The sequence below is a fragment of the Curcuma longa genome, chromosome 3 (genome assembly GCF_044706935.1).
Source record: "Curcuma longa cultivar G26 ecotype Majalengka, Jawa Barat chromosome 3, ITB_CL_G26_1.1, whole genome shotgun sequence".
NCBI classification, from domain to species: Eukaryota; Viridiplantae; Streptophyta; class Magnoliopsida; order Zingiberales; family Zingiberaceae; genus Curcuma; species Curcuma longa.
This window is the reverse complement of record NC_133863.1, coordinates 18121362-18176323: the sequence shown is the minus strand read 5'-3', so window position 1 is coordinate 18176323 and position 54962 is coordinate 18121362. Positions and strand designations below refer to the sequence as shown.

Sequence of the window (54962 nt, the reverse complement as noted above, 5' to 3'; positions counted from 1 at the left end):
AATAATAATAATGTTATTTTAATATTAATTTATCAGAAGTTATAAAAGTAGAAGATATGTTCCACGATTGAAAAAGAAAATTATTAAGTATTACTCTGCCAAGTCGGAGATTGGTATACCTTTCGTGTATTAATACATGTTTAGTTGTTGCCATTAGCTATCACTTTTATGCATTTTTCTTTTTCTTCTGTAAAAAGTGGAATCCGTCACCTTAGCAGTCTCACACGATCGATCTCACGACCATTGCTTTATGCATTTTTCACTCTATGGATTATTCTCTTTTCATGGGAAGTGATCAGTCATTATATTCACCAAAGGAATTAGTGAAAAATAATTCAAAGAGAAATGTTTCGAACCGATGCAATTATTGATCAGTTACTGAAAGGAATACAAGAAATCAACAGATTAAATGCAATATTCGTGTTTTACCCTTAATTTATCTGAGTGCAGAAAGCTAGCAATCCATGGATGAATACGCCACTTGAAATCTCTAACAGGAAGGAAACAAGAACAAGTTCCAGGGACATGTCAATTCATGAGCCCAAAGATATATGCAAAACCAAAGAAAATTAATATTGTTTTTAATTATGAGATAATTTCAAAGATCACTATCTCAAGAAGAAGTTATGATAATTCAGAAGCATAATTTACCATAAAAAGTATGACTGCTGCTTAATTATTATGAAAGAGTGCAGTTGGTCCGCATGCAGCTGTGCATAGTTTAGACGGTCAGATTTGCTATTTTTTATTATTAGCCAGATGATGGAAGCAAGATTGTCAAACAAAAGGCAAAGGATATATAAAGCTGGCTTCCAGTAGCATGTACTTTACGAACACAATCAAAAGACATCCTTCAACTAATATTTTGAGAAACAAGATTTGAAATTTAAGTTATCAACATTACCTGATCGACACTATATAGGATAGATTGTAAAATTAAACCTTGTCCCCGGGCATGGTTAATTAAGTTGGTTATTGTTGGATATTGAATCTTAAAGAATTAATATGGTTTTGTGACAAATCAGAGTGCCATCAATCGATGAAAGTCGAAATTGACTTCAAAATCGAAATCTACGTTTCGCGTAAATAGATTTATACTATTAATTTGTTCAAAACTAATTAAGGATGAATGAAAAATTAATTGTTCAAAATTAGTCTAGAATAACATTAATTGTTAATTAATGTTATAAAAGGAAGTGTATGAGGAATAATCCCACATCGATAAATTTCATGAGCTTCCTTTTCTTATTTATGCTGTTGTGTTAATGAAATTAACACAAAAGCCCATGTGCTCTCTTCTCAAGAACGAGCAGGTGCTCACACTTGCGAGCTCGCGGCCAGCCACGCGCGCAATAGGCGCTTTGTTGGCGCAGTTCAGACATATGCATCGTTCGCGAAGAGCTTAAATTTATGCTCCAGATGACGTGAGCTTAAATTTATGCTCCAGATGACGTGACAGTGCCTACGTGGCACTCAGGTGATGTGTCAAGTTCACATGTGACATAGCAGTGCCTATGTGACATTCGATAGGCAGGGAGAGATGACTGGACTACTGACTTAGTGAACGGATGACAACCGTTAGATTAAAGAGGTGTGATGGATCACATGTGACGCGATCTGGATCGTTGGATCGCGAAGAGTTGCATCTGACCGTTGATGATGTGACTTAATCTGAAGTGTCAGATCAAATGGATCATTGAATCCAGATCTAACGGTTGATAATAAAAGGAGATATGAAGGGTTACAACCCTCCAGATCTGACAGATGAGATTAAAAGGTGATTTGAAGGGTTACAACCCTCCAGATCTGACGAATAAGATTAAAGAGTGATTTGAAGGGTTACAACCCTTTATATTGAACGCCAAGATAAATCTTGCTAAAAAATCACAGTCATTCACCAAAGGGTATCCTACCTCTTCACTTTGAATAAATAGGTCCCTTCATATGCTAAAAATTCATCGAATCATTGAATCAACTCATCCAATAAATTATTTAATAAACATACATCTCATCTTGTGCATTCGGAGTCCAAAAAACCTACGAAAAAGTTCGTTGGTCTCGAAATTTGAAGTGCTACTATTTTGAGACGTTGTCTTTATATATTGGAAAACGAATTGCTTTTATCCATAAGCACTTTTAGCGGAGCAATATTAACCTTGACGATCTGATACTAGTTTGTATCCTCCCCGGCATCCACCGACAAACAGTTACTATGGGACAGACTTGCTAAAGTGGGAAGGGTTGAATCTCGACAAAACCGAGGAAATGTCCTTCCTCGTAGTGGCCAATTGTAACTTTTCGATTTATCTCCTTACAAATGGTTATGGAGTCAATCATGTGGGACCACTAAAAAATAAATCATTGCATTGGCAATGCATGAGCACCCCCAATGCACAGACCTTATCCTTCAATGGCAATTTCCCGTCTCCTTTCTGAGCCACTGTCGCGCCACACCATCAAGAGAGGTCGTCACCCCACGGCGCTTTTGAGAAGGGAGGAAGAGTGGGTGGTTGTGTGAGGTTGGCTCACTGAATTAACTACCACTGTGATGGCTAGTTGAGGTTTCCACTAAAGGCTAGCGCTGTCACAGTTAAGGAGGAACTATCTCCTTTGTAATCAAAGAGAGAGTTTAGTGAGTCTTCGGGACATAGTTAAGTTGGTTACGATAAAGTAAATTTATAGAAGAGGACAATGGTTCGAATCTTGACGAAGCCGAGATAATATCCTCTTCCGTCGTGGTCAACTATAGCTTCTTGATTTACCTCCTCACAGATAGTCATGGAGCTGACCGTGTGAGACCGTTAGGGTGGCAGATTTCACCTTTTATATAAAAAAAGAAAGTTAGAAAAAAAGAAAATACAAGAAAGAAAAGAAGCAAAAAAAAAAAAAGATGAGAAATAATAGAACGAAAAAGAAGGGAGAGGAAGAAAGACTTTGGATTCGATTTGATTTGAAGCTATATACAATGATTTGGGAAGGATAGTGCAGTAAGCAAATAGATAAAGAAGCAAGGAAATAACGAAAGCAAGGAAGAAGAAATGGGTTGTAGAAAAACAAAAGAGAAGGGAGAAGATATAGAAGAAGAGAGGAGGTTGTATGTAGATAGTAAGAGAGATAGACTTGTAAAAGGGATTCAAGTTGTTGGAAATGAAGAGAAGAAAAAAGAGGATTTATCAAGGCGAAAAAAGAAATAGAGAAAGAGGAGTTGAGGCTCATTGGAATCAAGGAATTAGTGATAAAAAAGGAGTAGAGAAGTGTATGTACCATGCTTTGCTTTAAAAGGGTAAGACAATGGTTGTTCACCCATAGTATAAGCTTCCTTCTTAATTTTAGGGTGCGTTTGGTTCAAGTTATCATATATAACCTTTGTTATGTAATTATCAGGTAATCACATAACCAAGATTATAGAGTATAAAACATAATCTAATATTGTTGTAGGATCTTGTATGCGCTAGAGGGGGTTGAATAGCGCGGTCGTCGCTTTTTGTTCGTTTGTTTTATCAAAGATACTAAACAGCGGAATTAAATAAAGATGCAGGGATACGTGGATTTTTACTTGGTTCCTAACCCACAGGGTTAGTACATCCAAGGCTTATGTATGGGAGGCGTCTGTCCACTAGTGGTCTCCTTTGCGAACATTCGTTCGGAGGCGGAGAACTCATCTTACAGTCCAATAAAGAATAACAATAAAGTAAAATAGTAAGACTAGAAATAAAAATCAAACACTTGTCGTTCCGATCTGGAAGTCTTGAGCGTCGTGCACTCCTCCAGGATCTTCCCCGGTTGCAAGCGGCTGATCCCGTTCGCGTTCAAAATCACCACTTGGATGGAGAGGATGCCTTGTATTCGATATACCTTGTTGTTCATGCTCGCCTCCTTTTATAGCCTCTTCCGGTCGACTGGAACCGCTCATCTGGTCGACTGGATAAGGATCTGATCCGATTCGATCTTCTTGATCTTATCCAAGGTGAATCTAATATTCAGGTCGACTAGAATCCACATTTAGGTCACCCAGACCATCTGGTCGCCTGGAATTATTATTCGGGTCGACTGGAACCAGTGGACTCAGGTTTGATCTGAGTTGACTTCGGACTTGGTTCAGCTGTCTTTGTTTGTTTCACCTCTGCTTTCTCCATTTTGCTTCCAGCTCCTGGTTCCTGTAAGACAAGCATACAAACAAATAAAACAACCTAAACTTTATCCTACAGGTCTAACTTCGGATTTCTTATGAAATCCTGGGTTAGTCTGACGCATATTGTTTCACTCCGGGAACGCGCTCTCACCCACTCCACTCGGGAGAAATTTTGCCAACAAGTCCTCCAGATTTGTTGGACTTCCCGCTTAGCCATGGTCCTCGGCCCCTAAGAATTCGCTGCTGAATCTCGGTCCTCTTGACCGTCCAAACTTCACCAAACCTTTGGTCCTCCTGATCGTACCTGCTTAGACTTTGGTCATGCTTCCCGATCCTCCGACACAGCATGGACTTGCACCTGGTGCACTTGACCTGCTAAGACTTCTGCCTGATCCTGCAAACCAGGACTTGCCTTTGCCTAGTGATGTGGGCATTTTGCTATGGGAAATTTTATTATTATTTACATTATTTCCCTTTATTAAATGTGTCACTTACACCCATCAAAATTATTTATTTATTTACCAAACCTCTTATTATCATTTTAAGTAGAATAGGGAGGTCCGGGTCGTCTCTCTCGAACTCAATGACAGGATGTTTATTCTAGACTTATGGTGCGGGATTCTGTTATTAACTTTATTCAGTCCAATTATTTACAGAATTCATTTATCAATAATGGAATCCTAGAATGTAGTTTATTAACATACAATCCTATTTACAATAATGTACATCAAGTTTCACACAATCACAAAGTATTCTCTAATCAACATAACAATCATGCATCATTCATACCATACACAACCACATCACATACATAAACGAATTGAATTTCATTTATTAATAAAAAGTCAATATACAATATGAAATCCCTTTTAATCAACATACATCAACATACAATCTACCCTAAATTCACATCATGCATTATAATACATATTCACACTACTCAAACAACAAACAATATACAACCTATAAATTATATCTACAACACTTTACTCATACATGAATCAATCACACACAAACTATTTACATGTGATCACAACCAAGACATATTACATAACCGGTTAAAAACTAAACACATTCAACTTCAAGTTAAACCCTGTAACATGAATTTTACAACTTAACAATAGGCCAACATAATCAACTTGTTCATGTTCAAACATCATAATAACAAAACCCATTCATGTCAAAAGTTTTACAACATACTAACTCAATTCTCAACACATTTGAATCAATAATAACTCGAGTTCAACAATTCAACAAGAAACAACCTACCCCTTTGATACAACAGTGTATTGTTCAACCAATCAACTACAATTCAACATAATCAAGCATACATAATCAAATCCAATTTCACCTTCCACATGCATCCACAGAATCACAATTCAGAAACAACCTTCAAGAACTGAACAACAAGAAACCAAAGAAAAATGGGGGTTAATCATGCATTCCATTCATTCACTCACCCTACATTTACAGCTCAGAACCTAAACAATCTCACAAGCAATTCATTGTATCAGTGGGTTGTCTGACAATAACTGAATAAATAACAAGATCAAAGAACAATGGGGGTTTGATTTATGGAAATTAACAACTAATACAACTGCAGAAGTAAACAACCAATGTTAAGGAGAATTAGGGTTAGGGTTTTCTTCCCTCAACAGTGCCGGCACCAAACTGTGGAGAAGAGAACAAGGGAGAAGAGGAAGATTGCGGTGAAGGTGGATGGGAGGGGATGGAAGGACTCCAATCAGTAAATGTTAAAATATAACCAATTTAACATTTACTATATTACTCTTAATTCAGTTTATTTTTAGAATAAATTAAATTAAATTAATAATATTAATATTAATAATATTGATAATGATAATATATGAAAAAATAAATATAATTTATTTATAATTTTTTAAATTTAAAATAAATTTATATATTATTAATAAAATAATTTATTAAAATAATTATTTTCATAAAATAATTCATTAAATTAATAAATATAATTAGTTAATTTTATTTTATTTTATTTAAAATAAATTTATATATATTTTGATAAAATAATTTATTAAAATAATTATTTTAATAAAATAATAAATTAAATTAATAAATATAATTCATTAATTTTATTTTTAAAATTTAAAATAAATTTATATATATTTTAATAAAATAATTTATTAAAATAATTATTTTAATAAAATAATTTATTAAATTAATAAATATAATTTACTAATTATATTTTTTAAAATTTAAATAAATTATCTCTTTTAAATTCATAAGTATTTAAATTAAAATTTATTGAATTGAGTACTCAGTTTCAATTAAATTTTACGGTATATTTCAATTAACTCAGTTTTAAAATCGAAAAGTAATCATAGAAATTTTTTTTGTTAACCTCTGAAATCGCAGAAAATTTTAAATTGTCAAGGTAATCACAACCTCTGAAATCCCAACCAAACGCCCCCTTAGAATCATCTGCATACCGAGGTTTTTCCTTGTTCTGTTGTATACTTGAATTGATTATAAAATTTATCTTGTAGCACATGATTGGATAGGAATTAGTGAGATCAAATGGAAACATTTTAGAAATTCTAAGAGACTAAAAGTAGCACTTATCACTTTTAAATTATATGTATCATGGTTGTTTGTATTTTAAATGAGTACAATATGAGATAATAGATCATTGAAACTATTTTATTGATAAGTGTTAATTGTTATATTGAAATTCGACTTGAAAATCCATGCTATTGATTTACTTTTCTTATGTAAAAAAGTGAAATCGAGACCATCGAAGAGGTAAATCGGGAAGCTGCAGTTGACCACAATAAAAGAGGATATTATCTCAACTTCGTCAAGATTCGAACCTTCGTCCTTTTCTGCAACTTTGCTTCGTTGTAACTAACTCAGTTATGCCCCGAGGGCAATGCTATTGATTCAGCATCTTAAGGTGGAGGCTATCATTGAACCGTCAATATATATAGGTTATAAATTATTATGTCCACACGGTATGTTATCATGGATATTGTTTGCCCCCGAGGCCTAACTGAGTTGGTTACCAAGGGTTCGAACTGAGTTGCGTCGTTTGCAGTTTCTTGATTTACCTCCTCACAGATGGTTGTGGAGCCGACCGTGTGGGGCCGCTAAGGTGGCGGATTCCACATTTTTTTTTTTTTTTTTTTGTAGAAAACGGATATTGTTGATGAGGAACTAATAACATTTGAGTCGTATGCTCTCTCACTATGGGCCAAAGTCACTAGGATTAAGCGTGACAATTCCGGACTCTGACTACCAAAGTTAATTGTGGTGATTGTCTAAACCTGAGATGATATTCAACAAATTAAATTGAAATTGTGTTATTGTTTATTAAGCCACTAGTTTGATTAGTATGGAATAATATATTTGAATATTTTTTATCGCTATTGTTGTTGAGTTCTTTATTTAAATTAATTTGCAAATTCAAATCCACATGATACAAGTAGTTTTGCATATGTATTATTACATATGTGCTACTTTGGCCTTATTAATGGTATACCCATTATGTAGCTTTTATAATTTTTTAATATATAAGAGGATGATTTAATTCAATAAAGTACCCATCCCTTGTGTTATGGTAAATCTATCTTTTTGGTACATTCATCACATAATGTGATTAATTGTGCTTTGACTCATTAATATTGTCATTAATGCTAGTAGATTTATATGCGTGTTCAAGTAGACGTATGGCACCTACTCATGCTCTATCTAGAGTGTGACAGATCTAATGTATCAGTGTAGAAGGAGTTTAGGATTGAATATTATTTCAGGTTGTTTAGTTAAATATAAGTGAAGTCGCAATAGCTAGATAAATAAATAGTGAACATGATATTTAACTAAATACTGATAATTTAATAAAAGATGAGTTGATTGCTCACTATGTAAAGTCGGTTATGTGGATCCTTCTACGCGATTAAATTATATTACATACTATATCATTTATATTTAAATAAATTTTAATTTATTTTATTGTTATTAACTAAGTCTTTTTTATCTTTATCTTCCTCTTCCTCATTTGATCTGCATATTTATCATAGTTTTACATCAACTAACTGAAGCATGTATTGGTCGCCTAAGTACATATTCATGTCATCTTAAACGTGTCTCTCGGAGTTTACCCTCAATAGGTGCAACCCTGATTTCTTTCTAATATTTTCATTTCTTGTCATGTCATCCTTATACGTCTGCACATCCACTTTAATATTCTCATCTCTGCAACTCTCATTTTCTGTTTATATGCTCAAATTATAACCCAACATTCAGCTCCATATAGCATAGCAAGTCTAATCATCATTTTGTAAAACTTTTTTTTAAGTTTTAAAGGTACTTTACAATCACACAGAACACCTGACTTTCTTATCCATTTCAACCATCTCGCTTGTATTATATATAAGACATCTCTCTTAATCCCTCCATCCTTTTGCAAAACTGATCCTAAGTACTTAAAACTTTTAGTTACAGATAACTCATCATCTTCTATCTTAACAATTATCTTATCACGTTTAATATTACTAAATTTAAATTCCATATATTTTGTCTTTATTCTACTAAGTCTAAAATATTTCACTTTTAGCGTTTCTCGTTAAAATTCGAGTTTAACATTTACTTTTTCACGTATTTCATCGAGCAACATAATATTATCTGCAAATAACATGCACTGCGATATCATAACTTGGATGTGTTTAATGAGTTTATTCATGACTAATGTAAAAAGATAGGAACTTAACATTGATCCTTAATGTAACCCTGTCTTTATGAAAAACGCTTCGGTTAATCTACCTGAAGTTTTTGCTCTTGTCATTACATCCTCATACATATCTTTAATTAGTTTAATATACATTATGTTAACATCTCTCTTTTCTAAAACTCTGTATATAATTTCCCTTAAAACTCTATTGTAAATTTTTTCTAGGTCAATGAATACCATATGTAAATCTTGCTTCTGTTTCCAATATTTTTCAATTAATTATCTGAGAAGATGTATAACTTCTATTATCGATCTTTCAAGTATAAATCTAAATTGATTTTCAATCATCATGGTCTCCTTCCTAAGTCTTTTTTCTATTATTCTTTCCTAGAGATTCATAGTATGACTTATTAGTTTAATACCCCTATAGTTTGTATAATTTTATACATCTTATTTATTCTTAAATAAGAAAACTAGAATACTTGTCCTCCATTGATCAAGTATTTTTTTTAAATTTTTAATATTAGGTTGAATAACTTTGTAAGTCATTTAATATTTTTTTCCCTATATATGTTCATGCTTCTATCGGAATATTATCTGGTTTAATTATTTTTCTATTTTGCATCCCATTTAAAATGTGTTCTATTTCTAAAGTTTGAATTCCACGATAAAAATTTAAATTTCTATACTCATTTGACCTACTTAAATTACCTAAGTTAAATTGGTCACTTAAACCATTATTAAAAAGTTGATGAACATATCTCTTTCATCACTCTTTTATTTCCTCATCATTTACTAATATTTTATTACATTCATCTTTAATACATCTTATTGAAATAAGATCTCTTGTCTTCCTATTTCTCGCTTTAGTTATTCTGTAAATATCTCTTTCTCCTTCTTTTGTATTTGATTTTCAATATAAGTATTCAAAAGTTTCATTCTTAACTTCATTCCCTGCTTTCTTGTCCTCTTTCTTAGCTACTGTATATTTTTTTAAGTTTTCCTCGTTCTTATAAGTATATAATACCTTATAAGTTGTTCATTTTTCCTTCACTTTCTCTTATATTTTCTCGTTTCACTACCAAAATTCTTTACTTGGTAGTGCACATTCCTTTGACTTACCGAGTACACTCTTGACTATTATTTTTAACTTTGATACTTCTTATCCCCTACCATATTCGAGTTGTTATATATTTCTCCTAATACTTATACTCATATCCTCTCCTTAAATATGTTTTGTTTTTCATCCTTTAACTTCCACTACTTAATTTTAGGTGTCATGTATATTTTCCTTCTATTAATATTATACTTGAGGCGTATATCCAACACTACTAATCTATGTTGGGTAATTAAATTTTCTCTAAGAATGACCTTATAATCTTTATAAATCTTTATATCCTTCTTCCTAACCATAAGAAAATCAATTTACAATTTATTATTCCCGTTTTTTTAACATGATCGAGTGTTCTTCTCTTTTCTTAAAACAGCGTATTAGCTAGTATAAAGTCATATGTTATCGCAAAATCCAAGATAATTTTCTTTCATTTCTTGTTCCAAACGTATTAGCTATTATTCCTTATTTTTTAGTTTTACATGTCTATTTAGATCTCCTCTAATTAACATCAGTTCAGTTGGCAGAATATTTTATAATACTTCATTTAAGTCGTCTTAAAATCAAATTTTAATGTGTTCAATGACAACCCTAGATTGGATATGTCACGAATAGGGTTGCAAATTGATTTAAATTATCGAAACCCCACAATTAATTCAAACAAATCAAGTATAGGGGCCTCGAGTCATGTTTTTCCAAGGTTAGTAGTAATTCGCCTAATTTGAGCTTGGATGTCGTATTTTTGGGTTTTCTCTAAAAATAGGGGGTTTTGGTATTTTTCAAATGAAAATGTAAATTAAAATCAGGGAAATGAATTAATGAAAACCAAATGCAATTGAAATCAAGTTATCTCCTAACCCAAATATGAAATGCAAGAATTTAGGGAATTTAAAAGCTAGACTAAGATAAGTAATTGAGTTTGAAGAAACTAACCTAGCACTGCAAAGAGAAAAGCAAAGATGCAAAAACAACCATTTTTTTTGGCACGGAACAGTGACTTTTTGGCACCAAACAGTAATGAGAAATCAGACAATGCAATGAACTCGAAACTAATAGCATGAGATTGAATCCAAAAACAACCAACCTAGCATTAGGAATTAACCTACGAAATCAATTTCGTAATCCTAGAATTGAGTAACAAAACCGAAAACAAAGTTCGGAAGCAACAGAATTTCAGAAACAGGCAAATGCAGTATCAGAAAATAGTAAACTCATCCTTCCCCCTTATCTTCCTTCGATTCTCCTCAAATCGGCGTCACTCGACTGTTGAATCCACAAGGAGCTTCAATTCGGTCTCTAGTGTAGTTTCCTTGCAGCCCAGATGCTGTTCAGCCCGAAGAAACCCGCTTCGGAAAGAAACAGAGCTGGCGCAGGGCTGTGAATTGGCAAAAAACTGGATTCCGAGCTTTAACGTTCCTCCGATTGACTTGCTGATGCTGTAGGATTGCTCGCCGAACCTTAGAGAACCCCTCCAATGGAACGCGGCGTCTGATTTTGCAGCTGATGGCCGGAGCACGAAGAAATTGGGATTGGCGCCGCCAGAAGAACCCCCGCCGTCAAGCCTCCTCCAGCTGCCGGATTTCACCCAAAGAACGGATTCGAACTCCTCTTGGATCAAGGATGGCGATGGAATTGATTCGGGTGGACAAGGACGCGCCTACACGTACGTCGCGCGGCAGAGCATTTCTTCTCGCGGGACGATGAACAGTGTCAGGCGGCACTGTTCACTTCTTGATTTTTGGCTTATATACCGGTTGATTAATTGAAAGATCTGGGCCCTTGATTTTGAATCCAGCGGTACAGACTTGATCTGAGCTCTAGGGTAGCTTAGGGCTTCCAAAAAATTTAGGGATCTTGATCAAACTTGATCTAGGTCATGTCCTCCATGTTGGCTTGATCATTTTAGGCAAATTGACTCGATTTGATCGCGATTGAGCTTGAACTTGATCCGATTTGAACCCTAAAATCAATTAAAACTCAATTAATACAAAAATTGCCATTAAATCATAAAAAATTATAATCAAGCTTCAGATTATACAATATAGAACAATTAAAATCAAATCGATTCATTTCATAATTTATTTTTATGTAAAAGCCCAAAATTGAATCGATTAAAATCATAAAAACCCTAAGTCATCATTCAACTAACCCTACTTAAGATGAATATATACTAATTATATAAATAATTTCTTTCGCCACAACTATAGAGCTATAATCCTATCCCTCTTTCTAACTACCACTTCATTCATCCTTGCCTTCTCTCCTATCCATAAAATATTAATTCTTCTCCTAATCATCGTATCTACTACTTCCGTTGCTTTATCCGTGAGTGTTTCTAGATTTCATGTTTTAAATCTTAGATGATTAAATTTTCTATAATATTTGTTTTTACCCAATCGATGGTGCGAGAACTCTTGCATATTTAACACTATATCCGAATTATCATGGAAATGTAACGGCCCTTGCCAAGACATTACAGTTGGACACTACAACGCATTCTTTATAGGGAACATTCTAGCATTAGCATAATAGTTTGATGGATCCATTCATTGAACATTGCTTGAAAGTCCACGCTAACTGACAATCTAACGCGCAACCCTCGCCCTTTTTCAACTAAGCTTGGAACCGACTTTGGTAAGTTTGAACAACATTACTAGTTAAATATGATATTTAAATATAATCATCAAACCTTATTCACTATAAAAATAGTTTATATCTCTGACCAAGATATTAGCATTTGTGTTTAAGGCATGGTGATTGTTTTGATCCTAGAAACGAGTGTAATTATTGTGTATGACCTTTTATGTATGTATATAACCTTCAATCTTAATTTGTATAAACTTGATAAGTCAATCTCTATGCGTATGATAATTATAAATGTTTTACTTGAATTATGTTAGTGTTTCAAACTATTAAGATCATAATTTGTATTAACTGATAGAGCCTAATGACATAAGAAGATCTACATAGTCAACCACATTTAGTAGGATAAAATCTTGATTATTATTGTAGTATCCACATCTTATTAATAAGATGTTGTTATAAAAGACCTTGATGTGGATAGTTGTCTTTTGATATAACTTGTTAGTTGATATTTTGAGTGTGAAATATTAACAATGGAGACTCTACGGTGGATTTCTAATACATATTAAAAGCCATAAAAAAAAATGATATCATTGTTAGATGAAGTTTGACTTTTGACTACATGTACAAGCATTAAGCTTTTAACTATGAAGTCTATCATGGTGTCAACTGTCATCCCCAAACTAAAGTAAGCTATTACATTTTACATCGACTATTGAAAAGTCATATCGCAATTAGTAAATCAATGAAGTTTGTTCAATAACTCAATCTTAATTATTTAACCATTAACATAAATACTTACTGACTGTTTATGAAGTTAGCATCACTTTAGAGTTGATCTTTTCATCCTTTTGCATAGTTGACAGAAAGTCCACATTATAAAAATGGCTTTCTGACCCATTGTAAATACTTATGCTGCTATACATATTCTTTCCTTCTTTGTGAGTATATATACTTTATAATAGATATAATAGATTAGGTGGGTTACATGCCTTATTTCAGAAAAAAAAATACCAAGAAACTTCCTCTCTCAAATTCCTTTTTAAGTTTTGGAGGAAAGTGAAAAAGAATATTACTTCTTCTTTATCTATCGAGCTAAATGTCTGGCATAAATACAAATTCATATAAATAAAATGTACTGTTAAAAGCGAATATAATACCTTGATGTTAATTTTCTAATTGAGTAATTCAAGTTCTACTGGAAAACTAAAGTTACAAATTAAAAGTTGCTATTCCACATTCTGCCACAATTTTCATCCTCTCTTTCAAGCAAATCACTTGTTATCAATGTTATGACCTTAGTCTATTATTAGTGCAAATGGAGCTTGCAGAGATTGATTAACTTGACAGAGTCAAGTTGTTTGAATGATTTGTACTCAATAGCTCAGAGGTCTGTAACATAACGAGATGAATTTTGAAGCAAGGCAAAAGAAGGAAAGGAGAAGGCTTAGTGAGTTTGGTGTATTCAAGGGGCCAAAGCTATGCACAACACAGATTGGTTGTTGGTTTAATAGCTTGATTGCTTGTACCAAGATAAACTTGGTAGGCTAAGGGAGGAGGGCACATTAGATTAAGCTTGGAGAATTTAGGGCATCTAAGGCATTGAAGGCTTGAAGTAAGGTGAACTCTAAGGCAGACTGAAGATGTTATATATTTAAAAAAATTAAAATGAGCTTAGTTATAAATTTTAAAATTTATTGGACCTTTATGCAAAAGGCAAATAAAGGGTGAACGTTTCTTTCCTCGTGACTTTTTCTCCTTTTTTTCCTTTAAAACCTGTCTAACCCTAAACCCAAATCTCCCCAAAACAATCTCCTCACACCACCGCCGCCGCTGTTCTTGCTCCCTGTCGTCGTCGCCACCACCGCCGCCGTCCTTACTCTTTGTCATCCCCGTCGTCACCGCTGTCCTTGCTCCTTGTCGTCGTCGTTGTCGCCGCACGTCGTCGCAACATTGTCAATATTTTATAGCATCAAGCGTAAGTGGATATTGCTTGATCTCTTTCGATTTCCTTTAGTTGGATCCTTTTTGCTTGACCTTTTGTTGATTCAAAACTCAACCACATCCAAGAATTTCTTAGCTCTGTTCGATTGCTAGTTTCGCAAAAAGTATATGATATAAATCAAGTATATGTGGTACATAAAATACTATCAATTTTATTTAGATTTCTATACATGAGAAGTAAAATTCATTTATTTTTGATTGTTCTTATTAAAAGGTTATTTCATTTACAAGTTATTGTATAAGTCACCATAAGGATACTTCCTTATGATAATACATAAACAAAAGAAATTCATTGTATTAACAAATATTAATAGATGACATGTTTCTTTTGTTATCCGTATGGTTAATTTTTATCATGCATGTTGCTTACCTTTTCTTATGGTATCTATGGTTTATTTTTCTAAGAATTAATAATGGAAAAAAAGGGATAATATGAGTTATGATGAAAAACTAATAAGGGATGAATATAATTAATAAATTATATTCCTATAGTTCTTATAACTGAAACAAATAATAAACTATATGAGAGAATTTTAGCTCGACGCTCATAGGAAGTATATGATTTCTCAACCAAGTAAATTGAGAAGTGAATATACCTCTCATGTCATGGAACTCCGTTCTAATTGTTATAAAAGATATGAAATTAATTATATCAGAGTAATGAGGGAAATAACTCTATAAATATAGAATTCTTTGCTCCGCAATTCGAAAGAGCTTTCGAATCTTTCTGCGTGTGCCTAAACTTCAAATAAATTGAGATAAAATTTTCCTCATAGGGTGGATTGCAGGTTGTTCGCCCTATTCTTATATGAGACATCTCACAAAATGGATTGCAGGTCGTCCATCCTATTTTCATGTGAGATATTTTTCGAGTGAATTGCGGGTCGTTCACATAAAATATGTATGTATAGATGCATACTTACGATGTAATTTCATTACAGGTGGATTGTAGGTCGTTCACTCTATTATACGATGCATCTCTTTCAAGTGGGTTGCAAGTCGCTCACTTTGATATTTTTTTCATTTATACGTGATGTGCTTATATTAGGGGGAAGGTAGGTTGTTCATCTTTACTTAAACAACACCTTCTAAACGAGTATATTGTATGTTGTTCATGATGTTGTGTTTTTGTATGGAAATTATTTATTTATATATTTTCCATTATTTATTTATTTGTCACTTACACCCATCAAAATTAATTATTTATTTATTACCAAACCCCTAACTATCGCTAAAGTAGTGTAGAGAGGTCCGGGTCATCTCTCTTGGACTCAATGACCGAAAGTTTTCCTAGACCTTTGGTGCATGGGTTTTATTTGTTATTGTTCTATTCATTCCTAATTATTTACAGACTTCATAAATCCTACAATTTACACTAACAAACAACAACCAACAATTATATTTACAATAGCCTACAACTTACAGAATTATTTATCACCATACAACAACACATAAATGCAACATACATAAATTACAACATACAAATATCTTTCATACAACATGTGTTCTACAAATTTTACAAATTACTCTACAAATACACATACATTAATCGAATACAACATGGATTTATCACACAACTATACATACATAGACAACAAACATACAACATGAATTTATCATGCAACATATACAAATTTACATTCTAAATTACACATCATGTGTTATACAATGACATGTCTACAACGTATATCTACAATCTCATACAACCACATCATACATGTGCACATGAATCCAACATCTTACAATCATAGAACCGGTTCCAATAAATAGAGCATTAGCAAAACTCCAAACAACTACAATTCCATTAAACTAACCATCATGCATGAGAACAACTATCACAATATAACAATGATGATTTGTTTATTCCATTCAATGTCAACATCCATACATGAAACAAAATTGAATTCCATCAAACTTCAAACCATTCATTAACACAAATGTCATTTACAATTAAAACACAACATTACAAAATCCTTCAAATGACTAACTCCATTAAAACATGTTATCCACAACATAATCAACAACATCATACCACAAAATCAATATTTTTCATACAAGCAAAACTATCACACTAACCAACTGACAATTCCTTTAGCCATACATCCATAACAAAATTAACAACATATTCAGCATAGATGAAATCTTTCGAAACTTAACACATTAGCATACCCATCAACATGGGTAACAGCTATCACCACCTAACAATTCAACCAAATCTATATTCCATTCATGCAACAACTGTACATTAACCACAACTCACAACCAATGCAGTGTATCAGTGGTGAACTAACAAGAACCGAACAACAATTTGGGGGTTTTGACAATTCAGCTATCTAACAACAAAGGAAAAGAAATGCTTAAACTAGGTTAGAACTAGAGTTAGGGTTAGGGTTTCCTTCCCTCAACCGCGCCGGCACCACTGAAGAAAGGGGTGAACAGAAGAAAGGAATGCGGAGGGTGGATTCCCTATTCAGCGCAGAGGGTAGCCAGCCACTGAAGAAGACTGTGCGCCGGTGGAGATGGACCTCGTCGGAGAAGTCACCCACGGCGAGACTCGAACAGAGGAGACGAAGGCGGGGTTGTTCCACTTCTGCCTTTCCTCCCTGCCGAAATCACGGACAGAGTTTCAAAACAAAGAATGGATGAAACCTTACCTTGCCTTTCTCTGGTGACGGTGGAGATGCGGGCGATCGGCGGTGTTCTGCTGAAGTCACAGACAAAAACCTGCGTGGACGCGCCGCTGAAATCACAGATGGCGGATCCAACTACCGATGCTTCTGTGGAGGTGGGTTGTCGGCGCTCATCGACTACCAAGCTGCCGGCGCCGTCGGAGCTGCTCGGGCAATCGGGGAAGAAGAGGAACGGGAGCTCGGCGGAGAAGATGAACAGTGACAAAAATCACGGATGAGAAATGCTTAGGTCGCAATCTCGAGCCCCCCTCAGCTGAACCGGCGTTTCGCCCTTTTAAACACTTGTGAACCGGCTGCCTGATTGAACCGGACCAAATCTGGTTTTGCAATTGAACCGGGACAAAATCATTGAATTGAACCGGATTTGTTGGGCTTGGGTTTTGGACCGAGTCTAACTTGGGCTCTGAATTAAATCCATTTGATTGAACCAGAAATTGATTTTAAACTCGATTGAGTCAATTTCAATTTCAATTCGATCCGACTCGAACCAGGTTTTATTTTCTTCGTAATTAAATTTCTTGCAAAAATAAAGTACAACCAATTAATCTCCATAAATACCATAAATTAATGAAAAATATAATAAACTCCAAAAATTCATCGAGATAAATAATCAGTCCAAAAATCATATTTATGATATGAAATATAATCAACAATTGCCCAATCTAATCCTAATTTACCCGATAAAAATACCAGTTATCAGTTCACCCACTCTAAATCATATTGAGTTGTCGAATAACATAAGAAAATAATGAAAATTTATGATATTAATTAAGAAGGAAATAAAAAACAAATGACATGGAAAAAAAGATAAATGATAAATGATGTTATTGCCTCTTTAATACTATTTTTCATACACGTTTATCGTATCTCCACTTTGCACTTTGTGCTCAATCTTTCAAGTAGGTTGCAGGTCGCTCACTTTGATATTTTTTTTCATTTATAAGTGATGTGTTTATATTAGGGGGAAGGTAGGTTGTTCATTTTTACTTAAACAACACCTTCTAGACGAGTATATTGTATGCTGTTCACTCACTCTAAATCATATTGAGTTGTCAAATAACATAAGAAAATAATGGAAATTTATGATATTAATTAAGAAGGAAATAAAAGACAAATGACATGGAAAAAAAAGATAAATGATAAATGATGTTATTGCCTCTTTAATACTATTTTTCATGCACGTCTATTGTATCTCCACTTTGCACTTTGTGCTCATTCTTCATTTTCTTTGACGTCAGGTTAATTGCTGAGATATATATATAACACTAATGGAATTATTCCAGAGGTATGCATATAGTCAGGTTATTTAGTTTTACTCTATATTTTGTTCTGATATTGTTACAGTTCACGCGCGATGAGCGAAGCTAACATCGCAGCCTAGTTCGTGCGAGGCATGACAGAAGATAGACCTAATAGGTGAGTGGTGAAAGAGGGCATGGTGAAAACTTTGAGACTTAGTACATTCGAGAGAGCGATGGCTTGATACGAGGTGAACTTGAGGGCAACAAAGAGCATTGACAAGGTTGAAGACCTAAAGACAAGATAGCTATGAGAGATTGCAAGTGAAATGTAATCTTGATTTTTGTCTTTAAGAGGTATCATCATGGGATAATGTGTTTAACTAGATAGTGAGCTTGATCCCATAACTCTGTGAAGGTATACAATGCGATAAACCGAGTGAAAAAGGTTTTTTTGAGTAATTTTCAATGATAGAAGGTGAGCCTTAGTCAATTGTTCAGCCAACTTAGGAGTCAATTAACAAGCTTCGAAGAATGTAATATTTGTATTTGAGAATGTCGATTGAAAGGATCCAATCAACTTGAAGCATAAGCAGTCATTAGGCAAAATTCCCAATCAACTGCTCAATTAGTCATTAGCTACACAAGTAGTGTTTTGCTTGAGCAGTCAATTTGAGGCTTCCCACTCGACTACAGGCAGACAAAATAGTCATTGGAGGACTTTCTATAAAAGCTCTTCAAGAGCTTTGGCTAGCATGGTTCCACGAAAATAAACTTAAAACTCCTAAACTCCTCCATACAAGTGTCTACACTACTCAAAGGTCTTAAAGGGCTTGGACAAGATTGAAGGCATCAACTCAAGCTTTTGGTAATTTCTTTTGCTTATGTTACATGTCATCATTTATATTTAAGAGGAGGGTTGTATTGTAAACACAACTCAGGAGGAATTGTAAGAGGATTATCTCATTACTTCTCATGAAGGGACTCGATTATTGGAATCTTTATCGAGTCTCGTTGACGAGTTATATGTCCTGGATTAGGAGCGGGATCTGGTTTTTATTTGTATTCTTATATTTCCACTGCATATTTGACATGAACAACCATACACACAAGCATCTCATGTGATATTGACAAGTTTGATTGTCTGTGTATCTTGCAAGAAAGTTTTAATTTATAGGCTCCATCTATTCACCCTTCCCTTCTTGCCAATGAGCACCACATGCATACACAATCCTACACACGAGAGAGAGCAGCTAGCCTTTTGAAGGCTAATTGTAGTTTCAGTCAAAGACCAATTGTAGCTAGCTAAGGAGCTCTATCCTTTGTAACAAAAGAAAGAGCAAAAATTGTGGAAAAGAAAAAATAGAGAGACGAGGATGAGCTCAATAGAAGGGAAAGTAAAAAAAAATGAAGAAAAGAGAAAAATGGAGAAGAATAAAAAATTAGAAGGAAGAAAATAGGAAGAATATGAAGAAAGGGAGAAGGAGAGATTGTTGGTTGTGGGATTTACTTAGAAGTTATAGGCAGCAATTCTTATCTACAAGGTAAGAGCTGAAATATTGAAAATAAGCTTGAAATAACTAGTGTTAAGGTGGAGGCTATCATCTAACCCAATAGTCCCATTCAAAGTATTTGCTCTTTATCCAGATTTAAATCACCAGAGTTCAGTATTATAATTAGAGCTAGCCCTTTACACTAAGGATAATTATGGTTGTATTGTAACCCTAAGACAATATTCAACTGATTAAATTCAAATTGAGTTATGGTTTATTATGCCACGTTTGATTTGTGTGAAATAATATAGTTGAATAGATGAGTGTGATGTATCTGAATAAAGTACTGACCCCTTGTGCTATGCTATAATTTATCTTATGATATATTCATTATATAATTTGACTAAGCGTGCTTCAACCTATATATTCATATTGTTACTACTGTTTTATATATCTATATGTTGCTCATGTAGGGTATATTGGTGTTTGCTCATGCAACTATCTCAAAGGGTGACAAGTAGATAACCCCATTCCCTCTTAAGAGTTGTTAAAAGCCTTGTTCCCTCCCACATGGCAAAATTTCTACTCATTGTCCTGCCTTTTTCGTCATCATCATCACAATCAGCATTTCATCTGACAATCAATATTGACATTTTCAATTTTAGGAGCTCCATGATACAAGGACAAAAATTGTAACAAATTGCATAGCAAATACAGATAAGGGGGAAACTTCTTTTATCATTTTGATAATATTAGTAATCAATGCATTTCATAATCAAATTTTATACTAACATTCATTTCATATTTGAAGCATGAAGTGGCCATTTGTTCATCTATGCTTGAAGTAATTCAATTAGTAAAGAATGTCATTCATTAATCAATATCCATCTTTCCATAGAAGATCAAACTAACAGAATAAATAAGCAAAGCATCATTTTCAAGAAAAAAACTTATAGAACAATTGAATAAGGCACTCACAACAGATTTATTGTTTGAACAAGATAAAACTCGACTTACAGAAGTAGATTTAAATGACTCAATAAGCTGCATGCCCAAATATCTGGCTCTGGCTCTAGGCCTGCACGCTGACATCAAAAAGCCATTAGAGTTGGAATCAGAAACTATTTGCATGAACTAAAACATAGCAAGTATACCAGAATTATGAATCTGCAAATGAAGATTAAGGGAAGAACCGATCAGCCAGTTCTATGGTGACTGAATAACCTCTGTATCATTGCTCTTCTTAGTACAAATCGAAGTCATGCAGACGAAATGCACCAACTAATCAAGAAACATAGAAGATTTGCTACTACGTACTCTCACTGGCTAAACATTGCATGTTTCATTCTGTTTGATCATTAGATCAGATCTAGCTTGAGGTCCTCTAGAACCATTTTCACTCGCGCGAATTGTCGTTGGCAGAGAAGGCCTGCTGCTGCTGCTGCTGCTGCTGGCGGTTGTGAAATTGCTCACTCTCACCGGAACCAGCTGCACCCCTTACATGCCCAATTTGCGAGTAGAAATGGTTCAAGGTCTGTGGGTTGAGCGCTCCAACATGCCCCTCCTGGGAGAGGCCGAGCTCTAACCCGGGCACCTGCTGCCCATGCGCAGTTAGCATCGATACAAAGCTCATGGTGCTCATGTCATTGCCAGGCAAGTCCAGGCCATGCATCTCCGATTTCTGTATGAATCCGCACATCGAACCATTGCTGCTGGTCGCAGTCCCAACTCTGGAACTTGACTCCGCTGCCACTGCTGGCCCGGAGTGGAACAGTCCGGATTCGAGGACACCGGGAGGCAGCAGCAGCCCTGGGAGGGGCCGGGCAAAGTTAGCAGACCCCAGCAAGGTCCAAGGGGCGGACGCAGCTCCCTGTCCTGACTCATCGAGCTTGGAGTGGATGCTTGTAACGGCGGCGGCGGCAGGGCAGGAGATAGAACCGGCGGAGGCCGGGATCGTACCTGTGCCGGTGGCAGCGATGATGGAGGGCTCCGCCTGCTGGAGGAGCCACTGTATAGTCTCCCCGTCGGACTTGTGCCCTAATTCTCTGGTAAGCTGGAAGATCCGGGCAGCGCAGAGCGCGGGCATCCGAACCCTTCTCCCCCGGCCCTCGACCTTGATGTGCCGGTCCTTGTTGGAGCTCCGCTTCGGCGCAAGTTGCTTCCTTCGCCCATCCTCCTCCGCCGCCACCGTTGCGGAAGGCAAAAGATCCCTGCTTTCTGATACATCCGTTCTCGGATCTCCCTCATGCATCGGGGGCAGGCCCAGGGCCTGCTGGAACTTGATGACCTCCTCATGCCGCTCCGATGACTCCATGCCAACACGGATAGAGAAGAAGGGAAAAGCTGAGACCTCGAAGGCGAGAAGAAATCCCCAGAGAATAAGGAAGCTGACACCAAACAATCAAACACAGATCAAGATTAAAAAAAAAAATCCCAGCTTTCCAGGTTCCTGCTCCGCCCTCTCCTTCCTCCTCTCCGCCTTCTTCCTCTTCTCTACTTGACAGCCAACAGCGCTGCGCTGCAAGCGATAGGCTTTAATAGGGATTTGGATGCACGCATTCCGTGCAGCTGCAGCCGGCAGAGAAAAGGAAAGTCCATAAATGATAACCAAAGAAGGGGAATAGAATAGTTTCTGTGTTCGGCAATGGAGTTTTGGAAATCAAGATCGCGATTCGCAGAGATTTAGAGTCTGCCTTAAATTCACGACTGTCCTTTCTTTCTGTGGGAGTACGTGTTCATCTTGTTAGGTCGGAGCACGAGACCACAAACTGGTTGCCATCTGACTCCGCTCCTGAAGCTGACAAAGTACAAAACAAAAAAGGCTCGTCCTTTTCGCCACTCGCCACTCGCCGCTCGCCGTCGCCATTGCTAAGGCCAAGGCCATCCATCATGACCCTCAGCAGGCAGCTTTTCCTTCACTGGCAAGGCAAATCCCTAATTATACATGCTTTATAATCTCAAAAATCCCTAATTATTATTATGTGTCTTTAAATATACAGATAATATTTAAAATATAATAATCTAAATTTATCCATAATTAAAAATTAAAATTGATATCTTTAATTTAAAAAGACTAACACGTTCAATACATTTCAAATGAAATTATTGGAATGAAAGTATTTTTTATAATTTAATTATATAGACATGTAACATAATTAATTTTAAATCTCTAATATATATATCTATATAATTAAATTATAAAAAAATACTATATATGAATTGATTTCAATTCTAAGTAATTAATAGATTCTTATTTATAATATTATATTTTTTGACATATTAAGTAATGATAAAAATTAGATAGTAACAAATATTTTTGATATATTAGAGATATAATAAAATAAATAACCGAGAATATTAATATATAAGATGAAATTCATTCTTTCTTAACCAAGCCAAATGAATAACTCGAAATTTGGATAATTAGAGTGCTCAGTTTATGATTAGATCATAAATATATTATTCATTAGAAAATCAATATGATTTAAGGAAATTAAAGAGGTTAGAGGAAATTAATTATTAGCTTTGGTTATGAATTATATGGAGAATCTATTTATATGTAATGACTATATCAGTGATTATTCATTATTTTTGAATAATTTTATATCTATAATTTTAAGAGTGCAATTCTAAATTTCTAATGGAGTAACTTTGAAATTAATGATGTTGACATAATAATTAAAAAGTTTAATTTACTATCAATATTATTGGAGCTTAAAATTATATGTCCATAGTCTCATGTCATCTCTGAATTACTTTGAATACTTATAATAAAAATATTAAATTTATTAATTTAAAATTATTGAATTTTAAGTTTCTATACCTCCTTAATTGGGTGTGTAAAAATTATAAATGAAAAATATTCCTTTTATAATTTTGTATCAATAATGTTTTTTCTCCCGATCATTTAGTTTTTGAATTAATTGAATTTTATTAGATATTGTTTTGTGATGACAATCACACAATTATATTTATTTCATTTAATAAGTTTTGACTTATTAATATTTACCTTCTATAATGCTTATTGAATGAACATTTAAATTAAAAGGAAGTAATAATGAAATTGTGGAAAAGATTTTATTTCCTCTACCGTTGACGTCAAACACTTCTTCAAAGGGTAGCAAATAAGTCTGCGACAGAAGATTCCAGAGTAACCGAGAGATGAAGAAATCAAGAAAGTTGTATTCTTTGAAATCGAGGTGATCGAGCCGATGGAGTCAAAGAGATTGTGTCCTTTGGAGTCGAGGTGGCTGAGCCAATGAGAAAATTTAGAAGGTTGTGTTCCCTGGAGTCGAGTTGGTTGAATCAATGGATGGAAGAATTGAAGTTCTCAAACCAAGCTAATGAGATCGAAATTGACTCTTTGACCTCCATCAAATCTTCACTTTTGAACTCCGCCTTGACTATTGACTTGGCTTTGTTACATATGATTTTCCTTTTTTACTATATCATAAGTCTCTCTTTTAAGTCTAGTCAAAGAAGGTACAAGTTCGACTGACTGAACTAATGAGATCCTGGCTTAACCATCGATTTGTATCTAGGACTAATGTGGTACCAATTGATTACACCCTTAATGGATGTATTGGAAATGTATGTGTTATATGACATTAATGTCATAGATACGTATAATAGTGTATCGTATCTGGGTCGGTTTGTCTTACTTACATATAAATACAACCAATATACAATTGACACGTGTTTTAAATATTGAAGATTTATCCGGAATTCATCATTATCGATTCACATGCGAAATCTAACAGCTCGCCACCCGCCACTCCAAGGGCAGAGCCACACTTCTAATTACCCGAGCTACAACCCGAGGGTCTGACTGCGACCACAAAAAAAACTTAAATTTAGAGATGAAAGGAAAAAATTTTCAAAAGATAACTCGGGATATACTATCGACATAGTCCAAAATTCAGATTAGCTCAATTAGATCACTACTGACTCCGTCATTGCACCACTCACCATTGCTTAGGCCAAGGTCAAATGGCTAATGCCAGCCATCATGACTCTCAACTGGCAGCGTTTTCCTTTTCTGGCATGGCTAGGCATGGCAATCGAATGCTCAAGGTGTTGGGATATATGCCCATAAAAAAATATTTAAATTTTATTAAAAAAAAAATCAATAGTGATTTTTTATATGCACATTACACGTGCTTTACAAATAGCAAAAATTTCTAGATAAATATTACGTGTCTTTAAATATTATATATAAATCATTATTTACAGAGGGTAATATTTAAAATATAATCATTTAAATTTATCCGTAATTAAAAATTAAAGTTGAGATCTTTAATTTAAAATTATTAGCACAGTTCAATACATTCCGAATGAAATAATTTTATCCTGATTATTAATAAAGAGATTATTAGAATTCAAACGTTTTATATATAATTTGATTATATAGAGTTCGTTGGAACATGATTAATTTTGAATTTCTAGTAAATTTCATGATAAATAAAGTATTTGTTATTAATCAATGAGGGTTGTATACGAATTGATTTCAATTCTTAGTAATTAATATACTCCTATTTATAATATTATATATTTTTTAACTTATCAAGTAATAATACAAATGAGATATTATCGAATATTCTTGATATATTAGAAATATAATAAAATAGATAGTTGGGAATATTAATATATAGATGAAATTCAGCAATACCTTCAGCTGCTGAGAGGGAAGACAACCAAGAGTTGATAGCCTCATACAGAAATTCATAAGTACTAAACATTAAAATTTTACATGTATTATTTTTTTATTTATTATCCATATTTTATTTTTTTCAACTATCTTATTTATTTAATATTGTTTGTTTGTAACTTTATGATAAATTTACAAATTTTATATATGTTATTCACAAGTTTAATAGAATAGTGAATAACAATTGGTGAGGGAATTTAATGACTTATACAAACACTCCAGATCAAATAAAAGAGCTATAGTGGAACGGTTCAGTGTAAGCTATCCCAATACATTTATATATGAAATTAAAGTTAATATAATCAATTATTTTTTTCATTGTAGTGGGCATTCACTTGCCACAATATTGAAGATATAGTTAGAAATAAGGAGGATTTTTAAGAAAAAATATGGCGATCACATTCAACACATACAAAATTATGCAAAGACTAAGGGAAAATAACTAAGCTGCATCACCAAGAAGAATTGGGATAATATTTAGAATTTTTGAGAATCTGAGGAGAGCAAATGAAGAAGTCAATAGAATAAAATAAATCAAACTTATAATTCAGGAGAATCATCTGCGACGTATGCGGGAGACTCGATCAATATTGGTGAACATAGGCAAAGATTAGTAATGCTTTGCAAACACTATTTTTTGAATCTAATCCAAACTATTTAATTATTTTTGATAGTATTGTTTAGGCCAAGGAAATGGAGACCGAGTCATTATTTATAGACACTTTCACGTGCACATTTCAAAAAAAAAATGTAAGACATGGAGTGGGGAAAGAACTAGAGTAATTAAGGTTTGCAATTTTAAAACTTTCAATTATTTAATAGATATTGTCAATGTTAATATGAATGTTCATAATTTAGTTACAACAATAGTCTCATGATCCTATATATTTAATCAAGATTATATGCGTTTCTATTATATTATTAATGTATATTTATTTTAATTTTTTTCATGAGAATACATGATAGATATGATGAGCTAACATAGAAAAATTCAAGTGCTAATGATGATAATGACGGATCTGAGTCATTTATTGGTAATGATATGAGTTAATGGCTCAAGACGAGTGGTGGATCAAAAGAAAGAAGAATATTTGGACTGAGTTCTTTGAGCAAAAATTGTAATGTCGCTAGTACATATTTTTCCACCCCAGATTGAAAGAGAGAAGAATATTTGGACTAGGTTCTTTGAGCAGAAATTATAAAGTCGCTAGTACATCTTCTTCTACCCCATAAACAGTAAAGGTAGAAATAAATCAATTGAATAAAGAGGGTTGCAATTTGAAGGAGTTACTAATACAAAGAGACAATAAACTTAAAGAGGTCCATTGGTACAGAGGCAAAGAGACAAAGAAATAAGAGAAAGGGATAAAGAAATTAGCGATTTGCACCAACAACAGAACTTCATTATGCAACATCTTTAGTTAGCCTCCGCTCCAAGTCAGATTCCTTCTGATGATGGTGATGATAGTAATGATGGTGATGGTGTATGAATGTTATTTGACATATTAATATTTTTGAACATTTATTATTTTATTAAGTTTGTATTTTTTTCCTTCAAATTTATATTTTTGATTGATGTTAACTTGTTTCAAACAGAGTCGCCAAGGAAAGTGGTGAAAAATGAAAATCCATGTGGGAAGATGTGAGCGTATACATTAGTTTTGTGTTAGTTTATTACTTTTTATATTTTAATCTTAACTACCTTATTTTGGATGAGCGTTTACATTAGTTTTATGTTAGTTTATTACTCTCAGTATTTTTATCTCAACTATCTTATTTTGGATTATTTATTTTCTAATACAGGAAAAGAAGATCAAGAAGAAGAAGATGAAATATGTAATTGATAGTTTGTTATATTGTTTAGTTTGACTTGAATAATGTTATGAGATTGTCTAGTTATGAGATTGTTTGTTTGACTTGAATGTATTTTAAAATTTATCTATGTACGGTGTATCAGGTCTTGTATGAGATCTTTGGTTTGTCATATATATGAGATCTTTGATTTATCATTTTATTATGATATTTTTTATTTGAGTATGAATCTTTATTGTGTATGAATGTATATGATGTATCAGATTTATAGATTTTATATGTATGAATAATGAAGTATCAAATTTACATATTTGTTGTGGTGAAAGAAAATATAAATTTATGATGAATTTTATTACGAAAATATGTTTATTGCAAAATTCATAGCAAAAAGTTTTTGCACATTTCAAAATGATGATTTTTCATATAGAAGGTGGAATGAGACATGATTTTATAAATATAATTTAGGATTCATGTTTTTGGAAACATCATTGGTGGGTGATGCGGATAAAATTAGATAGGCATTATTTAGTTGGGCTTGTAGAGAGTTTTTGACCAAGAACCCTAAAATCGAAAGTTATTAAAAATAATTTCAATAAATATATTCAAAGCCTATGAAAATGTACTAAATGATATTTTTTGAATTTGAAATTAGGTCGTCACAAATTCCACCTATTATAAATATAAATATTTGAAAGAGTTCCAATTTAACAAACTCAACTCCTTATGTGTTAGATGATGCCCAATTGATTGGAGCATTGAGTTAACTGTTCGGTCGATTGTAAACTTTTTGTTCGGAAATAGAATGATCTATATTAGAGGGTTGAGATGACTAAATAAAGTTCCAATCGACCAAAGGATTGGTATAGTTGATTGAATTTTTGACTAGGTAATTATGCACAAATTTAATAGAGATCTTCTGACATCTAAGTGGACGAGAAAAAATGTTGATCAAGGGCCTTTGGAGGCTTCTACGAGCTCTTGCTAATTTTCTTGTCTTTGCTTTGTTATTATATCATCGTAAAAGAAGATGCATTCTATTCCATGTTTCTTCATCTTTAGAAAGGAGATTTTATAATGGGTTTTAGAAGTAATTCATTCTATGAAACACTAGGCTAGGCAATGACGTAGGACCAAGGGTTCAATCCATATAGGTCAATCTTCAGCTAGAGCACGCTTATAGTCTATTTGATGAAAAAGTATGAAATGCAGTTGGAGCAGCCGTATTACAAGATATGGTTGAGTCTCAGATGGAACATAACTCTCATCAGTAAGGAGTGACCTGTGAAGGTCGGCTACCGGTGCCCAACAACATAAGTGCTTCTCGAATTTATCCCGATGGCAATGAGAAATTTCTGTGTAATTGGATAAGTCACCTCTAAGATTAATCGATTCCAAGAATTTAATATTTGGATTACTAAAAATAAATTCAATCCATGTAAAATTCACTTTTAGTATTGTTTTTTTTTTTGTTTTTCTTATCTTCTTTTCATTCTGTATATAACTCTAACACAAACAAACACAATACATATCAACAAGTTTACATGGCCTTGGACATTCAAGAGAAGAAAAATATTTTCATTTGCAAGTGAGAGGATATTCAACCCCTCTTCCATGCATAAATCCTAAACCTATGTAATGACTTTCGTCTTAATAGGAGCACTATACATTTTAAATTTTAACAAACTTTCAAAACCTTAGAACCCTTACAGAGGAGAAGGAGAAAAAGCTCAAGAGCAAAATTTACAACTTGAGAATTAACAAATTTGAACAACATGTGGGATATGATTTATTTATAGGGGTGACACAATTTTCCATTAGTTAGGCCCTTTTCTAGAAAAAAAGGTATAAATTAATTGGCATTGTGGCTTTTAGTTATTGCAAGATGGATTTGAATCTAGTAAACACTTCAGTAAAAAGATGAAATTTGATACCTCAATAGTTTCATACGGTCGATCACACGACCATCTATGAGGAAGTAAATCGAGAAGTTGCAGTTGATCACGATGGAAAAGGGTATTGTCTCGGCTTCGTCGAAATTCAACTCTTGTCCACTTCAACAAGTCTGTCATGTCGTAACTAATTCATCTATTTGTCGAAATTTGAATCTAGTGAACATTTTATCAAAAGGTAGAATTCGTCATCCTAGTAGTCTCACACGGTCGATCCCATGACCATCTATGAAGAGGTAAATTAAGAAGTTGCAGTTAATCATGACGAAGGACATTACCTCGACTTCGCCGACTGATTGATTGATGAACACACATTATGTGTTAGTTTGATTCTCCAACGGCTTCACTTCCCAATCAACCATTGTTTTTGTTGTTGTTTTTTGTTCGGCTCAAGAACATGCATGCACAGGTGAGTGCCAAGTTGTCACCCCTTCAAAGCCCACGCTACATCAGTTTGCATGTTATTTTTGTTCACCGGAGAAATTAATTTACGACAATCTACTTAAAAAATAATTATCCATGTTTTAATTCAATCACTTGGTTCAAGCACGTGTTACTTTTTTATATGTAATTTTTATATCAAATTACAAGAACCTTTATTTAGTTTACCCATGCATATTCAATTAGTTCACATAAAAAGTTTCATTTAATTGAAGCTCTAGTGGTTTCATTTACCTTAATTTGCTTTCATTCAATTTAATTGAACAATATTTTTATTTAGTTTAACTAAGTATTTTTTTTAATATAAAATTGAGATTCATGTAAATATAATATGAAGAAGGTCTTCACCTTAGTTTTATCTCTGGGTTGTTTGGCCATGGAAGAGAACAATAATTTGACAATATGTTTTCTACTCAATACACTTGGAAACAGTGAAATAGATAATAATGGATAAAGTAAGAAAAGGTTTTGAAACAATAATGCAGATGATGATAGTAAATAAAAAAAGTGATCTTTCAACTAGACATGAAAAGGTGGAAAATTGTAATTCAGCAGTAAACCAAGAGATCATTGACTAAGAAAGACAATGATAAATCTTTCAACTAGACATGCAAAATCTCTAAAGGTAGAAAAATGCAACGCAGTAAGATACTGATAAATCTAAAAGTGAGAAAATGATGCAACTTAACTCTGCAGTAAACCCATGATTATGTGATCCTTTGGTTTTCCATCCTTATATCAGCTATTCACGGTTTATCTTTTAATTTTCCAAGAACATCAGTCACTTTGTCGAGAACAGAAAGTAGCTTGTTCGCATGTTCCCTCCATTGAACTTCGTTCAGTTGAATGTCGAGGAGGTTTTGTTCTTCAAGTTGTGCCATCATGGAGTTGTTCCTATCTCGGACTTTGGTTGGTTGGCTACTAGGATTGTTGTTTTTCACTCCATCTGCTGAAGTTCGCCAGCGCTTTCTTCCCAGCGGCGGTGATTCATCTTCAGAATCATTAACAATTGTAATCTCTGCAAATACAAAATTCAACCATATCTTTAGTTTGTAACTGATTGATCTTTTGGGCCATAGATTACTATATATTCAGTGAATACATAAACCTAATAATTAGGGTTGTAAAGACGAAAGGTTAAATGGATGTGAAGTTGAGTTTTGACAATTTGGGATTGACAGTAGAGAACAACTAACTGGGATGTGGGGCTTCTGTTCACAAAATGAGGAGCCTTCGTAAGGTTAGAGAAGTAATGGTTGTATGAGACTTGTTTTAATTTATTTGTAGTTGAAGCAGAGTTCAACCCATCAAAATTGTTTCAGTTCAGATTGGGTCGATAAGTTTGGGTGGTTTGATGGAATTAAAAGTCCTCTCTATCTATCTCTTCCTGATCTTGTGTCAGCACCATAGGCAGAAACCTTAGTGTTGCCCCTCTCCCACTCTCTTGTTTTGCAAGCCACAAATGAGCCCTCAGCAGCCCCACAGTAGCGACTTTGCCTACTCCATGGTCGTCTCATCATCAATCACAATGGTCGTCTCATCATCTATAAGAGCTACCAAAATCTTTGCTCACAACCAGTGTTGCCACTCCTAGAGACCAAGCTCTTGCTACTACTCTCTTCCTCCTGGAAGAGCAGGAAATCTCCCTTCTATAACCCACTGCCCCTTCTTGTGGAACCACCACTATGAGTCCCCTTATAGCAAGTGTTATCACTCGCTTCTTCCCTGCAGCAGTATTAAGATTGACACATCTTCAATAAAAGAAAACAATTGAAGAAAAATTTAAGATTGACACGTCTGTAATTAAATTTTAAATTTAATTTTCCATTTGTTAATTTAGGGTTGTCATATTTTTCTCTTTTGGTAATAATTATTAGATAGTTATACACCCAATTAAAGTCTAGCGTATTTTCTTGATCTGGATTATTTATTTCCTCTTTATTTAAATTTAGGTAGGTTTGTTGAAAGAAACAAGTGGTTGTCCAAGAGAAACATATGATAATAATAATAAAAATAGCAATACAAGGAAATGAAGGCAAAGGAGAGAAAACAAAAGACAGAGAAGCAACTGTCAAAACAAAGAAAGAAAACAAAAGACAGAGAAGCTACTGTCAAAACAAAAAAGGAGATGGAGAAGACACATTATGGATTTGGCAGAAGTCCAAAGAATTATAAATTGTAAAATCAAACATCTTCGGTCACCAGTCAAGTTAGAACGGTACGAAACTTCAGCATCAACAAAAGTTTATACCGTCTCAGTACATATTTCTTTCTAAAAATTATGTTTTGTTTATTTAGTTAAATTTTAAATTAATTACATTTAATTATTTTTTTCACAATTTCTATATATCATTAAATATTAACAAATATTATCATATTATTTCCTATTTAATTTAGTTATCATCCATAAAAAAAATAAAAATAGAAACATGTCAATAGTTTCTTATCTAGTTTGCTAGTCATCATTTAAGGAAAAAGGGAAAATTTTCATCATTAATATTCTCTTTTGCTTGTATTTTAATTTGTTTATCTTCCATTATATTGTCCCACATAATATATATCGTATTTATTTTATGATTATCATTACTTGTCAATAAGCACCATAACTCCTAATAAATGTATACGATTTCATCAGTGAGAGAATAACTAAACTACAAAATTCATAAAGACTAAAATGAGAAATTTTAATAATTCTAGTAATTATTATACTTCACACACTTTTAAGTTTCAGGAATTAGCTGTACACAAAGTCATAACTGCATAATCTCATGTATTAAAAAATAACCAAATAATTGTTGTAATCCTTGCATGTTAGGAAAGATGCCCCTATTCATCATGGAAGAATAGAATTTAATGGATTTGTTGATTGAATAGATAGCATCAGAAATTATTTTGACCGACATAACATGACCTCCATTGAAGGGGAGCCTGGCGCAACGGTAAGGTTGTTGCCATGTGACCTAGAGGTCACGATTCAGCAGCCTCTTGCCAAAGGCAAGGAAAGGCTTATGGATCCTTTCCCCAGACCCCACATGGCGGGAGCTTCGTGCACCGGGCTGCCCTTTTTTATAACATGACCTCCATTAAACTAGTACAATTTGTCAAATTCACCTTTAGTAGATCCACTAGAAAATATTGACAGCATGTCTAGACATTAGAGATCAAGACAAACAAGAATCTATCATATACGAAATGCAAATACAATTGATGAAAAAAATATATAACACCGAAGACTACTATTACTTAATAAGTATGTAAATACAAAACAGTCTTCTTTTATTACTTAAAGAGTCTAGTTCACTTACAATTAATGAACTTGTAGTTAAAAATAAAAGAGTTGTACTCAAAGGAACCTCCTAAAAATTCGAGCCTAAGAAAGTTCCCTGGAATATTTTAAAATAATTAGTGATAATTTAGAAGAGTCAATGATACTTTAGATGAGCCCTTTAATGATGCAATCTAAGAAGAACCTCCTGCTATTGACATAATCTTTTTAGAGATTATTCGATTTGATAGTAACCATGACTTAGGCTCTCATCAGATAGTAACTAATTCATATTATGCAAAGAAGTCAAAAGATGAAACTAAACAAAATAAGCATGAAATATTAATGCAACATATCAAAATAAAAATTTGCAAATCCTTAACATGATTGCATATATATTAAAATAAGGGTTTAAGTTGGTGTTGCGTCAATTGTAGACCTATAAAAGTAGTAAATCTCTTTATTCATGCATTTAGCCACCCCTTATTATATTCATTTGTCTATAGTAACTTATATGCCCTAGATTGTTTAAGTTTTATTATGTACATTTAATCCTTTATTAATTATTTATTTATGTTTATTAAATAAAATCTTGAAACAATTGGTAGGTCATTTATTGAGCTACTAAATGTTAGGGACCAAGCTAAGCGATTAAGGTAAGATTTTTACCCCTATTTTTTTTTCAGCTGCTAGCCTCTGCTTAGGTATTGTCACACAGGGATAATTGATCTTTGTCTATAATCAATTAAATCTTCAACAGTTAATTTAAGCAGTTGCATCTTACCTAAGAAGCAAAAACAAAAAGTTTTTTTGTATATGTTCAATGGATTAAGTTTGACGTTTGATATGTGTGATTCATACCTATATTTCCAATCTTATTTTGCATTTATTTCCGACATTACATAAGCATATTTACATTTACTTCTAGTATTTTCATACATTTTCATCCTTTTAATTCGGGAGAATGTTCGTTTGTACTTTATGTTGACAGAGCATGAATACCTCAACGATTGGACGCATTTGTAGACAGAAAGCCTCATTACAATATCAAACACGGCCTGCCCGTGGCCCTTGCCATAGTCGTGTACCAACCTTAGAGCCAAAACAAGCATCGGAGCAACACACCGGATGTGCAGCACCAAACACGAGCTAGCCGTGTCACCTGACACGGCCTTGTCCCAAACTGTGCCTTTGACGAGGAGACTCCAACGTCGAACACAACCCAGCCGTGTCAACTGACACGACTAGGGATGGCAATGGGTCGGATTTGGGTCGGATTCCATATCCTCCATCCTCATTCCCATTTATTATCCTCATCTCCATCCCCATCTCCATCCCCATCGAGTATTCAACTTTCATCCCCATCCCCATCAAATATTCAACTTTCATCCCTATCCCCGTACCCGTCAGAAGATCGATATTCATACCCTATCCAATATTTTATTATCACCTACAACTGTATTTTTTTCAAATTTGGAAAAAGAAAACATGAAACTAGCATTTTTCATAACTTCTTTTCATGCTAACTATTCAAACAAACATTCATTTGAAATTGTCATATAAGTTTCAGTTGACTCTCATGTTTTCAATTTTCTTTATCAGCAAATTGCACAAACTATGTCAGTCGTAATTTCTAATTATGTTCCTAAATATATTAAATTGGGTTGAACATACACTCTAACTCATTTTGGGCAACTCAATTGAATATTAAAACACTATGTATGTTTGTATATGGGATGTGGTCAAGCATTCTGATGTACAAAGCAGTGCAAGTTCAGGTGCATAGACTACTGCTTAAAGTAATGCCTACTAGAATGCAAAATCATGCTCGGTATTGTGGACAGCGATGTGCACTCCGAGTCGGGTATGAGTAGGAGTCGATCAGATCCGCTTCCATACCTGAACTCGAAAATCCACATACCCGATTATTTAATCGGGTTCAAAAATTCACTTCATACCCTCCGTTCAGATCGGATATTCGGATCCTCCATAAGATTTGGAGGAAATTGCCATCCCTAGACACGGTTGTGTCGGGACTTCCAGCGCCCACCACGACTAGGCCATAGTGTCCCACATGACTGTGGCGCACCGCGTTTATTTGATGATTTAGAAATTCTATTAATTTCGTTAGTCGTCCCAATCTTTTAGGAAAGTTTGTTAAAATTCCTCTACTTATTAGGAAACTCTATCAAGGTTCTAAGACGATCAATAGAGGCAATGGACGGAGACTAAGGGGGATCGAGGGGTTCTCGAAAGAGACCCTAAGGATTGAGTGATTCTGTCACAGGGAATCAAGGAGGAGGCCGCTTCGAAGACAAGGAGCTATGATGCTGATGGTCGGTATCTCTGAGTAGTTTTCTTATTCTAGGATTAGGAAATAACTTGATGTTTTATTTGATGAAATAATCTTCTTTTCATTAATGATGTGTATGATTCTTGATTGATTCTAGCTCACTTTCTTTCTTCCATCTATGTAGCTAAGTTCGAGTTAGATAGTAACCTCATTGGGTTAGACCAAGGGGTGAAACCCTAACTCATAACCATTACATATAAACGTACGATTGGATCTATAGAGAATAGGGAATATACGTAACGGTGAACTTTAATCTCCGACCTCTAGAACCGACTTGAGAGTTCGTCTACGAATAACAGGTAGGCATCCCGCGTGACAAGAGGAACCAAACTCAGATCTTCTGCATGATAGATGAAAATCAAATACGAGTCGCCTGAGAAAGTATATCGAATTCTTTCAAGGCTTTCACGATTTATCATAGAATTTAAAAGGACTATCTTGATTCACTTTATGAGTTATAATCGAGATATACACAGGTGATCAAACTCGAGGTTGAAGAAGATAGTAATTTTGTCAGTGCAAGATAAAAGCAATAGGAGGAGCTCACACACCCAGGTGATCACATCTATGCTTACATACAAAACATAAGCACAAATCTGCAGTTTCAAGCCACAAACTTTAAAATCAAATTTCCATTGTATTTTTGGTGGTTAAGACTCTGAAGTTAAATGAGAATGTCTGAGATCAAATAAGATAAGTGAAACTTCTGACCAAAAAAAAAAACAGCAAGCAAAACTGTGAAGTAGCCATATAAACAAGAAACCTAAATAATATCCTAAGAACATTGACTTCATAGAAGACAACTGTGGGTTGAATAAAAGAAACATGATGGAAAATCTTCAAGAGGGCTGATCTTGAATTTTTCATGGAATCAAAGTGATCCAAGGATTAAAGAATATTCCTCTCTAAGAACATTCAACTGTTTCTGAGAATATGCAAAGAAATTCTTTGTAGAAAACAACTATGGATTGAATAAAAGAACTGATGAAATCTTCAAGACTCATCTTGATTTTTTATGGAATCAAAGTGATCCAAGGATTAAATAATATTCTGTCTGTCTAAGAATATTAAACTGTTTCTGAGAATATGCAAGATGTTTGAATTTCAAGATGCTGATCTTGAACTAGAGCATTATTTTTTTGGAATTGAAATGATTCATGGATTAAAGATTTTTCATCTCCATAAAGTGCTGAATGTTTGCATGAAATTTCAAGATGTTTGAATGTGATCCTATGCAATGCTCCACAACAAACAAAATTTCAGATAGTTTTGATAAGGACAATGTAATGCTGCAAAGAGGCATCAGGGAGAGACCCAGATACTTGCATCTCAACACAAATCCTCCATGGAGTAGCCAAAAGAATGCTAAGACACTCTAGATTGTAATTTACTGGAAAAATCAACAACTATTTTGTTATTAATTGGACTTATGCAGGGATCAAGCAATTTACTAGGGAGTATGAAGATTAACACCAGTTGTGTATCCTAACCTCAAAAGGGTGCCCAATCTTAACTATTCTACTATAAATGCCTTCAAACCAATTATTGCACTCTCATCTGCATTCCCAAGAAAACTAGACAGTTCCATCGACCAACCTAATGTGTGCCTCTATGCATATATTTTTACAAAAAAAGTAAAAGAGAACAAATTGATATAAACTCTGCCATAAATTTTTTAAAAAATAAATATTGCATGAGTTATAAAGCAAAAAAAATATTTAAAAATCCAATTTTTTTAAAAAATATATAAATTAAAAAATATCACAAAATGAAAAAAATCAAAAGTAATAGAGAAAACAAACTTTGTAAGTTTACAAGAAAATTATTTTTTCAAAAAAGAAATAAAATATAAATAAAAAATGTGATGATTTTGCTCAAAATGGTTATTTAACAATTTGGGGAAATAGTAAACTACTATATGACTATTTTTGGCTCAAATTTTGAATTTTAATATATAATGTACTCTAGGAGACCGTTAGAATCCACCAATGCTTTTAACATGATCGAACAACTTAAGTATGGTCGTGTACACAAAAACTGTTACATGTTCATTTTTGCTCCAATTTTGAATCTGAATATGTAGATGTATTTTAGAACACCATTGGAGTTTATATATGCTTTTAAAGTGATTAAATGACTAAAAATAATCATAGTAGTATTGCATGGTCCTTGTTGCATGAATTTTAAATCTAAATATATAAATGGACCTAGGGAAGTCATTAGAATCCAACCATGCTTTTATAGTAATTAAATGATTCAAAAATAGATATATAACTGTAGCAAAAGATGGAATCCGCCACTCCGACGGCCCCACACGGCCGGCCGCACAACCATCTATAAGGAGGTAAATTGGGAAGCTACAGTTGGTCACTACGGGGGAGGGCAAAAATAAACATATAACAATTTTAGCTAAAGTTGCTACATGAATCTAGCAATTTTGGCCAACACTATTAAAATATGTGAATGTGACGGTTTTAGTAAGATTGTTACACAAATGTACTGCTAGATTCATATACCAATTTTGGACAAATTTACTATATCGTAATTTTTGAGTCATTTAGTCACTTTAAAAGTATGATTGGAGTCCAATGGCCTCTTAGAGTGTATCTATATATTTAGATTTCAAATTTGAACAGAAAATGACCTTGTAGTAATTTTAACCAAAGTTGCTACATGATCATTTTTTAAGACATTTAGTGACTTTTAAAATATCCAAAACTACTTAGTTGCATTGTCAATTTTTTTAAGCCGTTTAGTTAGTTTAAAAGCATAAATGAACCATAAAAGCATAGTTATTTTAAAATACATTCATATATTCAGGTATAAAAAATAAGTAGAAAATAGTATGCAATAGTTTTGATCAAAATTGCTACAATAATCATTTTTACCAAAATTATCACATTTTTACATTTCAATTCTTTTTTTAAAAAAAACTTGCTAATGGAGTTTGTAACACTTTACTCTCTATTATCTTTTTCAAAAAAATCAATTTGCGAAAACATTAAATTTATCTATTTTATAAATTTTATATATTTTTTTAATTTATAACTCAAGTAACATTTTTTTAAAAATTATAACATAATTTATATCACTTTGCTCTCTATTACTTTTTTTATTTTTTATTTTTTATTTTTTTAATTTATAACTTGTTTAGAGTTTTGACCAATATTACTACATAAGTTTGCCTAAGTGTGTGTTAAACCCAAGAATGAAATCTCAAGCCATCTCGTCTGATTCAGGCAAAATGACTCGTTCCGCTCGCAAACCGAAATCGACATAGTAACGCCTCCTATGCCAACACATCGAGGCCCCGCGAAGGTGTCGTTGGGCCGTCACAACTGGTCCGGAGGGATTTTTGCGGCCACGCAATGAGTACGAAGGCGTCGTCAAGCTCGCGAGACACCTCCGAAGGCATCACAAGGCTCGCGGGAGGCCTCCAGAGACGTCGTCGGGCTCGCGGGGCGACCCCGAAGCGTCGTCGAGCTCGTGCAGCGATGTCGAAGCATCGTCAGGCTCGCGCTGCGGTGCCGAGGCGTCATCAGGCTCGCGCAGCAGTGCCAAGGCATTGTCGAACTCGCGCGACAGCACCGAGGTATTGCGCGAGCGTAGAACAGGGCACTGACCCTGAACTTTGGTTTAATTAAATTAAAAATTTTAATCAACTCCTAACTATGATTGAGGTAATTTAAATATGCTTTATTAAAGTCTAATAAAATTATCACATTAATTAATATAACAATTTTAATTAAAAGTATTATATTAAAATAAAATAAAACTTTTTAAATTATAATGATAAATTTTTTTATAAAACTTATTATTTAAATTATATATATAATTTCTAATTAATAATTAATTACTAAATAAATTATAACTATATATTATAGAAATTAATAATTAATTAAATAAATTATTAGTCAACTAATATAATTATAATATAAAATTTTGTTTTTTAATTATTTTTTATTAAAATATAAAAAATATTCTAATTAAAAATTTTAATTTCACATTAATAATTTATTCAAAATCAAACCTTAAATTATTTTTGTAAATAAAAAATAAATTAAAATTTATAAAAAATATTTAAAATATTTGAAATAATTTTAAAATTTTATAAATAATTTTAAAATTTTGTAAATAATTCTAAAATTTTTAATTATTTAAAAAATTAAAAAATATATCACAAGTCAACTAGAAAACTAACGACCCTCTAACCAATCAACTACTTAATCAACTGTATCAATCGACTTCACTTAGAATCAAAACATTTTGTTCAATCAAAATCTATATCCAAGTCGACTATCATGCTCCAGTTGATTAGAACAAAGATCGACCATTGCATATGCAATCCCATTTCATTTGGCTTAATAACTATCATCCCACTAAGTGAGGTCCACTATATATACCCTCGTACATTATTAGACTAGATCTTGAATTATTTATCTAATAATTACTATATATATATATATATATATATATATATATATATATATATAAGTATCAAAATCATATCGGCACGGTACGATACGGTACCGAAACTATATCATTCCGGTTTGAGACTGAAGTCTCGACACAGGTCGAGATTTTAAACCTTGGTTAGACCAATTGAGTGGTTGGTTTATTTTTTAGCCGGACAAATAAGATTGCAACAATTAATTTGAGGGCATTTGTAGCAAAACACTTGTAAAAGTTTTTTTTGTGTTTTGGAATAAAGAGACGCTCCTTTGATATTATGGAAAAATAAGGCAATCCTTTAATTCCCCCCCCCCCCCCCCCCCCCCCCCCCATTATTTAATACTATAATAGAAACTAATAAGTGGAAGATCTGAAAGATAGGAGATTAACAAATTCTATGCCCATCTCTATCCATTGTTCTATGTTTATGGTATCTTGATCTATGTTAGCCAATAGGGAGGATTCACACTTTTAATAAAAATGGTAGCTCGGTGCACAAAGCTCTCATCAATACAGAGTCCCAGGAAAGGATCAGACCACATTGGATCTATTGTACGCAGTCTTATCCTACATTGTAAGAGATTATTTTTGCGACTTAAATACGTGACATCAAGGTCACACGGCAATAACTTTACCATTGCGCCAAGGCTCCCCTTCCAGGATTCACACTTTTGATAAACTAATAATTTTCAAAGTTACCCTTTTCTATGAACACTATGGTTCACTCATTGACTGGGTGTTTAAAGCAAGGTTGCAACAAGAAACCGAACCAATGAATGAAGAGAATCTAATAAAAAGACTTGTAGAAGACAATTGAACCCTACTGAGACAAATGCAGTGACAAAAATTCACTTTCAAAGCAACATTAAACACACTGCAATTGAAGTGCAGCTTGATATCTTTCCCAAAGCATTTCCAAGACTGAAATTTGAACAATTGCGCCATGCTCACAGTTTTAGAAAAGCTCATTAAGTGGGTGACAACATATGATGATCTTTAACTCATTGGCAGTGATCGGTGTGAGATGGAAATCCTAGAATAATTGTGTTAATATTATGAGCTATAAGTCATTCTGTGAGCAACCATACTTGTCAGAATTACTCATTTAAAAGTATAATTCTATTGCAACTAAGTTCTTTAATGTCTTTGTATTTCTCAAGTTGATAGTTCTCTACCTCTTCAAGTTCTTTCTACCTCCATCTCCACAATTACCTCTATAACTTCACCTAATTCACCAACAACTTTAACCAACAAAATGCCAAAGTAGTAGAACAAGGTTTCGAATGAGAATAAGGGCGTACCAGGAGGTGTAAATTCCTTCTGAAAGTGTTCAAACTTTCTCACTGCATGCAACACAAGAACAGTGCAAGAACAATCAAGTTAACAAACATTATAAGGAAATTATCAAGCATTTCGAATTCGACTAGCACAGAAAATGAATGTTGATTTTTGAAAAAGGCCCTGTAAAGACAAGCCAGGGAAGCAAATTACTTGCTATGCGCGTGGCGCTAATCGGCGACGGCATGTTCTTCATCAGATTCGCCTGGTTGGCATCGGAGAAAGATCCACTCTCGGTTGTATTTTGACCGCCAGCGAAGAACGCCACCTCAACCTCGTCATCTTCCTCTTCGCCTTGTTCTATGCTCTCTCCAACATCGCCGACCCTGACCTCAAACTCCTTGTCCGCCTCAAGGATGCTATATAGAACGTCGTCATATACGCCTGGCAGCAGCCGCTTTTTCCTTTGTTCGTTTGTCATCTTCCAAAAGGATTCGCCAGAGTTCGCAGCGTCCCTCGTCTCCCACGCCCGTATCTTGTTGTAACCCGCCATCAGTTTGCCCCAGCGCTTACGACACTGTTCCGGACTCCGGTCCGTCCCCTTTTGGCGGCAGTAGGATGACACAGCATCCCATTTCCCCTTCGTCAACCGCCCTTCCACCGCCCGCTTCCCTTCTAACATCACAATGCTCTCATTCTTCGTCCACCGTGATCGCCGCAGGAGGCGGCGGCGAGTTCCTCCTCCGCAGACCGTCCACCGTGATCGCCGCAGGGTGTCGCCGCCGTTTCCTCCTCCGCGATTCCCGCCGTTTCCTCCTCCGCGATCCCCGCCATCCTCCTCGCCCATTGCGGCGTCCCGGGACAACATTTGACGGTAAGGTGAATGGTCTTATTCCATACAAATACCCTAAACCCTAAAATGGATTGTATGAAAAGATTAGTTTTATGATATAATAATAACATTAATTAAATTAAATAATAGCTTTTGGCAGAATGATGATAAAAAATCATGTCAATTGGTATTAAATCTATATTTTTTCTCATAAATAATTATAATTTTTTAATTTATTTCTTCATAAATAATTATAAAATTAATCGTATAAAATTATTAAAGTAACAAATTCTAATTTTTTACATAAGATAGTTTTTAATTTCAATCTCGTAAGAATAAAAAGAAGATATTTCCAAATTTAAATATTAATAATATTAAATTTATCAAAGATCAAATATTTTTTACAAGTAAGAAAGTATAAAAATTGTAAAAATTTAAGATACTACATCTCTAAAATTATTTATTTTTATTAAATATTATGACAAGATTATTCTTTCATTAAAAATATATATATAATATAATATAAATATTATAATATATCATATAAATTTCAATCATTCTTAAATATAATTATATAAATTTTATAATAATTAATTATTGAGGTGTCTATTCTAATTTATTTTAATATTTTAATATTAAATTTTAAAAATCATTAGTTAGACATTATCATCAAATACTTTTCCTTTAGTTTTAATTCAAAATACTTTTTATTAAAAATTACTTAATCGAATTGCTAAAGGTGTTTTGAATCACAATCTCTCGTACACTTAAAAAATTAATAAGATCAGATAAAAAATATTTAATTAAAACATTTAATAAATTAAATAATAAAATATTTTTATATTCTAATATTTAAAATGATTATTGATAAATTTATTATTATATAGGTGTAACATAGGGCGTCCATCTAGTACCGTGTCAGAATCCTGTGACTATTGTAGGATAGGTTGTTTTTTTTTAACCGTTGTCTAGGTTTCAAATATTGAACCCAAGTATTTCACTAAGATTAATAACCGTTAATTTAGATTAGGTCAGGACATATCCCATCAAGTAATTTAGACAGATTGAATTGTAATTTTATTAATCCATTTTAAAATGGATTCAGATGGGTTGATTTGTATAGGCCTGTGATCCACATGAATTGACCCACGACGAATTTGGATTAATTCGCGGATTGAGAAAATTTATTTATTTATTTTATATTTTAAAATTAAAGTTAGAAAACTCAATAAATTAATGAATTTAATCCATTTAAATTACAATTCAATCTTACAAATTTCAACTTAATCAATTTAAATTATAATTCAAATTTAAAATTTTTAATATTTTTTAACAGACCCGTGGATTGATCCGCCTAACCCGTGGACCGTTTTGAATTGGATTGGATTAGAGATTTACAAATCCGTCAAGTTGGTGAGTCAATCCGTTCTGCCCCGCCATATGATGGGCTCGTCATGAATTGATCCATCCCATCATGAATTGTTCTACTGAGGTAACTGACTCCTGCCTGCTACAGTGCAATTATTTTCTTTTTGTTTTATTTTTTTTGTTTTCCTATTTCAAGCCGTTAAAGAAAATTATTATCATTTTGTTAGGGAGGAACTGGTCGTTGCAAATAGCTAATTTTGACACCTTTTTCTTCATTTCATTCTTTATTCTAAATTTCTACTAAAATAGATCAAAATTATAGTGGATCTTTTAGAAATTTTTTCAATCATAAAAATACTGAAGAAAATGCAACTTCGCAAAGTTCACACAAACGTCCTGATATTCAATATTCTTAATTTTTCACTTTTACTCACTACTCCTAAATTTTTTGAATATTCCATACATTCCATAATTTCCTCCAAATTTCAAAGTTCTCAAAATTTTATGGCTCCTCTAAGTAATGTCTCTCAACCTTCATTTTATATGTACCCGCTCGAATATTGGTGGTCCATGAGTAGCCAATTCGTGATGTCACCCCCTCCTTAAGGAATTTCTCTTCCACAACCATCATTCATGCTCTCAAACAAATCAAGGAGGGCTAGCATAGACGTATCTGACCGACAAAGAACCAATAACACCATATATGGTCCTAGAGTTGAGCAATGAAGTGAGTGCAGGTGTATGTGACACTAAACGAACAAAGTGGTCAATGGACGAAGAGATACACCTTGCAAAGTCATGGATCAATATTAGCACAGATCCAATTGTTGATAATGATCAGAAGGAATAAATTTTCTAGAAATAAATCGTAGATTACTACAATAAGTATAGGCCCGTTGGATGTGTGGAGCGGCCTTGGGCAAAGTTAAAATCACATTTCTATAGGCTATATCCGTTAGTTAGTGAATGAATTTATAGTATCTACAATAACTTTTATATGTATCATGAAAGAAAATGCAGCGATGAGGATGTGCTTGTGAGAGCACATAAAATGTGGTAGGAAAATCATGACAATAAGTCCTTTAACTATGAATATGTTTGGCAAGTTGTTAGAGATTGTGAGAAATATACTTTACAAAAAGTTTATCATCATGCTAATAAGCAGTCTAGGACCTTCGAATCAAGGGGGCACACATCCTCATCAAATTCGGATGCTCCTATTAATGTGGACGATTGTTAAGTCCATACTTGTCCAATTGGGCAAAAGGCGGTGAAGAGGAATGGCAAATCTAAAGTTAAAGACATTGATGATGTGGAATTCGACACAAGGTAGCAAAAAATGAAAGAATTACAAACACAGAGAATCGAGATGCAAAAGCACAAAATAGCAATGAAGAATTATGAAATTTTTATGAAGGATACTAGTGGGATGATAGAGGATTAGCTTAATTCACCTTCTTTCTGTGAAAGTATTAAAAAGAGATATGGTCTATAGTTTATGTCTTTCAAGTGATTTTTATAAAGTTTTTTATTTTTGTAGTTTATTTATGTAATTCACTTTTGTCTGTATTAATGTTATTTGTGTTAAATAATAAATTATTCATTTGAGAGTAGTTGTTACAAACTAGCCTATAAAACTAGCCTATAAAATTAGCCAATATAAAAATAGTCATTACAAACTAGCCATAATAAAACTAGTCGTTACAAATATTTCTATATATTAATGTATAGAAGTTAGAATCTTCCATTCTACTAATATTGTCTTCTCAAACCACAATGATAGTCTTCATTTATTTCAAAGGTTTCACAATCCCAGTTGCTCTAGGTGTTCTATTCTCCACGAACAATGGAGAAATTTGTTGGCAGATTCATATGACAACTTAGATTAAATGACGTTGATGCTACTTGAGCATGAGGATTGTCTTGGCAACCGCCCTATGATTCATTCCTGGATCTGATCGGTATCTGTCTGTGATACTCAGAGCACATGATACATCGGGTCTCGTACATATTATAACATACATGATAGATCCTATTGTCAAAGTATAAGGAATCTTACTCATGAAAATTTTCTTGTCTTTTGTTTGTGAACACATAGACATCGAAATGTGAATCCCATACCTGATGGGTATGTAACCTTTCTTGGATTCAAACATGCTAAACAGTTTTAACACCTTGTCTATTTATGTCGCCTACGAAAGTACAAGCAACCTCTTCGATCTATCTCTATAGATCTTAATTCTGAGGATATAGGTCGCTTCTCTCATATCTTTCATGGAGAACTTTTGACTAACCATAGTTTGACTGACTACAGAACATACATTTCATTTTCTATCATTAATATGTCATCAACATATAATACAAGAATATGATCGCACTTCCACTAACCTCTTTATACATAGAGGGTTCATCAGATTTTGTGAGAAATCAAATTTTTGATTGCCTCATCAAAACTGATATTCCACCAAGTTACAAACTTGATTTTTATGAAATTCACTTCCGACTTTATGGTTGTTAATCATTTATCCCTTTTGAATTTTTCAAAACTTCTTCATAATCAGTAGATTTCTCATCCTCAATGAGTAACACGTCATTTGATTCACTTACGAGAAATCCATATCTCTAAGGAATATTGCGTGTCCTACTGGATCTATGAAGAGGTTGTGTCTCAATAGGTAAACAGCCGATGACTTATCACTATGAGTAATCGATTGTGGTTCTTAACTAGTGTCTCAACAATATTTATTTGAGTCTATTGAACTTCACTAAGTTTTAACTCTACTCCCACTATTTTCTACAAGAGAAACTCTTTTAGGAATATGGTATGCCTTGAAACAAACACTTTTGGTCCACGGGAGAATAGAATTAGTAACTCTTCGTTTCCTTAGGGTATCCAATAAATAAATATTTATCAGACTTAGCTTCCAGTTTATCTGATATAGTCCTCTTCATATAAGTAGGATAACTCTATATCTTCAAGTAAGATAAGTGAGGTTTTATTATTCTATATCTCGTATGGAGTAGCAAAGACTACCTTAATCGAGATTCTGTTTAATAAGTAACAGTTGTCTCAAGTACGTTGCCCAAAAATATATGAGAAGATTTGCATGATTTATCATTAACCTCACCATGACCAATAAGGTTCGATTTCACCTCTCAAATACAACGTTATGCATGGGCGTATATAGCGGAGTCCATTGAGATAATATTTCATTGTCTCTTAGATAATCTTAAAACACTTGATTTAGGTATTCATCACATCAATCAGATCGAAGTATTTATATGAGGTTTTACTATTTCAGATCTCATATGGAATAGTAGAAACTACCTTAATCGAAACTCTATTTAATAAGTAAACAGTTTTCTCATGTGCGTTGCCCAAAAAGATCTAGGAAGATTTGCATGATTTATTATTAACCTCACCATGTCCCACAAGGTTCGATTTCACCTCTCAAATACACCGTTATGCACAGACGTATATGGCGGAGTCCACTGAGATAATATTCCATTGTCTCTTAGATAATCCTAAAACTTTTGATTTAGGTATTCATCACCTCAATTGGATTGAAGTATCTGAATACTTTTGCCAAGTTTCTCTACTTCATTTCTAAATTCTTTGAACTTTTCAAATGTCTCAGATTTGTATTTAATTAAATATATATACCCAAATCATGAATGATCATTTATAAATATAATTAAGTAGTTATAACCTTCTTGTGTTTGAGTTGACATTGGATCACACACATGTGTATAAGATTAAGCAACTCTCCTACTAGTTCACCCTTTCAAGTAAAAAGTAATTTAATCATCTTGCCTTTAAAGCATGATTCACATGTATCAAATGAATGTAATTCAAATTATTCTAACTGCCAACCCTTTGGAGTTTAGTCATGTGTTTCCTGTTTATATGGTCAAGACAACAATACCACGAGTAGGAGGTTAACTGATTATTCTTTCGGGCGCGCTTGTTGCTCGTTTTGATATTGAATGCCTCGTTAGAAATATCTAACACATAAATACTACTATTTAATATTTTGGTCCCATAAAAAACTTTATTCAAACTTCTGTAATAATATTGTTACTAAAAGTTAAATGGAACTTTTTTTATTTAAACAAGAAATAGAAACAATATTTTTTATCAAAACAGAAACATAATAATAGTTTCCAACCTTAAGACAAGACTTTTACTATTCCTTAGGCCGTCTATATTATCACATATATGAGAGTCGCACCCAGTATCCAATACCCGAGTGTTTGAGAAAATAATGTAACATTCAATTATGAAATTACCTCAAGCAAATAAGGCATCACATGCCTACTTTGTCATGCTCCGAAGGTGTCATTCTCGCACACCGGGAGGTGCCTCACTCGATGACAATATAATAAAAGAACTCATAACAGAAAAGAGACATAACATAAAGAACCATCCATACTTTATAAATAGAATAACCAAAAAGTTTATATCCATATTTATTATGTTTCATGGACAACCACCTATACATATAAAAAAAGACATAAAATACCATCAAACTAAAATAACCCAAACTGAAAATCAGCACGTCAAGATCTCTGCAACTCTAAAGGAAATTGAGCCAAGGTAGTATCAAGTCTGTGCCTGCAAAACTGGAGGTCAAAGAATGTAGACAATTAGCCAATGACTAAATGGGTAATCAGAAAAGATGTGCATGAATTTAATTTTATTTAAGAAGCCAAGGAAATAAAGTAGATCATAATTTCTTATTGCAACTTTAAGTTCTTCTTAGAGTTTTCCATTTATACATAATATATATATATATATATATATATATATATATATATTATCTTTAGTTATCATTGTCTGGAATCAGGTAACATTTTCATATATGAATTTTGTATCTCAACTTAATTATCATTCATCATCAATTATGATAACTTCTCAATTCTTGTTATTTAATCAAGCTATATATAAATCATCACCAGTATAATCTCAACATGGTTAAATATTATAATCAGTGAGTCAACATGTATATAAGCAATTAAAAAGTGCACAACAGGATCCAATATCATCAGAGTATAATAATATCACACATATAGGCTAACAGCCTCCTCAGAATATATCATCGCATACGTTATCTAACGTACGGGCTAAGAGCCCTCACCGGTGGAAGACATGATAAACACTGACCGCGGCCTCTGCACTACCACAACAATATATGAGCGGTCAAGTGCTTTAGACCGAGGGCTACATCACGCCACCACTACTCAAGTGTACGATCCAGTACTCTGGCATAAAACTCTGGTATAAAATTAGGCTCATAGTTAACACCTTTTTAATATTTATCATTTTTGTATCACAATTATTTCACTTTATATCTTTTTCATCATTTATCATAATTGTTACATTCTTAATTTGTATCTTCTCGATTGGTCTAAATGACCAACTCAATTCAATTAAATCTTATTCATTTATTAAGGTATCACTATAAGATTTACATGTAAAGGATAAGTATCAACCAGGATGCAATATCAATAGTATGAGAAATAAAAGATCAAGTAATATAAAGACATGTATCAACAGCAGAGTAAATGAAAATATCTATTTGAATTTTGAAAACATCCTTTCCCATTTTAATTACCCCAGATGAACCCATGTATGAATAGAAAATAACTCAATTAATTACCCTTTACTGATTTAATTATTTTAACTCTGTTTCGATATTTTAAAGTATCATTTTAATCCCCTTTTGAAAATAATTATTAATATATATATATATATATATATATATATATATATATATATATATATATATAATCATTTATTCATGCACAAGAAAAATGTAGGAGTCCAAGGATAGATATGTATCCACATTTTGTGTCTACTCAAACTCCGAGTGTCAGCAAATCAGCATGCTCCACTCGAATCAGTATCTACACCTAATATTAAAATCATTCAAATAATTAGAATATTATTTAATAAGAATAATAATATGAAATATAAACATTATAAACAACCCTAAGGCGAATATTTACTTCCTCGTAATATTTCTCATTCCTAATACCTTCAACTCTAGTTAAAACTAGCGACTAAGTCCTACTAACCAGCAGAACATCTCTTCACTTTTTCAAACACACTTATATCAAGACGCACAAGACTATTATAAACTTCTTCACTGTGCAACACTTCACAGACGATATCATGCATTAGCTCATGACATCAAATTACCCAAGCTCACAATCACATATTTATAAGGTCAACGATGGGCTTCTGTACAATACCATTTTCTTAGGGAATTAGCCACGGCTGGGGATAGAGCAGCAATTAACAAATAGGAACAGAGGGTTACCTAGGAAGAGAAAACGCGGCTAAAGGTGGTGATCTCGTGGGAGGAAGGCGTCGGTGATTGCGGGTAGCGGCGCGGCGTCACGACGTGGAGGCATCGTGGCGGAAGGGCGTCGGCGATCGCAAGTGGTGATCACAGCGTCGGCAGCAGCGTCGCGGGCAACGGAGCAGAAGCGGGGGTGGCGTCGCTTAGGGCAGAAGCGACTGTGGTTGGCTAGGGTTTTCGACAACGACAACCCTTAAATTGCGAGGCTTCTCCGAGGAAAACGGAGATCGTGTCCTCACGACTTCGTCGCATTTCTTTTTTGCCAATTCCTAACATCGCCCCCCACCAAAAGAAATTTGATCCCCAAATTAAAGTAACTAAGAGAAATCAATACCTAAGGAAAACAGATGAGGATATTTGGCGCAATGTCGTCCTCACACTCCCAAGTTGCTTACTCTGATCAGAGTGATGCCTCCATCCAACCTTCACGAGGTGGATGCTACATTACTTGAGAATTGATCATAACATAAACCAAACAAGGTTATCATTGATAAACTTGGACAGATAACCAAGGTTATTAATGATAACCCTAAACCAAACGCGCCCTCAAGGTGTGCTATTGGGAATTTGGGATTAACTTCATGCTATCCCTCAAAGATATGGCATCCCCATGTAAAAAGAAAATAGAAACTGTGAATGGGCTGGTTTAAGGGTAGATAACAAGCTTTCTCAAGGTATTCTCTATGTCTTAATGAAAGAAGAGATTTGTCATCAGACTTGAGCACAACTACTTAGTTTAGCAATGGAAGAAAAAGACCAGACTGGAGTACAACTAATCTAGCTATGGGGATAGCATTTTAGGCTATAAGCTGGAAGTATTAGATTGAAATAATTATGTTTTATGAAATTACAGTGCTAATAGGAAGTTTACCTTGAAATCACAAATAAGCATGAGTTTGTCCAATGTAGGACAACAATTGTAGATTGGCACAGTATGGAATGGCCCAAAGGCTACATTCTTCATTTGTCAATTTTTTTTTTCATAATTAGTGTTTACAAACTTCCTATGTGTGCTTACAGAATCCACAAATGGGGATCACTGTGAGCACTGTGCTTATTGCGTTGAATATGATGAGTTTGTCTCTTGTTTTCTTAGATGCTCCTTTGTGTTTTTTTTTATGGCAAGATGTGGTAAGAAAGGCTTTCTTCAATCAGAAGGAAAGTGACTTTCGGAAAGGATTAACTAATGAGCTTCTAAAGAAAGGAAATCCAAAGAACAAAATATCAATCACTAAGAAAACCATGGTTCCTGAACCTTTGCATATTGCGGAAGTGGAATTGCATATTATGATTATCTGAGTATTGTTTTTAATTTGAAAGTTGTATTTGTCTCAAGAATGAAGGTTGTTTCAGTTTGAATCAAGTTTTATTTTTATTTATTTATTTATTTATTTATTTATTTATTATTATTATTATTATTATTTGAATCTATAGACAACAGTATATATATATTTAGTCTTAGTTTTACTTATTTTAAATCCTTTGATTTCTAAAATTTATCTCCACCAATCGATATTTATGCTTATTCTGTCTAGGCTCTCATTAATTATAATAAAATATACCAAAGAGTTTATCTTGGATGTGTCTACTAAGTTCATTTAGTGTCAGTAACAATGGAAAAAAAAGATTTAGACTTTATCTTCTTGATCCTTTATGCAAAGATACAGTCATAGAAAGAGTATTTTTACACATTCATATATGAACGACAAGATATCTAGGATATGTACTTTTCAACCTGCTGGTTCATAGCTTTAGATTACCAAGCTACCCGATCCCAAGGTAATACAACAAACTGTGAGATCTAAGTTCTCTAAACAACAATCACAAATATCCAATGGCAGTAATAAAGAACACCCAAATCTCATGGATGATTCAATGACACTAAAACAGTCATCCTAATTCCAGTGCTGAACACTTAAGAAAAGTAGGAGTTTTCAGTGGGGACGACCAAGGTGAAACTGAGTGGATGAGTAATCGGGTTTTACTAATACTAACAAGCTATATGCATTTGGATAAACAATTTAAGTGTTTTATTGTTTTTTTTGTGGGGACTACCAAAATGGGTTGCCTTGTAAAGATCCAAGTGAAAATAATTAAGATTATGTTTTATCTGCTTTTCTCCTTTGTTTGTTAAGTATTGTACCTGTTAGACAATATCACGTAGAGAATCATTTATGTTTGTTTGATGTTACATTGTAGATTATCAGAAAAAGATACAATCATGTAAAGAGAAGATTGACAAAACTAAAGATGGAACAGATGCTGATGTTGAACTTGAACCTTTTCAACATCAGTTCAATGAGAAACTGCATAAGGAACAGTCTTCTTTGGCACCATGTTGGTTTATTAAGTTACTCACTAGAATAAATCTTCATTACTACAACCCACTGTGAATTCTCACTTATGAAAAATAACATAGATGACATCTTGTGATGCAATATAACCATGGTCCAATTACTATTGGTTGAACTATGATCACAGTGGTACAAACCAAATAGGAACACTCCTATCAATATGGTTAACATAATTAAAAGAATTATCCATACTAATCTGATATTATTTTCACTAATAAAAGTGATTTTCAGGATAATAATACTAACACATGTATTATTTTCATGGTTGGTTTAAAAAAAATAAAGTGATAAGTATTTTGAAAACTTAATTCTGCTTTGCTACCATGTAACTAATCTTTCTTATCTCATCTTAACGAATACAATTAAAACATTACCAGACATTTCATCTAAAAACTACAATAAGAGCCTATGGGCAAATCATTATGCAAAGAATAGCAAAGCAAAGAGATTACAGACTTTACTCTTATTACTATCTTAACTAACTTACTTCATGCCCTTTAAAAAAAATGTATACAATATAACAATACATAATATATAATTTTGCCTCAATATACTCCCTTTAATTAGTCGAGAGAGAAGTACGATTTATTTGGAAAATCATAAAATATATATATATATATATATATATATAAATGAGTCAATTTTTTTTTCTTTCTCCCACTTTTTTTCACTTTCTTCTGTTAAAGAAAAGATATAGATAAATCAATCAAGTTGATTTTGATGGCGAGACATGCACCGATGTCATAGTCTTTGGAGCTAGATGTGTCATAGATGCAAGCACGCTTAACTTCGGAGTTCTGATGGGATCCGGTGAACAAAGACACCGAGTTACAGATGAGGTTCTGAGAATGACTCACCTGTTCTTGATTTACAGAGTTTAACTGCTTATAATCAATGCACAACCTCAAGGAATCATCTTTCTTCCTGTCTCAAGCTTTTGGTGGTAACATTTTGTTAATTATATTAAATTGATGAATTATTGTGCATGTTTATCCCATAATTTATTTAAATTTTTTTAATTAGAAAAATAATAATAATGATTGCTCTACATATAATTACCTAAGCATGATACCTCTATTTGCTAATTTTATTTTGAGAAATTATTGCAAATGGTCAACAAGAGGATGGTTAGGTCACAATAAATAACCATTTCGTTTAAATTCAAAAACATTGAATGGTTTGATAATTATATCTACAGATAATGAATTGGAGGTGTTGGTGCAATCTTGCCCCAAGTGATTTGGATTTTAATGTTTGGCTAAAATGAGTTTAAGTTAGGCAATGCTGGTGATCTAACTTGTATGGTTTGAGTCCACAGGAAAGTCCAGGAATGGAGTCTTGGCGTTTGGTGAAGTCCCAGAGGCGCGGCCTCTTGGCAAAGGATAAAGTCCCGGAGGCAAGACCTCTTGGCAAAGGATGAAGTTCCGGAGGCGCGACCTCTTGGCAAAGGAAGACTTAGCACGATGAAGCTGAGGGAAACGTCTCAAGCTAGTGCAAGGAAGGGCACGAGGCTTGTGAAAGACGTTTGAAGGCTTGCGTCAAGGCTAAGGGCTGAAGAAGAAGCTGAAAGGGAAGTTTCAGCTTGATCAGTCGACTGACACTGTTGCTGCAGTCGACTGGTGGTTGATCAGAAGCACACACAGAGGTTTCAGATGGATCAGTCAATTGGTACTATTCATCAGTCGACTGATGACCAAACAGAGAGATCAGTCGAGTCCATCAGTCGACTGGTAGCAGTCAATTAGTAATGGTGCAGTCGACTGATAGACGACCATTGGGACGACAGCTGACTAATTAAATGCAGATTAAAGAGTCGTTGAATCCCATCAGTCGACTGGCCCTTGGAGCAGTCCACTGATGTACGAAAAAATATAAAAATAGAAGTCAACACCGAAGAAATTAACAGTTCATTTTTCTCATCTTTCTAGCATACTCTGACTTTGTAAAAAGCTTTCCTCTTCCTCCATACTTCACTCCTCATTTTTGTGAAAGGAAGAGATCATTCTGTGAAGGTTTCTCTGCCTTCAAAGTGTTCTTTGAAAAAGAGATTTTTCATAGTGGAAAAGGTCGTCTGTGTGTGTGGATCCTTGGACTAGTCACCTCGTTGAGGTGGATATCAAGTAAACAAACTGGGTTAGCGATTGTGCTTATTTCTGTATTTTATTTTCGCTTCCGCTAACAATTTCACAGAAACTCGAAGAATCGCTATTCACCCCCTCTAGCGAACGCATCGGTCCCAACAAGAGGCATTAAGTCAAAGTTAGGGTTTGACTTGCCATTAGTGTAGATATATATGTTAACTTCACTTGAAAATAGTTTGTTAAATTAAGGAGATAATAAACTACTAGTAAACATAATTATCTCCAAGAATTTATTATACATTTTGTGTATTGTATATATAGGCAGGCCTCAATGAAGATTAAATCAACAATGATTAATTAAGGCTCATAAATGTTGAATATTAATAATATAGTTAAAATAGACAACTTTATTAATTTGGACTTTCTTATCAGTAGATTCGGCTTGACCAAAAAAAAATCCTGACTTATTAAGGCATGCCAAATTAGCTGAATTTACAAAGTTTGACTTCTTGTGATAACTTCTGTGTTTCTACATTTGGAAGGTCAAAGTTGCCACCTGGAATTAAATCTTTTATTAATTAATTAAGTAACCAAGTAGGTGTTTGATCAAGGTTAATTACTCCTCTTATCTTGTACTTAGCTATTGCTATTAAGTGAAACACCTTAATTAAATATAGTTATGTAATATGATGGAAGATTCTTCTTTCTAATTGTTTTCGCCAAACATCATTGACCATCCAACAATCAAT

At 33.6% G+C, this 54962-nt stretch overlaps 3 protein-coding genes across 5 annotated transcripts; 1 reads left to right on the top strand and 2 right to left on the bottom strand.

Moving 5' to 3' along the window:
• Positions 1 to 17608: 17608 nt before the first annotated feature.
• LOC141825020 (transcription factor TCP20-like) lies at positions 17609 to 22590 on the bottom strand. 3 transcript variants are annotated; one of them, XM_074712383.1, is made up of 3 exons: positions 21111 to 22590; positions 20974 to 21041; positions 17609 to 17742 (listed from the first exon to the last, which is right to left on the bottom strand). In XM_074712383.1, the coding sequence occupies exon 1, from the start codon at positions 22268 to 22270 to the stop codon at positions 21353 to 21355; it is 918 nt and encodes a 305-aa protein (XP_074568484.1). In that variant the 5' UTR covers positions 22271 to 22590; the 3' UTR covers positions 17609 to 17742; positions 20974 to 21041; positions 21111 to 21352. The 3 variants fall into 3 exon arrangements, with proteins under 3 accessions (XP_074568484.1, XP_074568483.1, XP_074568485.1); XM_074712382.1 differs by lacking the exon at positions 17609 to 17742 and having other exon boundaries at positions 20932 to 21041; XM_074712384.1 differs by lacking the exon at positions 17609 to 17742 and having other exon boundaries at positions 20932 to 21034.
• An 8009-nt stretch (positions 22591 to 30599) lies between these two features.
• Positions 30600 to 42081, bottom strand: LOC141825662 (trihelix transcription factor ASR3-like). Its single transcript, XM_074713044.1, has 3 exons — positions 41427 to 42081; positions 41237 to 41278; positions 30600 to 30883 (listed from the first exon to the last, which is right to left on the bottom strand). The coding sequence occupies exons 1-3, from the start codon at positions 42079 to 42081 to the stop codon at positions 30612 to 30614; spliced, it is 969 nt and encodes a 322-aa protein (XP_074569145.1). The 3' UTR covers positions 30600 to 30611.
• A 2035-nt stretch (positions 42082 to 44116) lies between these two features.
• LOC141823813 (uncharacterized) lies at positions 44117 to 44746 on the top strand. The gene is made up of 2 exons (XM_074711040.1): positions 44117 to 44261; positions 44655 to 44746. Exons 1-2 carry the CDS (start codon positions 44117 to 44119, stop codon positions 44744 to 44746), a joined length of 237 nt encoding a protein of 78 aa, XP_074567141.1.
• The last annotated feature ends 10216 nt before the right edge of the window (positions 44747 to 54962 follow it).

What these genes read in the sequence shown, in the direction of transcription:
- LOC141823813 (XM_074711040.1), top strand. Translation starts at nt 44,117, where the DNA reads ATGGTCCTAGAGTTGAGCAATGAAGTGAGTGCAGGTGTATGTGACACT. An exon ending in TGATAATGATCAGAAGGAAT is followed by an intron (nt 44,262 to 44,654) that starts AAATTTTCTAGA and finishes ACGATTGTTAAG; the next exon opens with TCCATACTTGTCCAATTGGG.
- LOC141825020 (XM_074712383.1), bottom strand. Translation starts at nt 22,270, where the DNA reads ATGGAGTCATCGGAGCGGCATGAGGAGGTCATCAAGTTCCAGCAGGCC.
- LOC141825662 (XM_074713044.1), bottom strand. Translation starts at nt 42,081, where the DNA reads ATGTTGTCCCGGGACGCCGCAATGGGCGAGGAGGATGGCGGGGATCGC. An exon ending in TAGCGCCACGCGCATAGCAA is followed by an intron (nt 41,279 to 41,426) that starts GTAATTTGCTTC and finishes TGTTGCATGCAG; the next exon opens with TGAGAAAGTTTGAACACTTT. An exon ending in GAAGGAATTTACACCTCCTG is followed by an intron (nt 30,884 to 41,236) that starts GTACGCCCTTAT and finishes TTGTATTTGCAG; the next exon opens with AGATTACAATTGTTAATGAT.